Here is a 71,531-nt window from a genome sequence, read left to right as displayed (position 1 = left end):
CCTCAGTCCTAAGGTGCTGAAATCCCACAGGTTGGCTCTGACAATTAAGAAGCAGATGTTATGTGGATGTTCAAATGTGCAGTGATGGTATTGTAATATATCCTCCCATAGTCCTCTTTCCCGTCCCCCTTGCAATAGCCTTGGTAGTCAGGACATTTGGGGAGGGCTGGCTTGTGACCAGCAGGCAGGGTGTAACAACACCTGACCTCCAGTCAGGATGCAAGAAAGTAATCTCCACCAATAGACAGCAGAGAAAGAGTTGACTGACAAAACTTTTGGAGGGGCTAAGGGTATAAAAGGCAGAGCATCCTTTTTGTAGATGAGCATATGGCTGCTAGTCACAGAGACTCCCAATGCTGCAATTTTTCCTTATTCAGTCCTTTGTTAGGGTTTACTATACCTTTAAAATTTTAAAAGTGAGAGTCATTTCTCACATGTGCAATGCTGTGGGCCATTGTCTTGGTCTGGTTTCCTTTGCTTGGGTCCCATCTCAGTGATCAGCTGGGGTACAGGCTGTAGGTGCTTGGGGCACTCTTGGAGTTCCTCTTGGATCCCCTGAACAACAAGGTTGTGCCCATGAAGGGAATTTGTGCTGCTTTGTGACAGAGAAAAACTTCCCAGGCTGTTTTGTGTTTGCTGTAGGGAAGGTTGGTTATTGCTTTGCATAAACTCACAGACCAGCACGGAGCGTTTGCTTAGTGAGGTCAGGGCATGGTTGCCACCTTGTCGAAGTGACATCAGAAGGTTGCCTTGGTGCACGGAAGGCCTGAGTGTCAGAGCAGCCCTAGGCCTTGCTCAGATCAGGAGAACCCTCCTGGTTGGGGAATTTGTCAGTGGGCAGCTGCCCACTGACAAGAGCCTTGTTTTGTCTATTATTTACAAAACTTTCAAAAATGACAATGTTTCACCATCTGGCCACGGCAGCTTTTGCTGCCTATGGAATTTCTTTTTCTGCATATTACGTGACACACTTTGCACGTAAGTAGAGGTTTCCCTTCTGCTTAGGTTAGGGTGCATCCTAACCTGACTTTTGCATGTCTCCCTTCTCTTTCTTGGTGGCTGACTTTCTGATTTTGAAAGAGAAAGAGCATTAGGATGCCACTGGTTTGGTAAAGCTCCTGTCATGACGTTCAGCTAAAAAGGGGGTGTCTGTAGCCACAGGGGCAGCATTTGCAGGGGAACCTGCAGGGCTTCCGTTCCCTCCATGGGAGAGTCTGTGGCAGCAGAGTCTGTCATTTCCTCAGGTTGCTGGGACAAGCAAGACACCTTTGAAAATGTAGACTGGCAGAGCGTCTTGGAAGGCCATGTGAAAACTCTGCAGTTGTTCCCAGAATTCAGAGAAAGCTTATTTCTTTTTTAATATTGTCATGAAAGGATTTGACCGTCTAACATGACCTTTTGCCAAGTGCTAAAATAGTGATTCCCTTTGCAAGGAAATGCAAACTCTAAAGCAGTGAGTGTCTGCCACAGCTCAGGGGAATTTTGGGGAAGCTTTTCCGGGCAACTGTTTCCAGCAAGTAAATGAGAATTAGTGCATGCAAGTGATTTAAAAAAAAAAAAAAAAGTCCTCAAGAAGAGGATTTAAAAAGCAGATTTATGTGTTTGGTAGAACAGGAGCATTGAGTGTTAAAGAAGAATTTGCATTTTCTTGGTCCTGTTTGTAGCAATTTACTGGCAAAACAGGCCGAAGTGTAGGCACAGCCAAGAATATTGTCCTGATCTCTTGCTGACTGTGTGAATGAAATGTGTCTCCTGGAGGGATGTTGTGAAATGGGAAATCATCTCTGTTTGGGTTGACTTGTTCTGTGGGATTCAGCAGCCCAGGCAGTTTCATGAGAGCATCTGGTTCATTTTCCCTTCCCACTACAGGACACCTGAAGCATGTATTTAGCAGTGCTGAAGATCCTGAGGTGAGTGAGAAAGGAACATTTCGTGTTATTGGTGTTTAAGAATTGTAGAGGAAGATGTGAGCTTGGTCAGTAGCAGTAGACTGTACAGGGCCAGCTAGGAAGGCCAAAAGAAAATCCATATTCATGCCTGTAACAAAAATAATAAAGGCAGAGATAGGTATTTTTAAATTTCCTTCTCAGAGTTTGAAGAACTAAAAACCTACTTTTGAAAAGAGAACGATGCTTGCTGACAGCAGATAGGGAAAATTTAAATAAGAGCAATTTCCTGTACAGTTGAATTGGATCATTTTAATTTAAACTGAGGGACTTAGAATCCTATTCCTATCAAAATTGATGATATCTACTTGGAACATGAGGTGGTAGAACAGGAAGGCCATCTTGAAACGGCACATGCAGTATCTGAAGTGCAATGGGCACCTTTGTGGCTGGGGAGCTGCGTGGGCCGAAAGGACGCAGGGCTGGCGGCCGTGAGCAGCTGAAGATGAGGCAGTGTGGGGTCAGGGGGCCAAGAAGGCCAAGGGCACGGTGGCTGTGCCAGCAGCAGTGGGGCAGCAGGAGCAGGGCAGGGAGCGTGGCCTGTGCTGGGCAGCGCTGCGGCCACAGCTGGAGTGCTGTGTGCAGCTGTGGGCCCTGGGAAGCAGAAAGTCATGGAGGGGCTGCAGCGTGTGCACAGAAGGACAGGGGAGCTGGGCAAGGGGGGGCAGCACAAGGCCAGGGAGGAGGTGCTGAGGGAGCTTTAGCCTGGACATTGGGAGTCTCCTGAGAATCTCCTCAGTGCTTTCAAATATTTAGCCACTTTTGGACTTGACTTTCCCTCTCTTTTTTTAATTGTTATTTTTTCCTTTACTTGGAGGAGGAGGCTTATTAATTTTCTTTTTCTCCCAACTAAGGTTCTTTTCGCAATTATTTCCTGCCCTTATAGAGCACTGGCACTGGTTCTGCTCGAAGTTTCTATTCCAAGGTGTCACTTCTGGGCAATACAGTATTTTTGCATGAGAACTCATCATTTGGTGCAGGGACATTGATGCGGAAGGAGCTTTTGTGGTTCTAGGCCAGCCCCTATGGCCTTACAGATCATTTTGAGCTTAACAATGCCTGTGAGTTTCTGCAGCCCAGGGAACCAGTGTGTGTTGTGTTTGGGAATTGAGCAGGAAATCAATGCCCTTGCATTCCAGCTGGTGCTCAGAGATCACAGGAGCTGGGAGGGGCTGGGCTGCATTTCTGATTCCAGCCACTTTAGCACCATCAGTGTGGTCGTGTCCAAGAGAAGAACTTGCCGCACAGATGCACAAAGAGTGCAGTTCCCATTGCAATGCTCTGGGTCTGATCCCTTTCCATAAGGACCTACAATCTCCACATTCCCCAAGAGTGTGCTCTTTTGAGGAACAGGAGAGCAATCTCAGGATTGCTGCTGATCGGGGCACTGGCTACCATGTTTTGATGTGTGCAGCAACAGAGAGGGCAGTAACGGGAGATTATAGTAGTGAGATCTATCCGTCTATCTTCCTACCTATCTATCTATGTAACATTTACATAACTGAATCTTCCTGGCTCTGGTCCAAGGCAGTTGGAGGTACAAAGATCACCAAAACCATCCCTTCTGGAGAGGATTAGAGACATTTTCCCTCGACCAGTTCTGAGCAGGCAGAGATGTTTCCCCCTCCAGATATGATGGTTTTTCCATTCAGAGTTGTTTTCCTCTTCTGGCCTCTTGTGCCCTGATGTCTCCAGTTAATTCTTTCAATTACTGCCTGTCCTAGAGAGGTGGAACAATTCCATGTTTAGGTGGTCTTTGGTGACTCTGGTCATACATGCCATGCATTACATGACACATGGTTTCCTTCACTGGCTTCCTCAGGGCTGTGTAAGTGCATTCGCTAATGGGGCCTTATGAGAGTGTCTGTTTCTGCTGGTCAGAATTCTCAGTTGACAAAAGAGGGAGAAGAAACACTTTGGTCCTCCTCCATATACTGAGATGGCCATAGAGGCTCTGTGACCTCCATCAGAGATCTTTGCATGCATCCTCATCTCCTGAATGACCAGGTTTTCCAACAAGAGAGTGGATGTCAGAAAGGCAGAAATGCTGGTGCAGGCCTGAAGAGAACGTGAACCCCAGAAGTGTCTCTCACAAGGGCTGAGCTCACCCAGGTTGCCATCTGCAGAGCCAGGATGGAGCTGTGGGACAGGGCGGGGTGTCAGTCATTACTGAAAGACAAACAGGACATGGCAGAAGCAGAGGGAGGCCCTCACCAGACCCTTGAGAAATGCCACCCCTTCCCTGTCAGCTGCCTGAGAGGCTGTTGGAGCTTCAGTCCCAGATGGCCCTGACTGTAAGGCCAGGGTCACTTTGGAATCTGTGCCTCCCCTCGGGCAGAGAACGACCCAGGAGAGCAGCAGCACAGTGCTTTGGGAACGTGTGAGCCCAGCAGCCTTTGAGTCTCGGCCCACAAAGGGCGTATGGGAAGTTGAAACCCATCTTCTCTTGCTTTCTGTGCAGGTGCTTCTAGAGAAAGAGCAGGAGCACACTGCCTCATCTGAGATGCCATGCCAGACTCAGGGAGAGCTTTTCCCTGCCCGAGGGCAGGAAGAGCAGCTCAGGTAGCAGGTGGAAGAGCCACAGGAGAATGGCCAGGTGAGCCTGACTGGCCAGGGGACAGAGGGAAGGGCAGGAAGAGGGGCATAAACCAGAGCTCTTGGGACTGAGGAGGCCAGGAAGTCCCACAGGCACTGGAAGCACAGGGCCTTGGAATTTGCAGAGATCAGCCCTGGGACAGGAGGTTTGCAATGGAAGCAGATGTGGGGAGGGAAGCAGAAAGAAGTGGCTGAATAAATGTGATTTTGAGGCTGCAAGAGGGAAAAGCTGAGCTTGATGGCAGCTCCCAGTCACTTGCTCTGCATTTGTGTGCACAGCAGATCAAGGCAGAGCCACAAGCAGAGCTGCCCGAAGCTCAGAATGCCATCATGGATGTGAAGAGAAGGAACAAGGAAGACATGGGAAGAATTCAGAAGGAGAATCTCCATCAGCACAGGAGCGGTCAACAAAACCAGGTGAGTGAAAGAGTGGCAGCCACTCCACTCATGAAATGTCCTCTCCCTTCTCCTTTACAGTCTATCAAGGGGCACGTGCAGGCAGAGCTGCAGGACTCTGAGGCTAGCAACAGGGCAAGGGAGAAGAGGCTGAAAGAAGAAATGAAAATTGTCAGAGAGAAACTTAATCGCCTCCCTCAGGCTCTAGAATGAGTGAAAGTGGGATGCAGCCACTGCAGTCACCAAACTGGTGGTTTCTGCCCTTCTTGCCTTTCCACTCAGAGCAGCAGGGAGTGGGGCCATGCCTCTGTGTGCCATCCTGCTCTAGTGTGTATCACAGTCACTCTGAAGGACATTTCCTGGTGTGCTGAAACTCCACTGCTTCTCTGTTCTTCTGGCCTATTTCTGCTCTCCTTTTTTCTTAAAGTGTTTTTACAGTGGAACGTAGTGACCCAGATGGAGGGCTGAAACAAGCTGTCTGTATCCCCTGTCAATCTGTTCTTTGCCTTTCCTCACAGTCGATGACTCCTGGCTGACAGGGACAAGCTGTAGTGTCTGACTGCTTTGTTCTGTTTGACTTGAGGTGCAAGTGTTGACGTCTCACCGGGCAGCCTGCGAAGACTTGCAGGGAATGTGTGGCAATGAAGGACCCCAAGTTAGGAGTGAGGCACAGGAACAGTGCCCACCAGAAATGCTCCAGGTCCAGCACATCATGGGCTCTGAACCTGCTGCCGCAGCAGCATCAGCTCGAGGAAGCTCTTCTGTTAAACCTGGGAACTCAAGCTCAGGCAGTTCCTGGGAACAGGAGATTGAGGAGGAGTACCTGGAGCTGCTGGGTACATCTGGGGGTGTTTCTTGTCTGAGGGACAGTGTGTTGTGTGCGGGTGTCATCAGAGGTGTACCAAATGCTCCCCCTGAGCTTGGTGTCACAGGGCCATTTAGGACTCCCCAGAGGCAGTGCTGTGCTCCGAGGCAGCGAGAGCGCTCTGGGTGTTCCTGCTGCCTCTGAGGGCACCTGGGACTGGCTTGGGTTTGCCTGAGCTTCCCTCTCTGCCAAAGGCTGAAGCAGGGATTGTTCTTGGATCAGCAGAAGGCTGTGACCTAGCAAATGATCTAGGCAAGTCCTGAGTGCTAGTGGCCAAACTGAACAGAATTTTTTGCTTCCTAAATTCTCCTTAGACTCCTGACTTCCAACTGGTCATCAGAGCAAAAACACTTCACAGAAATGGACTGGCTTTGGAGTTTTGTCTTTTTGGTTGGTTTTTTTTTTTTTTTATTTGGGGGGGGGATTGCTTTTGTATTGTTTATTTTTGGTGGGGGTTTTTTGTTATGTTTTCTCCATCCTGAAGGAGCCCTTTTACCCCATGTCTTACTGATGTCATTTTTATGACTGTTACTGTTACCACTACTACATCTGCAGTTTATTTTCATGAGAATGCTATATTTTTGTCAATAAGAGAATGCTATCTTTCTGCCAATAAGAACTACTTTGAAAGAACATCAGGTTACAGGACAAATAGAGAGCATGAGGTGTTTTCCATGTGCCCCCAAAGAAAAACCAGACACTTTGATAACAACCTTTATTTCATCTTCTAGTTTTATGCTTATCAAGATGTGTCCAACTGGCGTGATCAGATAAAAGTGTACTGCAGGCATTTCTCAGGAGAGAGCCTCCACCCCAGCCATGGTATATTCCTCAGATCCATGGCACTTTTCCATACCTGATTCCCACTCTTTCCCATGACTGTTAGAATCCTATCCATTGGCCCAGGCCCTGCTCAGATCAGTCTCTAGGAGAACACATCAAGCCCTTTGTGATTCTGCAGCACAACCCAATGAATCTGCTTCTTGCCCATAACAGCTGCCAGTGCTGTGCTCCCAGATAAGAGACATGGTGGAGCTGAGACCAGAGCCCAGTGGATTTGGTGTCTGCCATCACCTGTTGGGACAAAAAGGGCACTGATCTGCGCCTCGGTGTGGCTGATCTCAAAGCCCATCCTGGTGTGTCCTGAATGGGGGCAACAGCTTGTCCGGGGCCCAGGCTCACTCTGGCTTCTTCCCATCAGTGCCTGTCAGTGCTTATGCTTGGGCTTTGCCAGCCTTGTTGTGGTCGCTGCCCTGTCCCTGAGGGCTGGAGGGACTGCAGAGGCTGGAGCCTTCCTTAGCTGGGAGAGGGGCATCTTGGAGCTCAGCCTGCTCATAAACAGGTCAGGGTCCTGATGCTGAAAGCCCCGTCAGAATCAGTTACAGCTTGAGGTGCTCTGGTTTACAAATGGGAAGGCTTTCTTTTGGCAAACTGCTGAAAGGTGGGGAAGATGTCCTCCTCTCCTGGGATTGCACATCCCTGTGCTTTGTTTCCTGTCAAGAGAACTCTTCAAAAGACTGTACAAAATCAGTCTCTGTGCTGGCCACCTCTGCTGCAGGGCTGTCTGCCTGGTTGTGGTCGTTGTTACCCAGCCGACCACAAAGGGCTCAGAGCTCCAGGCGCTGGGGCTGCCTTTTGTATCTCCTGGAAGCTGGGATCTCTGCTTTAAAGTCAGCATCTTGCCTTTTGTTTCCCTCAGGGAGAATGGTGAACCCCACTGAAAATCCCCTGATGAAATACACGCATCTGAAATATATTGGCAGAGGGTGAGTCCAACTGCAGTTACTTCTGCACAACCATGGGCCAGGTGTTTTTCTGGTGGAATGTCTATCCAGCGTGAAGTCAGGCCAGCTGCAAAGATGTTCACACACTGGGGATAGATTGTCCCATCTCTCAATGCTGCTCAGAATTTGTGAGTGGGCTCAGAAGGCATTGTCAGAGATGCCTTGCTACCGAGGTCTTGCCTGCATCAAGGAACAGGACCTGGAAGGTCTCCTTGTCTGTCAAGTGTGGGACAGCTCTGTGTTAATTTCTTTAGCATTTTTTGTATGTCTCAAAATCATACTGGCACACTAATGAAAAGAGAAGAAACTTGCTTGCCTGAAAGAGCAACCTACGCCCTATCAAAGCTGTGAGATAACAGTTCCCAGGAACAATTCTTTCCCCTGGTTTGAAGAAGGAAACACTCTGTGGTCAGGATACGAACCACACTGTTTAGAAAGTGAAACCCAAGAGGAAAGACTAACCTCCCTTTAGAAGTTGAACCCCAGTGCTTCAGGAACAGGCCCAGTGCCCATGCACTTGAGAGGAAAATGCATCATCTGCCTTCTGGCAGAGCCCTCCTGCATCCTGCAGGTTTTGACACTTCCAGCAGAGATTTCCTGTGTGGGCTGGCTTTCACTGCAAGATCCAAATGGCTTCTCCTTTCTCTGCTTCTGTTTTGTTTCTAGGAGTATTGGAGATGTTTATAGAGCACTTGACGCTGCTACAGGAGGAGAGGTAAGTGTCAACAGCCCCTGCAGACTCTGCTGCACTCGAGGGCTTTCCCCTCTGGTGTGAGCTGTGGCTGGAGCTTTGGGCAGAGCTGTGCTGAAAAGGCACAAGAAGCACAGACTGGTGCCAGCCCACAGAACACATCTGGGACTTTGTCCTCCTCAGCTGCCGGAAGGAAGGCACGGAGGGCAGCGGTTCCTTTCAGAGAAGGACGTGCTCACTCGCTCTCCATTGCTAAAACAAAGGTGGTGCCTTCGAGCACCTCACTGCTCTTTGGGGCTACAGCTTCAGAGTCCTGAATTCTCATTTCTGGCTGCCAGCAAATCCATCTGAAACTTACTGGTATTTCCTTAGCCACCTGCCATGCTGCACTTGGGAACTGCACGTAGGGAGAGATCTGCAAGGTGTCCCTGAAAGCCCTAAGCCCTGCCCATATCCCAAGATGTATCCACAGAGTATTAAGGCATGGATTACTTCTTCTGAGTCCCAAACAAAGCAGCAGAGAGTGCGGTCAGATGTTTGTGGGTGATAACTGAGACACTGCTGTTACCAAGTGGTCAAGGCAAAATGTCAGTGGCCCCACGTGTCCTGTAACTGGCTCCCAAGGGAGCAGAGAAATGGGCTGTTGGAATGTCAGTTCCTAATTACTGCAGTGCCTAATCACAAGGCAGTTTGGCACAGCTCAGCTGTGTCATTGCAAAATCACTCCCTCCAGGTGCCTTGTGGTCTCGTGCCACCAACCTCTCAAGTTACTGATTTTCAATGTCATTTTAGGTGGCAATAAAAAAAATACATCTTCAAGGACTGAGGAGGAAGGAGCTAACCTTTAATGAAATAATGATCATGAAGAGGTATAGGAGTCCCAATGTTGTGAATTATTTAGACAGGTGAGAGGTCATGGTCTTATCCCATGGATGTGTGTTTACATAAAGCAAACATTAGAGGTTAAAAACCCACTTTGGTCAGTGGAGCAAGTAGAGCTGTTAATTTTTATTTATTCATATTTCTCTACTCATCTCCAATGGATGAGAAGAGAGTGCATCTTGTCTGCATGAGTCTTCCCTGGCACACCTAGTTTGATAATTATTCCAAAATTATTCAAAACCTGGATCAGCTGTATCTTCCTAACTCACTAGCGTCAAAGTTCACTGCCTCCACATTTATTTGGGATTAATTTTTTAAAGTTTCTTAAGTGCAGATGAAGCATCCTAAAGTGGATTTCCCTTGGATTGTTGCCCCTCTTTGCCATTGCTATGCATGCCAGGAAGACTAGGTGCTTATTTCCAGAAACACCATGCCTGACATGTTTTTTATCTGGGCTGTTTCTAAACTGCACTTTTCATTTGCTGCCCATCTAAGACATCTCTTTTTCACAGCTGCGCCTTTCTCCTTGAGACTGCACAGATTGCAAAAAATGCACAGCCAAGAGGGAATATCTATTCCTTTGATTCTGTCCTTGTCACAAAGGCATCTGGAAATAAGAAACCTGGAAGCAAAAAATCAACATAACCATGCATGTTTATCACCACGCCCTTGTTTCCTACTTTCAGCTACCTTCTGGGCGAGGAACTCTTGCTGGTTATAGAGTACATGGATGGAGGTGTCCTGAGCGATATCATCAGCAAGACCTGCCTGTCTGAAGATGAGATGGCAGCCATCAGTCGGGAGGTCAGCAATCCCAGCTGTGTTTCCAAGGGCTTGGGCAGGATTGTCTGGGAAACAGGGGCTCAGAACAGGAGAGGTTTCCTGTGCCAAGCTTTGTTTCTGTGTTGCTGGTATGCTATGGGCAAGTAAAAGCATCTCAAGTGAAAGGCCTGCCAGTGCCCCTGCACTCCCTGTACTCAGTGCCAGTACTCTTATCTCCTGCTGTTGTATTCTCGCTCTGTCTCTTGTTTGTATTTGCTGTTCTCCACCTTGCCTCTCTAAATGTTTGCCTGGAGTCTGTCTTCACTGCATTCCTTGCCTGTAAAAGCAAAGGTGCTGGTGGCAGGATTTGAAACAAACTGTGGAGAGTTAGGGACATGCGTGTGGAAGAAATCGGGCTGTACGGTCAGTCAGGACACACCCCCGCCCCCCTGCAGTCAGACCTTTGCTCCGTACCTGGCCGCACCCAGCCAGACGTGAACAGAAGGAAATGACACTGACTGCCCAAGCTATAAAAAACCCTTGTGACCCCTCAATAAAGGCCATTTGCTGTCCACCACATTGGTGTCAGGAGCATATGGACCGAGTGACCCTGGGCTTTGGGCCACCGTGCCGGACTGAGAACCAGGTTGCCACGCCTTGAAGGCAACACAAAAAGCAAAGAAAAAAGAGAGAGACTCATTTCTCTCAGTCCTCAGCTAAAAAGGATAGGAGTGCAGCCAAAATGCTCTTTGCTTCTGAGCACATGCACTGATGCAGGAGTCATCCTGGCTGGTTTGCAGGGGACAACCTACAACAGCAGGTGCTGTTGCTCTTTCAAAAGCTGACATGCCTTTCCTCAGAAAGGTCCTGCTCTGCAGGTGTTGGAGCAGCAAGCTCTTCCTCTCAGTGGCCATTACTGTTCTGCCATTACTCCCCATTCCCCTGGAGAGGGAATCTTTTAGATTCTTTGTTTCCTTTCTTGTGTGATGAAATCACATCACTCATTTTTGCCCTGCTGTTTCTGTTTTCTCGCTCAGTGCCTGCAAGGACTGGATTTTCTTCATTCAAACAATGTGATCCGAGACGTGAAGAGTGAAAACATCCTTCTCAGAACCAACGGTTCTGTCAAGCTGGGTCGGTATATTCTTGGTCAGGTGCAGCATTCTAGGGATGTGGGTGTGGGGCTGCTTGGCATGACTGCCAGCTCCCCAAAAATGGTGCTGGTGGCAGTGCACGGACCCCTGCTGCGAGCTGGGGGCACAGTTGGAACGTGCAGAGAAGTATAAGGAACCACAAGCAGTCAAGAGTGGCCTTGCTCTGTGTGTGTCCCTTCCAGAGGGAGGGAGTTACAAATGTAAAGTTTCCAAAGAACAAAAGCCACTACTGGAGGCAGTGTAAAAAATGGGGGGATTTTTAAAGTTGCCAATGCCAGGAGATTCAACAGCACAATTTCAAACTTCTACTGGGGAATTCTTTTGCTTGCTTTCCTAATTGCATAGAATTCAAATAAAAGCAGTATTTTTCTTTCTCCTCAGCTGATTTTTGCCTCTCTACTCAGCTCACCCCTGAGCAGAGCAAACGGTGCTCGCGAACTGGGACTCCTTGGTGGATGGCACCTGAAGTGGTGACAGGTCAACCATATGGCCCCAAAGTGAACATATGGTCTTTGGGAATTGTAGGAATTGAAATGATAGAACAAGAACCTCCTTACTTGAGTGAAGGTTCTGGCACGATAAGGAGCAAATACTCACTGATCCCACTGTCTTTCTCACCTGTCCCATGTTCTGTGTGCCATTGGACAAAATCCCATTGCCGTCTGCTGGAACTACTTCCACCAAGGTCCCCTCCTACAAATGTCCCTGCAACACATCAGCATCTGCTGTAGTTTTGATGCATCAGTGGGGGAATTCAAGCCTTACCACATGCAAAAAAACTCCAAACAAACTCCATTCTCAGGCAACACTTTCCTTTGGGTTAGTGGTTCCAGTTCTTTTGTCAGTGTAGATGGCCTTAATAACAGGAAAAAAGCATCTTAAAACTGTTATCTTTCCAGAAATGAAGGAAGGAAACCCAAACCCAAAAAAGTTTCTAGAACTGTGGTCTTAGGAGAGGAACCTAACCCTCTGTGCAGTTTCTTCTCACTGGGAAACATGCCTCAAACCTGGGCATGAGGGCGTAAAGGCTACAGAGTCTCTTCTGCTTCTTGTGCAGTGCTGCTGAAACACTCAGTGACCGTGTTTCTCTCCCAGCCCAAGGCACATTCTGCCCGTCACCAAGCCAGAGCCTGGTGATTCGGAGAGCCTGCCAAAACCTCCCAGTGATTCCTGGCACTTTCTGGAATGGGCCTACCATTCATGCATTGACTTGAGAAGCCAAATGAGCAGAGGGTGGCCATAGGGATGGCATCTCTCCTTCTTCTGACCTAGACAATTTTTCTTTTGCTGTAAAACTGGGAAGCTGCAATTTTCAGACTGCTGAGAGACAGAGCTGCAGGTGCCTCCTGTGTGCCCAAGCAGGCATTTTCATCCCAATACATTTGTGCAGGCATCTTAATGTGTCTGTGTTGAAGAGGAGATTGTAAATGTTTGTTTTCCTACCTGGGTACTAACTGATGGATTTCCTTTCTTTTTTTCCAATTCCCATTGTTTTCAAGAACAAAGCAAAAAGCTTGATGAGTTTTGTTCTAGGGCACATGTGCTTAAAGGACCAACAAGCACTGCAGAGATGCCTTTCATGTACTAACCCTTGAAATTAGTTAGTATAGCACAGTCCCTCTTCCAAAAACCCTCTCAAGCTGGTATGAATCCTCAGAGAAGCAAATGTCCTTTTGCTGATGTAGTTCTCACTAACTAGGTCAGGCAATGAAATCAGCTGCCAAGGCAAGATCTGCAGGATGGTGGAAAAGCTGTGGCTGCATCGGGGCTTGGGTTTTTGGTTGGTAAAGGAAAGTCATCTCTGGGTCTCTGCCAGAGCAGAAACTGCCACTGCAGAACAGAGGTTAAACAAAGGGATCTGGGAGAGCCTTAGAGATGTGAAAGCAGGAGATGGAGCCTGGTGTCTCCTTTTTCTCCAGGCTACACACCTGATAGCCACAGTAGGGACTCCACAGCTGCAGCAGCCCAAGCTCCTCTCGGCTTTGCTGCGTGACTTCCTCAGCTGCTGCCTGCAGAGAGACGAGGAGCAGCACTGGTCTGCCAAGGAGCTCCTGCAGGTAAAATGTGAAGGGGCTGCAGGTGAAAAAGGCTCTGAGGGATGGGCTCCTCTTCCACTCAATTCCAAGGCAGCAGATGAGCCCCCTTCCTCCTCACCTCCACTCTTGCTGCTCTTCAAATGAAAACACTGAGGAATCCTAGACTGGGCTGGGCTAACAGGGCCCTGTAAATGTCCTGTGGTGCAAGTGTCCTGCAATGAGCAGGGACATCTTTAAAGAGATCAGGTTGCTCAGAGCCCTTTGCCACCAGAGCCGGAATGGTTGCAGGGATGGGGCTCCTAGAAGCTCTTGGGGCAAGCTGTGCCAGGGTGGCACCATGCTCTGAGTAAACAAGTTCTTCCTTAGACCTACTCTGATTAGATGCCCTTTGTGTTTAAAAATATTTGTCCATATCCTATTGTAACTGGTCCTGTTAAAAAAGGTGTCCCCCACTTTCTTCAAAGCCACTGTGAAGTCTTGGAAATTGGCAATAAAGTCTCCCCGGGGCCTGTTCTTCACAAAACTGAATAACTCCACCTCTCTTCGCATTTCCTGAGAGGAGAGGTGCTCTGTCCTCTGACTGTTTCTGTTGCCCTCTTTTGTGATTTGGTGGGGTGTTCAGTTTTATCTAAAGGCAAAAGAATTGAAGTAGAGCAATGCAGGGTACAGAGACATGAAATGGTGGTGGAGGAACCCAAGGAAGCCAGTCCCAGCCTAGGGGTCAGAGATTTGGCTGTGGGCAGGAGGGGCTGTGGGGGGCTCACTGTGAGCCTCTGAGGGGCCCTGGTTTGTGCCCCCCAGCCCACCCTTTGAGGTTTCTGCCATGCAAACAGGGACAGCTGGGAGGGACTTGTCCCAGCCCCATCTGCTGCCTGGCATGCTCAAGCAGACAGGAACTGTGCCAGGGTTACTGCCAGGCTGTGTGGCAGAAAGGGAACTGCAGAGCCCAGTGCCGCTGGGCTGGCCCTGCTGGGAAGGAAGGTGCCATCCAGCACACGAGGGGCAGGGCATGGAACGGTAGACACTGCTTTCTGTCCCTGTGGGAATTAGCACAGTGCCTGTCTTTCAAAGGCAGGGGCCTATGTGAGTCATTGGAGTTTCCTGAAAGGATGAAAACCCAGGGACAGAAAGCGCCATTTCTAGAGCACTGGCAGGGCAAAAATCCCAGCATGATGAATACATCACAATAAACAGATGAGTGGGATTCTGGGCCAGGTTTGCCTGTGATGGCAAGGTCTTGCACATTGGGGATGACTGGGGAGCAGATGGTCCCATTGCTCCTCTTTCTGGGTCTTTCCAGGAACTTGATGTATCCTGATTGAGTCCCTGAAGCAATGAGCTTGGAAAGTAATGGTTCACTATTCTTTGTTGTATTTTTTTTTCCGGTGGACAGCACTCCTTTCTAACTTCAGCCAAGCCACCATTCATCCTGGAACAACTCATCAACTCAGTGAAGAAGACGAATAACCCTAACCCTAAACCCTAACCCTAAATCCTAACCCTAACCATAAATGCTAACTCAAACCCAAACCCTAACCCTAACCCTATCCCTAACCCTATCCCTATCCCTATCCCTAACCCTTACCCTAAGCCTAAGCCAAAGCCTAAACCGAAGCCTAAGCCTAAGCCTAAGCCTAACCCTAACCCTAGGAGACGAGAACATAGCAATCATGTCAAGATGTAATCTCTGTTACCAATTAAAAGTAGGACTGTAGAGTAGGGTTGCTGAAGAGATTTGTAGCATAGAATTATAGATTAGAGTTGTAATTAATGAAGTTTCTGAAACATCAATTCATTTGGAAGATTCTCCTCCTTCTGATCCCTTCAGAAAATTCAACATTTCCTTCTGAATTACCAATTGTTTTTTATTGGTGCTAAGTCACACATATGGCTTCTTTTGTATGGTTTCATAAGCGAGGAGGTCTCTTCTTCATTCATCCTCTCCAGACCACACTACCTTTGGAATATGACCCACTGGCTGGTTATGGCACAGCTGTGGTATTTCTAGTTGAGGCAGAAAGGGCAATGGCATTTGAAGGCAAAACCAAAGGAAGAATGAGGCAGCCCAAACATCTTGTGCAGATGCAGGCCTTCAGCTGTGACTGGAGAGCATTGGGGTTCCTGCCACTTCGATTTGTATCCCTAAATGCAATAATCTCTTTGGCTGGAGGAGAGCCTTGCTCAAGTGAGAAAGCAGAAAGATCAGAGAGGGTGCTCGGGAAGGTCTCCTGTGGTGCAGAGCTGTCAGCACCTGTGAGGTGAGAGCGGGCCCGGCCTTGCCCGGGCTGGAGCCCCAGCAGAGCCCCGGCAGAGGCCGGAGCAGCCTGAGCCCAGCAGAGGCAGGCTGGAAGGAGGCCCTTGGAGCTGCAAGAGGCAGCAGCCGGGCCCTGGGTGCCTGTTCCTGGGACCGGGCGAATCCTCTGCTCTCAGAGCCCAGGTGGCAGCTGGCTGCTGCCGAGGGGAAGCGCAGCCGTGCTGGGCACAGCCCAGCCTGGAGGCATTGGCCGTCTGGAGTGTGCCCAGGAGCAGAGAAAGGCCAAGGGCAGCCGCGGGCCGCTGGGCTGGCTGAGGATTCCTCCTCTTCTGCCGGCTGCCCTGCAACTCCTGGCAAAGGCCAGCAGTGTGTGCAGCACTCTGGGCACCGGGGCAGGGAGCCGGGCTGCTCGGCAGGCTGGAGCACAGGGCAGCTCCTTCAGGCCCGGCACTTGTGCCAGGGGAAGCGAGGCCAGCGTGAGGCAGGGACAGCTTGGCAGGGCACATCTGCAGGATCCAGTGCCTCATGTAGCTCTGGGAGGAAGCGCCTGCAATCCTGCAGTTCTGCACTGAGCCAGAGCAAAGGTGTGAGATGCAGAGTGTTTGGCAGAAATATTCAGGCCCACCAGGCCAGCCTGCTTTGTGCTCTCTGGCGCACATCAAGCCCTGTGCAATGCAGCTCTGAGCTGCTGGGAGAGAGGGAATCGGGGATGTGCCTGAGGCTTGTGCTTGAGGAGTGAACTGATTTGGAAGGGGGCAGAAGGGTTTCAGTAGAGAATCTGTGTTTTCTTCATTAATTTCTGAAACAAAGTCATAATGTGTTGCACACAAGTAGGGGGATTAGGAAAGGAAGGCCTTATAAAATCAGGCCTTGCTATGGTAAATTCCCAGCTAGCCTGTTACCTCTTCTACATGCAGCCAGCTAACTTCCCATAGGAATAGTGATGAGTGCAGTTAGCACAACAGGCTATTGTGCTAAGAAAACTGTTTGCATCTCTAATGAACAAGAAATCTGTCCCATGAGCGTCCACGAAAGAAAAATGTAATCACCTGAGTAAGAGTGATTCTTAAAAAGAGTGAATCTTTGCATATTACACACTAATACACCTTCTAAGCAATAAATTGTGTGGCAAGGAAACTACCAGCCAGTGGGAGTTGAACACGAGGTCTGTGAAAACAGTATAAAAATGAGTCATGTGAATAAAGAATTGGTTTTTCCTGCATGAAGAAACTGAGTCCCAGCTGCTTTACTGACACAGCAATGTGGCTTCACTCAGCAAGGGCACCTGCAGGGTGTATTGATGAAACGCTTGTGTTTGATTCCCGGAATAGGAAGGAGAGGCATGTAACAAACAGGGCTAAGTCTTGTGAATTCCTTTAGCTTTAACAGGAGTGCTGAAGCCTGTATTCCCCCACTGCAGTGCTTACTGTGTGCAAGTGGCTATCTTGGCCTTGTGAATAAGGAGAGTGCTCCTGCTAAGAAGGTAGCTGGAATGCATTCAAAGGGAAGAAAGTATTTTTAGGAGGCTCTTGACCACCAAAGGAGAATTTGAGGAATGGGAATATTTCCCAAATGACTGTGTCAGGAACCAGAGTTGTGCCCGAAGCCCTGCCATATTTGATCCATGTTTGAGCAGGTTGACAAGACAGTGAAGGAAAGTGTCTTGTTTAACAGGTGGGACCTTGACCCTTGAAAGAAAAACAATGTATTGGTCAATTGGTGGGCAGTCAAGCTTTGAAAGTGGAACGGTGCATAATGGAGCCCTCGGTGGCAGGGAGTCATGGAGTCATCCTGAGCCATCATCTCACAGCCAGCTATGTGTGAGCTGATGCTGTAACTGGGAAAATTCCACCCCTGAGCAGGAGATACAAGGCCTGGTTCTGAGCTGGAAGGGTGAGAAGGATGAGATGCACAGCGTTTTGATCCAGGGGATGTCCTGAAAGTGCACTGCCTACCTGCCCCTGCTGCCGAGCACCACGCTCCATCTCCTTCTCCTGCTCAGCGGATTTTTAGGAATCCGGGGGTTGGTATGTATTATTTGCTACTGCAACTAATGGCATAAATTTGCAAGCCTAGTTGTGTCTTAGGTTCTTTTGTGCATGGATCGCCTCCTGAACCTGTGGCAACGACCAGCAGGGACCTACAGGACACTCCTATTCTGATGTCAGTAAATTCTGAGAAGTGATTGAAATATGTCAATAAATTTGAGGTAATGTTTAGCCTATGACTTTCATCAAAGTATTGAATATGTCTTAGTTCCCTGGATACAAACTGGTAGGTGAGATTGCTGGGTGTGCAGGGCTTAGGGAAGTGATTCCCTATGCACCCAGCACTGAGATAAAGTAATGCCTCCTTTGTAACCCAGAGCTGGCAGGAGGGATCAGGCCCTGCTTTGTAACTTTCATTTTAGCAGCTTCTGTTAGCAGGTAAGAAAGGTCAAAATGAAACATTTTCCAGCTGGCTTATCCTTTTAGGCACCAAAGCTCTGTGCCACGGGTGGCCTGGGTGTGTGCAGAACAATGCACCCCCCACAAAGCCCTTGGTTTCCCCACAAGTTGCCAGTTTGACTTCTTCCAAAGGGAAAGAAAGGCAGAGATGTACATTCACAGGAGTCCTGGCCATGTCCAATAAATGTGCAAATATGTGGGGAGATTTGTTAGGAAGGATTTCAGCTGTTATGCCAACAGTGCCTTCTCTCTTGGTTCTGTGCATTATAGGTGAGTAATGTAATAGTTGGTTCTCACAATTAAGAGATAGCTATTATGTGGATAGATATTATGTTCAAATGTAAAGTGCTGTTATTGTAATATGTCCTCCCATAGTGCTCTTTCCCATCCCCCTTGTAATAGCCTTGGTAGTCAGGGCATTTGGGGAGGGCTGGCTTGTGACCAGCAGGCAGGGTGTAACAACACCTGACCTCCAGTCAGGATGCAAGAAAGTAATCTCCACCAATGGACAGCGAAGAAAGAGTTGACTGACAAAACATTGGGAGGGGCTAAGGGTATAAAAGGCAGAGAATCCCTTTTGTAGATGGGCATGTGGCTGCTAGTCATGAAGACTCCCAGTGTTGCAATCTTTCCTTATTCAGTCCTTTCTAAGGGTTTACTAAATCTTTAAAATGTTAAAGGGTGGGTCATTTCTCAGGTGGGCAATGCTTTTGGCCATTTTCTTGGTCTGGTTTCCTTTGCTTTTGTCCCATCTGAGTGCTCAGCTGGGGTACAGGCTGTAGGTGCTTGGGGCACTCCTGGAGTTACTCCTGGATCCCTTGAAAAACAGGGTTTGGCCCATGAGGGGATTTTTTGCTGCTTTGTGACAAAGAAGAACTTCCCAGGCTCTTTTGTGTTTGCTGTAGGGAAGGTTGGTTATTGCTGTGCATAAATTCACAGACCAACATGGAGTGTTTGCTTTGTGATGTCAGGGCATGGTTGCCACCCTGTCGTAGTGACATCAGAAGATTGCCTTGGTGCATGGAAGGCCTGAGTGTCAGAGCAGCCCTAGGCCTTGCTCAGTGCAGGAGGATCCTCGAGCTTGAGGCATTTTTCGGTGGGTACTTGCACACTTAAAAAAGCCTTGTTTCTTCTGGTGTTGCAGCACAGCCTGCAAACTTGCAGAGCAGTGCTATAATGATTCACCATCTTGCTCCTGCGCTTTTTGCTGTATATGGTGTTTCCTTCTCAATCTACTATTTGACTCCTTTTGCACATAGGTAGAGATTGGAGTCACATAGAATGCCATTGTTAACAATGTTGATGAACTCTCCTTAGAAGATGTGGCTGTAGATGTGAGGAGAAATGGGGTTATAAGCACTAGGTAACAGCCTGTCCCCCTATGATTCTCTCTTGCCACAGGCGACAAGAGCTAGAGCCGTCTTTCCCCTGGTTCTCTCTGCTATTGCAGAAGAAGCCAGAGAGGAGGAAAACGAGAAAGACGACCACCGCCTTTGTCCAGCCATGGTCACACCACGGCCTGCTCATCATTCCAACAGAGTAAATGCCCGTTGTGGGGGGTGCTGTCTTTAGTGCAAGGCAGAGGTGCAAGTTTCTGAGCAGCCAGCACTTGCTGTGTCTGGCCGAGGATGCTGAGTGCTGGAGTCCTGCAGGACGTAGCCATTTCCTGAAGGCAGTGACAGCTAGAAATTGGCCTTTGAGCTGTCCTGTTGGGGCAGTGTATAGCTGGGGGCTCCGACTGAGCTTCTGGCTGCTTGGTTCCATCTCTGGGCTTCTGCAGTGTGACAGCCAAGGGCACATGTGGTAGTGCTGGAGGGTCAAAAAGCTTTGTTGGTCTCTTTTCCCTTTTTGGAAAGGCGACTTTGGCTTGTGGAAGTGTTCTGCAGTTTTCTTGAGTCGTTCTTCACTTGTAGAGTCACTGTTGATCCACCTGCCTTTTGGCTTTTGAGAAGCTGCAAACAGCAGAAAGGGGCAAGTTTCTGCTGATCCATTTTGCGCTGAAGTCTGCAGCTTTGGCAAATGCATTGGAGAACAGAGTGGGGGTGAAGCTGCAAGTCCTTGACTGCTGTCTTGTGTTCCTCAGAAGAGGAAGGCCATCTTGCAATGGTGCCTGCTGGATCTGAAGTGAAATGGGCACCTTTGTGGCTGGGGAGCTGCGTGGGCCCAAAGGACGCAGGGCTGGCGGCCTTGAGCAGCTGAAGATGAGGCAGCGTGGGGCCAGGGGGCCAAGAAGGCCAAGGGCACGGTGGCTGTGCCAGCAGCAGTGGGGCAGCAGGAGCAGGGCAGTGAGCGTGGCCTGTGCTGGGCAGCGCTGCGGCCACAGCTGGAGTGCTGTGTGCAGCTGTGGGCCCTGGGAAGCAGAAAGTCATGGAGGGGCTGCAGCGCGTGCACAGAAGGACAGGGGAGCTGGGCAAGGGGGTGCAGCACAAGGCCAGGGAGGAGGTGCTGAGGGAGCTTTAGCCTGGACATTGGGAGTCTCCTGAGAATCTCCTCAGTGCTTTCAAATATTTAGCCACTTTTGGAAACGACTTTACCCCCTTTTTTTCCTTGAGTTTTTTTTGGTTTGGTTGGAGGAAGAGGGTTATTCATTTACTTTTTCTCCCAACTAAGGCTCTTTTCATCATTATTTTCTGCCCTTTTATAGCACGGGGACTGGGTCTGCTAGAATTTTAATTTCCAAGGTGTCACTTCTGGAGAATACAGTTTTTGCATGAGAACACATCATACTGTGCAGGGACCTTGATGCAGAAGGAGCTGTTGTGGTTCCAGGCCAGCCAGTATGGCCTTAGAGATCACTTTGAGCTTATTAGAGCTCGTGTCTATTACAGTCCAGGGAATCAGTGTGTGTTGTGTTTGGGAATTGAGCAGGAGGTCAATGCTTTGCATTCCAGCTGCTCCTCAGAGATCACAGGAGCTGGAAGGGGCTGGGCTACATTTCTGATTCCAGCCACTTCAGCACCATCAGTGTGGTCAAGTCCAAGAGAAGAACTTGCCCGAGCACAGATGCACAAAGAGTCCAGTTCCCAGCAATGCTCTGGGTGTCTGATTGCATTCCATAAGGACCTACATGCTCCAGATTCCCCAAGAGTGTGTTTTTTTGAGGCAACAGGAGAGCAATCTCAGGATTGTAGTTGAGCAGGGCACTGGATACCAAGTTCTGATGTGTGTAGCAACAGAGAGGACAGTAAAGAGAGATTTCAGTAATGAGACCTGTCTGTCTGTCTATCTATCTATCTATCTATCTATCTATCTATCTATCTATCTAACATTTACATAATTGCATCTTCCTGGTTCTGGTCCAAGGCCATTGGATGTGCAAAGCTCATCAAAAGTATCTCTTTCAGGAGAGGATTAGAGACATGCTCCCTCGACCAATTCTGAGCAGGTGGAGATGTTTTCCCCTCCAGATATGGTGGGGTTTTTTCCCCTCAGAGTTGTTTTCCTCCTCCGGCCTCTTCTGCCCTCAAGTCCCCAGTTAATTCTTTAAATTTCTGCCTCTCCTAGAGAGGTGCAACAATTCCATGTTTAGGTGGTGTTTGTTGACTCTGGTCACACATGCATTACGTCACACATGGTTTCCTTCACTGGCATCCCCAGGGCTGTGTAAGTGCATTTGTTCATGGGGCCTTAGGAGAGTCTTCTCTTTCCCTCAGCAGCAGCAGCAGCAGCAGCAGCCGCAGCAGCAGCAGCAGCAGCAGCAGCAGCAGGGAGCGGTGGCAGGGTCAGGACGAGGAGCAGGTGGCTGTCCTGGCCCTTTGCTCCTGGGCCCCAGGCCAGGAGGGCTCTGGCTGCAGCAGGGCGCTCTTCGGGCAGCCCCTGGCAGCCTCTGCACGGAGCACAGCACGCTGCTCCGTCCTGCTGGTGCCACTTTTCTTCAGCAATACCCTAGCTCATCTTCACAAGGAAAAAACTCCAGCAATCTAAAAAGAGATCATTCAAGTACAGTTCTACCTGCCTTTGCATTGTAGTTCAGGACATGTATTTTTTGGTCTATAATGTCATGATTTTTATGAAAACATGCATTCATATCTTCACATTTTTGTGGTTTTAATTATTCATATACCTAAACACTGCATTTTAAACTCTTGATTTATTGCAGTTGGTAATTTTCAGGTAGTATATTCTAAAATGTCACAAAACAACACCTTTTGGGTAGTTTTTCTCACTCTTAAAAAAAAACCCCATAAGCCATTTTAGTTTCTGTCTCTCCAAGTTGGTTCATATCGGCCTATTTTAAATCAGGGCTACAATACTTTTATAGGATTGAGAGAAGTCCAATGAAATGCACACCAGTGATTCCTCTTGTGGAATATCATGGCCCCACCGTAAAGCCTCTATTTACTTTTTTTTTTCCTCTCATTAGCTCAACTGCAAACACATGTTTAGTTGCAAACTTACACAAGATGAGCAAAATCAAAACGATGTGATTGGCCTTTGGGAGCTCCTTGCTGATCCTTCTGCTTCTTCAGCTGAGCAAGGCTCTGATCCAGGTAAAGAGATTGCACTCAGTGCTACACAACCATTTAGCTGGAACTCTGCTCATTTCTAGGAACAGCTGGAGGCCTCTATCTCCCCAGGATGTTTTGGCTGAGCCAAGCTTTACTGGGTTTTGGCTGCAAATACCATTGCCCTTGCTTTCTTATATCCACAAGTACCATGGCTGGGCAAAAACTGCCACGTGGGCCATCTTCCAAAGGCACTTTGGTCTGGAGTTTGTGAATGAACGAGAGCCTCATCCACTTCCAAACCACATGAGAAAAATCATGAAAGAGAACTTCCCATCCTTAACAAACAACTGACAATTCACAAGTGGATCTAGAGCTTCTTTACGCAATGAAAAGGAAGGCAATCTTCCAATGGAGTTTTGCTTTCGGGAGTTTTTCTTCTGACTCCCACTCCCAGCTGGCACTGGAAAAAGTCATGTCTCTGCAAGCGTCAGTGTCTTCTGTCTGCCATCAGTTTTTTTGCTGCAACAATCAGAACAGGCATCAGGCTGGAGAGAGGCTCAGCTGATGCTAGGAACAGGAGCTGCCCCAAGGAGAAAAAAGACATGAACTTTTACCTCCCAAATCCATCTCCCCAGAGGCTCTAGCAGGATTCCTCTGGTTCCCAGAAATACAAAGAAATAGGGCTGAGAAGACCCTTTGCAGCTATGCGCTCATGCCCAAGACTTTGCTGATGCCATTTTGGTTTTGCCTTTTTTACTTTTCTATCTTTCCTGTATTCATTGCATATCAATTTAGAGCTCTACAGGCGACTCGATTTGTGATTACTTTTTAAAGTCCTTTTCCATGGCCTTTGCCTAAGCAGAAAGACAAACTTCCAGAGCTCCATGCGCCAGGGGGTAGAAGGCCCCAGTGTTATCTTGATTCTTCCTGGGACAGACCCCTCCAGGGAGCTGGTGGAGTCACCATCCCTGCAAGCCTTTGAAAGAAGACTGGATATGGCACTCAGTGCTGTGCTTTAGTTGAGGTATTAGGCCATAGGTTGGACTCGAACATCTTGAAAGTTTCCTCCAAGCCAGTGATTCTGTGATTCTGTGACTGAGGCAGCTTTTCCTGCAGCCCTGGAAAGGGCTGCGGGGGCCCTTGGCCAAGGACGGGGATCAGGGCTCATGGAAAAGAAGCAAAGGGCTCAAGCCAAAGGCTGAGAGAGCAGAGCCGCCCCAGAGCGCGCCTCATGTCCTCCTACTCCACCTGCGCCCTGAGCACAGGGTGCCTGAGGCTCTGGGCGCTCCGAGCCTGCCCTCCCCCGAATCCCAGCCATGAGGGGCTTGGCGTCCCAATGCATCCCCTGGGGACAGCAGAGTCGGCCGCTGAGCTCAGCCCATGGTGACAACACCAAGTGACCAATGGAAAATTCACCAAATCCTTATCAGAGACAAGAGAAAACTCCCATGGTGCCTGACAGCCGGAAGGAACTGCCTTTCCAGATCATTCCATCCATATAGGAAAAGAGACTTTTGCATTAAAGTAGAAAAGAGTTCTCGAAAAAGAGGGCAGGAACAAACAGCAAAGTTATTTGGACGCATGCTTCTTGTGTCTGTTAAAAAGGCCAAGAAAATGCACTCCTTGCTCTTCTGACACAGCTCTCTCTGTTCATGATGTGGGGCGGGGAGTGCCGATGATGTGCAGGAGCTGATGCAAGGGACAGGGACGAGGATGCAGCAGGCACAGTGCCAAGCTGACAGAGGGATGATCTCTGGCAGTGGCACTGAAGGAGAAGAGTTTGCAGGCAGCACAGAAAATGGCTCTTTGTTTCACCTCTTCTTTCAGTGCTGCTAAGAATGTAGCCTGGAGCAAGCTGGGAACACCAGAGCCTGGAGCCCTTCTCAGGCAGAGCTGCATCAGACACAAACCAGCAGGGGACTGAGGAGCCCCTGGGGTGGCAGTGAGCAACCTCGGGCTCTGCTCACTGCTGCTGGCATTTTCTATTGAACCATCTCCAAGGACTTCTGTTGTGCTCTGTATTTCTAAGGGTTTTGCCCCCTGGTTTTTTTTGGTTGCCTCCTGCACCTTTTCTTCTCCAAATTTTCCTACCCTGGCAGCAGCAGCCCCTGTCCAGAACTGGCTCTAATATATCAGCAAAGCAGCTAGGAACAACAATGGGTGGAATCCTGCGGCTCAGGAATTCGTATGCCAGAGCCCTGCCTCTGCTTTATACTTTGTCAGGACCTCCTTCTCAGTGCAAAAACTAGGGATTAGTGGAGTTTTTTTGCCAAAGAGCTCCAAAGAGAAGCAAATGTTGTGCTAGGTTTCTCAGGAGTGTATCTGTTAAGTTCATTGCTGGCAAAGAGAAAGTAAGGCCAGGGTAGCAGAGCAGCTGGGAGCTGGTCACTCCCTGCAAAGGGCTGGTGTATGATGTGAGAACACGACGTTCCAGGACAGGCAAGCAGGGTCAAGTGCTCAAGGTGCTGCCAATGAGGTTTGGGTTCACTTAGAGAGTAGTCAGGGCTGGTGAGCACTAAAGATCCAGCTGCAGTCCCCATCCATGTCCCTTTCAGTGCTGGCTTTAGGGTGTCTGCAGCCTAGATCCAGAGCGCCCTGGGGTGCTCCTGAGGCTGCCTTTGCACTCAGGGTGAGGATGCCCAGGAGCCGCTGAGGCCGGCTGTGGGGATCAGGGCTAAGGGTTGTGGCCTGGCAGGTGTGGCTCTGGGGGCTGTGACATGCTAGGGCATGGGTCACTGTCACTGCCCTCTGCAGCCCTGGCTAGCTCTGTGCTGCTCCAGGGACAATGGCAAGAGTGGGGAACTGGCTAGGTTGGGGTTTTGCCTGAGCCAGAACCTCTAGCCCAAATGCCGAGCAATAGAGACCCCTGGAGGACCGAGTGAAGGAAGCAGAGGAGGCTCTTCTGTGGTGTAAAGTGCAGCAATTTCATCAGGACAGGCAGGGGGAAGGTTCACAGCAGAGAATTCCCAAAAAGAACAGATGTTCAGAGAACCCCCAGCCGCCCTGTGCAGGGGTTTTTAAAATCTTTCAAGCCAGGGGGTGGACACCATATAGTAACCAATAAGCGACTCTTGGGGTTTGGTTTTGAGGGCTACAACAAATCAGAACAAGGGGAAGTGAGAGCGTTGGGATAGGGATTGGATCTTAGGGTGAGGGACAGGGAACTTTCTGGAACAAAGGGTAGGGTTTGAGCTGATGGATGGGGCAAAGGGGCGCGGTTGTCTTGACAGACAGGGAAAAATCTGGTGAGGAGGGAGGGCATTCCTTGAGGGACCCTCGGGTAGGAGGGCATAACACAGGGGAGAAATTAACTGTAATAACTCGGGGAGCACTTGAGCATACCACTATATAACAGAACATTTGACTCAATAAACTAACACACTGCAACACAGAAATTCAGGCTTTCAGCAGCTGAGAGGTGGCACTATTAGAACCCGCAGCAGCTGGTGAAAGCCATCTCTGTCCTTCAGGTTCTTGCTGTGTGGGAAGGTGCTGCAAGTTGTGGTGGCTGCACTCCCCCTTTGCTGGGAGGATGATCTGTACCAGGGCAGAGCAGAAAGCTGCCATGGTGAGCAGAACATGCTCAGAGCATTACAGTTCAGAGAATGGCACTGCCCCTGAAGGGCAAACAGCTTGAAAGCATAGAATTCTGTGCAGAACCGTTGCACAAATTTTCTCTTCTAGAACATGCCCATTTTTGTATACAGTAGATGAATACTCTGGGTTTTATAGAATACATGGGGGTTTTTTTCTTAAGGTTTTTGGGAGAACTCTCAAGTTTATTTCTTTTTGTATTTTACATCCAGCATGCATACAGGGGTTTTTTTTATTACTTATTTTTCCTTAGTAAATACTTAGGGAAAAAATACCTCAGCATTTTTTAATCCTTTGGGATATTGTGATTAATATTCTTAGAAAGAAAACCTTGTTGAACAAGTGTGAAAACACAGAGAGAGGGAAAATAGTATAAAAGTCTTTTAGAACAGGGCGTGTAATAAGGACTGCAGAACTGAGTAATTCCTCCAAGGGCAGAATTAGCAAGATATATCACCAAGAACACCTGCCAAGATACTTCCTTAAATCAAGGGAAATGTAACCTGCAGCCTTACAAAGTACAGCCAAAGCAAATGAAAACCTTTGGAAAACAGGGAATTTTGCCAGTGGCATCAGTCTGTCTGCATAACTGAGGGATGCCCATCAATATTGCACTACATTCCTCAATATTTGCAATGTCTTTTCTCCCAATTTCTGTGAAATGAATAAGCTGCAGTTGTTTACCATTAGCTTAAGCTCTTAGGGGAATTACCAAGCACCATGTATGTTTTTCTGTAGCTGAGCAGGTCTTGAGTTTCCCAAATCTTCTGCAAAGCAGAAGGGAACCACAAAGTTACTTGTGCTAATGTTAATGAAGGATTTCATGAAAGCAGGTGAATGAGAGCACTGCATTGTAAAACTTCCACGTGCAAGAAAACAGGAGTCCACTTAGAATAAAACATATAAGGCTAGCATGACATCAGAACAGGATAAAATGAAATTGCTAGACAGGAACTGATGCATCAGAAATTAGATGTATCATTTCGGATACATCTGCATGCATTTGCAAGCTAAAAAAGAAAAGGAAGGGCAGAGATAATAAGGAACGAAGATTTTAAAATTGCACTGTGCAGAAGAGACACACGAACCACCAGTGTGAACACAGCTGGGAGATTCAGCCTGGAGATGGATTAGAGTGGAATCTATTCACTGAAGGTCTCTGGTGCACATGAGTGACAAGGACTGAGGAAAAAAGGAAAATGTTGAATTCCTGAAAGCTATTTAGATTCCTGGAAACATTGTCTAGAGATCTAAAAATCTAAAGCCTCACAGAATCTGAACCTAAACCATCCCCAAATGGATTGATCAGGTATGATGTGCACATCTCTGCTGTTTTCAGAGTCAATGAAATTGACAATGAGTGTCTGGAAATTAGGAATGCCCACCCAGATTTTATCTCCATTACTTTAAGAACACCTTAATAAGGCACTTCAGGAGCTGAACACTGACATTCTCACCCTGCTCTATTTACTTTACATTTAAATACAGGCTGGTAGAAGGAGAAATTGGGCTTTAATTTCTCCCCAAATTACCTGTTGCACTTTCAGGTTAGGAGTAGATGTAAAATTCAGCCAATCACTCTCTCTATCCATGGATATTCCACTAGTGAACTGACATACAGAACGTCCTTTTTCTCTTTTGTACCTTCCTAAATGGTGCCCAGTGAACAGGACACTTGTATAAATCTCACAGAAAATCACCAATATGGCTGAAATTAACACTCAATTCCATGGTAAAAGCTTCTGAGAAAAGGCTTGAGAGGATCACTGAACAAACTGAAACTTGGAAGAGAAACACGCATTTCTGCACTGATCAAGGGGAAAGAAAAAGAAATGCTGTAAAAATTCCAGGTGGAAGTTAAGGAGAAACACAGGAAGTGCAGAAAGAACAAGGCCCTGTCAGATGACCTGTGCAAGGTAACTTTGTGCCCCAGCACTGTTAGAGGACATTCCCTGTCATTGGTGCAAGCAGCTGGAGACATAAATGCTGATTGATTTGGGGGCCACAGTCTTGATAAGTGCAGAGGTGATTCAATAACCTGACATGAGGGAGTTCCCCCAGAGCAACTGGGATGCCAGAAAGAAGTGAACAGCTCACCACAGCCCGGCCCGCTCAGCTGCTTTTCCTTCTGACCCTCCTGGGGAGGCTCTGACATTTCCTCTTCCCTGATGGAAGCGCAGCTGCTGCCAAGGGAAACGTCCCCACACTCACTCAGTGTTCCCTTTGCTTGCCAGATGTCCCATCTGCTGTCCCTGTCCAGGAGAGCTGCTCTGCTCGGGAGGAGGAGCCCGAGTGAGAGCCTGGGAACATCGGCGGCTGCACTCCCTCCTGATCTAGCGCTGTTTATGGATGTGTAGTTAGATTTGGATAGCTACAAGTATAGGGATATTTACATACACTGACTGATATTTGTATAGGGATATTATGTATGTATATTGTTATATTGATGCGTGTATATTCATCTGTTTACATACTTGTACAGCTCTGTAGCTGTGCATTTCTATTGCTGGGGATGTATAGAATATTCTATTGGTCCATTGATATTTGTGTACTTATAGACAGGTTTGTTATGTTTGTATTATATTGTCATGTTATATGTCATGAAATATGCAATGCATGTTTACATCTCTATATTGTTATGCCTATATATGTATTTACTTCTATTTATTATATATGGAGTTGTATAGTTCTAAAATTCTATTTATTTAGTTCTGGATCTGAGATTCTTTAGAGAGGGATATTGATGTTTCTGTATTTGTATATGGGCTGTACAGTTGTAGTAATATGTAATAAATTTAATTGTTGAACTTCAATTCAGTGACTTCAATATTTGTGTACAGTGAGTTGTTGCAGAGGGTTGCAATAAAGTAATTTTTTTTTCATTGAAGTTGATATCTCTATATATTTACATAGCACAATTCTCAGAATAAATTAGATTTTAATCATAAATTGATGTTTCTGTGTTTCTATATTGGTAACACAGGTGTTGCAATTTAAAATAAATTTCATTTTTAAACATAATTAATGTTTGTATATTTGTACATTAGTAGTGCGGGTGTAACTATCTGCAATAAATGCAATGTTTCAACTGAAGTAAGCGTAGATTTGTGCTACCCAAAGCCATGGGCAGATGTAAATGCTGGAGGATTCTGGCCATGCAAATCTCCGGCCATGCCCAGCACATGCCCCACCTGCACTCAGGCTGGGCAGGGGAAGCGCAGATTTGGGCTGGCAGCAGAGCCCCACATTGGCTCAGAACTCGCTGCAGAGGCTGCTGAGAAAACTCCAGGGCTCCATGAGCACAGAATCCAAGCAGGAGCCACCCGGGGAGGACAAACCCCTCATCCCACGGGCAGCTCTTTAGGAAAGTGCTCCAAGTGTGCCCCTGAAGCTCATCCCAGAGAGCAGAAGCCAGCAGGGATCCTGAGCCAGCTCTGCTGCCTTTGGCAGCACTTTGGCAAATGAGCTGCAGCAAGGGGGAGGCAGCAGCAACTGTGACTGCTGCAGGCTGGGGATGAAGGAAGGGCCGTGGACACAAGTGCTGAGATGCCCCAAAATCCAGAGGGAGGCTGGAGAGCTGGGAATCAACTTGGCATTTCAGTGCCAAGCTCTCACAGGCACTGAAATGATGGAATCCCTTTGTGTGAAGTGACCTGGAAGAACTGACAGGGAGTTGCTGCTAGGATCAGCAGTAGCAGAAAGCAAAAATGTACAAACACTAGGAGATCATCTAATATCCCCCACAAGCAATGGCTTCAAAAATGATCTCATATATTTATTACATTATATTATATTATATTATATTATATTATATTATATTATATGCATAAAAATTTAATGCACATGTATTTTTGGACAATTTTATTTTTTGATATATATTTTCATTGAAGATATCTATTTGAAATAGCCTTTCAGCTTGGGAGAGTGAAGATTTACAACAGTGCAAAACCATCTGCACACACAGCAGTCAGCCGCCGGGTGCGTGCATGCACACCCACCCACTGTGCTTGCTCTTCTCAGCATCTCGGGGCTGCTGTTTGCACAGAATTGGGATGAATTTAACTCAACAGAGCCACGAGTGGGGTGTCCAGCTTGTCATGAACACTCATGTGGCAACGAACAACACAGAGCTCTCAAATCCCATTATCACAGGTCATTTCATTCCTGCTGGGCACTGAGGAACTCTTAAAAGACACAGAAAAGGAATGGAAAACATTGGCATCATGCTACTGCTGGTATCCTCCTGGAGGAAAATCTGTTGGGTTTCTTAAGGTGGTAGCTTTCCAAAACCTAGGAAAACTGCTGAGCACTGGTAGCCCAATTGTGAATGGTTTTTTTGACTTGGCAAAGGCTGGGGTGTTAATGGACTCTGTCTTTGGTTCAAATCACCTCCCCTTACCTGCAGACAAAAGCATCACCACCAGCAGCAGCTACATCTGTCAGTTTTCTCAAAAAGCTGTGTTAAATTTGGGAGAGGAAAGGAAAACACATCAGACACTGTGGATTAATGACAAGACTCTGAGGGACAGTTCCAAAGCAAAGGGCAGCAGCTTCTCTCTGGGGCACTCCTTGTGCCCCAAGGCAGCCGGGCTGCCCTGGCTGCCCAGGACCCTGCGCCCCGCGGGCTCTGCAGAGCTGCACAGCGGGGAGGCAGCTTCGGGCACCTCAGCCCCTGGGCAGGAGGGGCTGCTTGCTCTGCAGGGCTGCCTGTGGGCAAAAGCAGGGTGCTGGCCTTCTGCTCCTGGCCCCAGCCTGGCCTTGCAGGGCTAATGATGTTCCTGTCTCAAATGTGCTAAAGACAGACTTGTTTGTTTGCAGCTCTGCACAGGTGTGATTTGCACCACAAAATACTGAAGGGCTAAGGCCTGAACAACAGACCCTGACTGAAGCCTCAACTACAGGACCTGAGCCAAAGCTGCCCTCTAGATGACCTTCCCAAACCAATGTTCTATGTATCTGCTCCTTAACCAAGTGTTATTATCTAAAGGATTGTTGCATCCATTCACTGGTGAAACACGTCTTCACCTTTCTGCATGAGGAAAATTGACAAGGCCACACCTGGCCTTGGTTCCTCCTTGAGCCCTGGCCAGGCCTGGGGAGAAAACCAAGAGGAGAATGACACCAGCTGTGCCCCCAGCAGAAGCTCTGGCACATTACTCGCCCAGCACTGTCAGAGCCGGGCTACTCTCACAGCGCACTCGGGAGCCTCGTGGCCGCCAAAGGTGGAGGCACCGCAGGATTTCCCGGTTCCCGGCCGTGGCTCTGCAGGGCTGGGCTGGGACAGCTTCCCCCAGCTGATGTGCAGCTCTGGATGAAGGGGAAACCATTGGGCTACCTGGTGATGGATCTTCCTGAATCACCAGAGGCACCCTTTTGTAATAATGCTGAAGTGCATTGCTTAGCTTATCCTTTCCTGACTCTTTTTTGCACTTTTGCATTAGAGTAAATTACACTGTTCCTTCAGCTGGTGTCTGTGTCTGCATCTCTGACCCTCTCCACCATCAAAACAAACACACAGCCAGTTTAGCACGAGACCTGCCTCTCTGCCAGCCCATCTCTTGGCAAACACCTCTGGTGGCCATCTCCACAAATGAAATTCCTACTTTGCAACTTCCTTTTCTGCAGGCAGGTGAGAAAAGGAGCCACTCCCAGCTCTGGACACCTCCGGAAACCAGCTACTTTCAGGAGTCACAACCCTGAAATATCAACCTCCTTCCTTAACTTGCCACAGAGAGCTCCCACCAAGAGGCCTTTTGTCCAAGGATACCCACAGAAGAGCTGGAGAAGGGAGCAGTTTGAAACACAACTGCTTCAGAGTTTAAACCTGCCTTTACCAAATGAGCACACACCAACCTGTCCCAAAGGGAAAGCAGGCAGGAAAGAGAAGCTCCTCTCCCACAACCGCAAACCCTGTGCTTCCTTCTGTTCCAGCTGGAGAGTGGAGGTCATGGGCTGCGCCTCACTTTGGGAAGGAGCCCTGGGAATTGGCCTGATCTGGGAGGGCAGCAAAAGGAATTGCCCAAAAAGTAGGAAAAGATTCTCTGGAAGGAATAGATGATGACAACATTTCCGCAGAAAAGGAAAAAAAGAATAATTGAAGCATTTCAAGAAGTGCCCAGACTGAAATTTGTTTGCCAATATGACAACCCCAAAGTCTCTGTGGTGTGTCAGGAAGCTCAGGAATGAACCTACAAGCCTTGGATAAACAACATTGGTGTCCATCCCCCAAAGCACAAGCAGCTCCCCAACAAGACTTCAAGACTAAGGGACAAAGCTTCCCCATTCAGCTCTCCACAGCAGCTCTAGGGAGTCTTTCTCCATTGCAAAACCTCCTTTGTCAGTCTACAGTGACAGGAGCTGGCTGCAGGAGGCATTTGCCTGGGGGGGGAAGAAAAAGAAGAGATGATTCCTGTGGAAATAAAACGGCAACGCCATTTGGGAAGATGCCAGTGTGAGTTTGCTACCACTCAGGGTCAGAAATCTCTTGAAGAAAGCAACATCCATCATGGTGCAGCACTTTGCCTTTGATATCAATGCTGACAAAATTGCTGCCCCTTCCTGCTGCCGTAGCTGACTCCGAATCACGAGAAATGTGCCAATTCTGCCAAAGACAGGCAGACATGGTGAGATAAAACCAGCTAGTCTGCTGAAAAGGAGTCCAAATTAATGTTTTCTAACTCCCCCTTTTCATCCTTTCCGCAGCCAAGACAGAGCAATGTCCTTCCTCTCTGTCCCTGATGGTTACCCAGGCATGAGGTGCAGCGTGGGGACAGAGCCTGTCACTGCTCCCAGTGCCCTGCCCTTCCCTGCCTGCCTTGCCCTTCCCTGTCCTGCTGGATCCTGCTGTGCTGTGCCGAGCCGAGCCCGGTCAGCAGTCACGCATTTGGGGAATGACCCTCCCCTGTGCCGCCCGCCGGCGTAATGAACATACCACTTTGTAACCTTGACTAGTTAGAGAGTCTTTGTTCCTGATTTTCAGTTTTAACAATTCAGGGAGCTTTTGTTTCCCCTGACAGTACAGCTGCTACCAAGGGAAACACACCCAAAGACCAATAGTGACCCAGCCTTCCCTTTGCTTCCCTTTTCCTTCCCTCACTGCTACACAGCGCTCTCATACCAGGACCTCAGTGCTGCCTCACCTGAGCATTTAGAGCTGCCTCCAGGCCCTTCCAGGCTAAGTGCAGGTGCTCAGGATTCTGAGGTTTTCCTGGCTTCTTGGGAGAAGGTGTTTGCTTCATCTGGACTTCTTGGGGTTTCATCGGAGGAGCCAGGCACAGGCAAATTTCATTTCCACTGTGAGCTCTTCATTCTGCTTGTTCCCATGAAGCTTAAATGCCAACCTGAGCTCATCGTTCCTCTGGTTCCTGTAGACCATCACAACCCTTCCATGGCCTCTCCAGAGAGGAGCAGCTGCACATCTTCAGAGCAGCAGTTGCCAGCCCACAGTCCATCAGGGAGGGAAAGAGCTTCTACCCTTGCTTTCCAAGCAGGTCCTGGTTAATGACCCTTTAAAATGTTTTCCTGCTGTGCTCTATCATGGGTAAATCTTAAGTGAGAATCAGGTAGAAGGGGTCAAGTCGCCTAGGAAGGGGGACCTTGAAAACAGAAAGATTCTCTGCCTGCTTTTCCTGTCCTTGCTGCAGATTTGGATGGTGTTCTGGGCATTTTGCAGACAGCCTCTCTGTAGGGGTACAAGGGCAAGGTAAAAGACATTGCCTAACAAGTGGTCAGTGTTAGGTGCACTCTCCTCTTTCTTTGAATGAAGTCATACTAGGACTCTGATAGGATATTGCAGATGTTTAAGACTGTCTGCCCTGCAAATCAAGCCGTGCCATTTGATGCAGGCAGGGGCTATGTAGAAATCACGAATGGGCCGGGGCTGCTTAGGAACGTGCCTCGAGCTGTTTGTTTTCCAGCATCAGTCTCATTACATGGTTATGACCATGGGAAGATGCCAGCAGCTCACATCCCAGGCAGCAGACAAAGAACTTAATGTTACAACTCACTTGAAAAGGGTTTTGACCAATCACACAAAGCAAAAGCTTGTTGACAGTAGTTCTATCCAATTACTATAAGCACAGGTGCCTTTGGTTAAAACAATGCTTGCTTATTTCAAATACAATACCTACTTGTAAGCCTTAAAACACAATGCACTGAGCTCCATTATTAAGCTTCAACCTTCCCAATATCTTGCTAGATAAACTTTTCTGTAGCTTAGAGAGTTATTCTAGACCAGCGTTAATACACAGACCATTGTTCTCTTTGTACTTGCTTTTCTACAGTTTAATTTTTCTTCTGGCCTATCTCATGACTGCTGCTTAGCTGTAATCACAGTTCTACTGTATCTGAGACCTGCCTTTTGCAGCTTTCCCAAAACCCTCTAATTTTGTGAATTCCCTCAGAGGACTCAGTGTCAGAGCCTCTCAAGGAGCATGGAGGGCAGGACTCAGGCAGGTTGTGGTTGCGCAGGATTTAAACTAAAGGCACCAGGAAGCACCAAGCCTGCAGAGAGGAACTCAACCCTTCTCATCTCCCTCACTGCCAGAGGCAGGCTCAGAGCAGCCATCCCACCCCTCTCTAAACCAGTGGGGGCTCTGTCCTTACCAAGCTCCTCGGGCTCCTGGGAATTGTTCCCACAGCTCTCGGTGCCAGGCAAAGCTCCCTCTGCTGCAGCTCAGTCCACAGGCTCCCCTCCTGAGGACTCAGGGGCAACATTAATATTCCCCTTGAAAGAGAAACAGAAAGGACGAAACCCTTCTCACCACTTACACAAAACACCTGGTCCAACAACTCCATGGCTCACACTTAATCCCTTGTTCCTAACAAGAACTCTGGGCCCCAAAGCCCTTCAACAGTCAGAAAAATTTGACTTCTCAAACACAGTCCAAAAGCTGTCAAAGCTGACAGTGACAGTGTGGAACATGGGGGTGACACTGAACACATGGAATGGCTGCTAAGGAAATCAATTGCTGCTCTGTTCTGTAAGGCTGCATGTCTGACAGCACTAACATCAGTCATCATGTCACTAATTGCAATGGAAGTCGCACTGTCTTCTTTCTTCAGCCAACACCCCAATCAGTATAATGGTTTCAATGCCTTGCCCGAGGCAAGTTGATGTAGAAATAAATTCAATGTACCTCATTTTGCAGGGCCCTAGGGTCTGAAATTGCTATTACAGTTTTCTTTATAATGATGGACACATCTTTTTTCTCTGTGTTTTCTCTTGATGGCTTTTTTAACGATAGGCTATCACAGTGAGTTGTCTGATGCTACATGGGCCACCTTTAATTTTTGAGGGAATGTCCTGCCAGGCTCTATCTCCACAAATGAGCCAATATTCTGTTGCTCATTGTCATGGGGACTCATCTAGGTCATCTACTCGTCAGCAGTTTCACCCTTAGGGGGCACTGGGGTAGTACAATTGCACCACAAACTTGAGTATCTGTCCTCAGGATGATGGGGAGTAACATTTAACTGTGGATCTCCCTGATACTGAAACTCAGCACAAATTCCATCACCAATGAACCAGGAATTTGAATTCTTGAGGTTCAGAAGGTGCTTTAAGAAGATCAGGGGCCCAATGTTGACAGCTGGTTATGGGATTGGTCTCGTTGGCAGCCTCACACCAATATTTGTCACCATTGGGTATTGGCTACTCCTTGGCTGGCACAGGCACACCGACCAAACAGGTTGCAAAGGGTTTGTCTGGGCTCAAATTGGTCAAACACATGGTGTCTGAGCCTGCTGACTTGGCTGAAGCAAGGCAAACATTCATTTTTGGTTGATCTACAGGCATGTATGCACAGCAAAAGCAAGCAAGAAAAACCAGCAAGCGCCTGTATATCATTTGATCAAGCTCCATGTTCCTGTTCAGCTGTTTTTTGGCAGAAGCTTCCCCATCTATTTCAGTTCTCAAGCAAATCTTTTAGCACTTGGTCAGGGACTGGCCAACTATAGGGCACTACACTGTCCCTCTAACCTTCAATTTTTACCAATTTGGATATCTTGGAATTCTTTTGAACACAATGGACACCACGCTTTTGCTGAAAGAGATCTATGATACAAACCATTTTCACAGTCCAAAAATCAACATCAAACTCAAGATTTGTAGCTTTCACAGGTTGAACAGGGAACGTCTGGCACGAACTGTAGCTTCTCCATGCGGCTCACGTCTGCGTGCTCATTTCCCTGTGGGTGGAATTGTCAGTGTGCTCCTGTGTATGAGACGGTTTCACGTCCTTCGCGGGGACCCACTTAGGTCCGGCACCTTTGCAAATACAAGCCTACCCTTTGCCCCAAGCGATTAGTGCAAATGGTCCTTCAATTTATCCTTACTCAAGGTTTCTGATCAAAACTGAAGGATTTTCTTTCAATTTTGCCTGTGTGCTGTTTGAAAAGTGCCTAAAAATTGGAGGATTAGGTCCTGCAAATGAGCTATTCAAAGCATAAAGACATCTAAAGCTTTGCTCAAACTTATCAGAGGTGTTGCTTGGGCCACTTCCCCTTTTGTTGATCTAGAATGGGTTTTAGAGTGTGGCGCATCCTTTCAACAATTGCCTGACCTGTGTGGGAATAGGGAATTCCAAAAGTGTGGCGAACACACCAGTCCATCAGAAATGTCGCCAATTTTTGAGCTGTGCATATGGGACCATTTGTCAGTTTTCACCTCGTGGGGGATCAGTTTGGTGAGCTCTGGGCCCAGTGACACTGACAAGGACAAAAGCAAAAAACGAGAGGCGCTCTCTCTTCCTGGGACCAAAGTCCCACAGCTTTAATGGAGAACAACTCAAGAGAGAAAGTGAGTGTCCAGGAGAGGAAAGAGGATGTCCAGGGGAGGAAAGAGAGCGTCCACCTCGTGGCAGGAGACTTTAAACCCTCGGGGAAGGGGATGGTAGAAAGGAACTACCATAGTTCAACATAATAAATCACCACACTGTAGTTTTCTGCATAAATTGCTGCACTTGTTGCAAACAAAATCCTAAAATCTCCCCAAACACAACCGTGCAGTCCCAAATGACCACAGTGTGGGAGAAAAACCACTCAACCCCCTTGTATACCCAAGCACCAGGTGTCACAGGGAGTACCAACCCCTGCAATTAGAAAGTCCACACACACAGGTGTTGCGGTGTGTCTTAAGCTTCTGGGTCCCTTTCCCAGGTGTGCCTATATGCCTCTCCCTTCCCCCTCGCCCCCTTGCTTAGTGTGTTATGTCAATCAGGCTTAACATTCCAGCAAGGCGTCTGTGATTGGTCAAGTTCAAAAGATGCCCCTATGCCCAGGGGTCATTGGCCTATGTCTAGGTGTCCCTCCTCCCTTGAGACCCCGCCCCTTTCACCTGGTTGGTGCTCAGCTGCCCCCCCCCCCCCCCCCCCCCCCTGCCCCGGGAGCTTAAAAAGGTGATCAGGCCATGTGCTCGCATTCTGCTGGAGCAGCTGCTCCCGTCCAGACCTCTGTAACCATGGAATAAACTTCTGGACATTAAACCTTCCAGCGGAATCCTCTCCTTTTTCTCTTCACCATCGCCAGAAGCTCTCTCTCCTGAGGTAAACGGAGTTCCTGACAAGCCTGGACTTGCTCAGTGCCCAGCTGCAATCTCCAGCAGCCAAGGTATCTCTGGGGTGATTTACACCACAGTTGCTGCCTTTGGCCCAGCAGCGAGGGTCAGACTCGCCCAGGCACCATCTAACTGATAATATTGGGATTCTTATTCCTATAACTGGCGTCCCTGGGTGGGCCAGCGACTCTGCAGCCCGAGAACGGACTCCCAACACCTCGGAGAAGCTTCTGGCAGCCGTGCATCCAGCTGGAAGGGCTTTGGTTGCATAGCCCTCAGCTAGAGACTTTGGGAATATTCCCAGAAGAAGTTTCGTGGACTGTTCGGTGCCTCTGGAAAGCCCAGCTCTTTTGTGGTGAGCAGATGTTCCAGAGGGACGACAGGGGAGCCTCTCTCGTGCCCAGAGAGAAGTCCTGTCCGGTGAGGAGACCTTCCTGTACCCAGCCAGCTTCAGCTTCCATTTCAGGTGAGTATTTCTGCTTTCAGTGGAGCAGAAGCTCAAAAACAGACTCTGCCGTGAGTTCTGTTCCTTTTTTTGCCTCTGCATTTTTGGCTGCGCAGCCCCACAGAGGAATTCGTTGCGTTCTAGCTTTTGCTTTCTGCTGTGTGTTTCACTGTCTTTTGGAATTCGCGCCGGAGCGGCGGGAGTGCTCTGCCCTTCCCCCCCGTTCGGCAGCGCAGCGTGCTCGGCTCTTTCCACGTGGCCGGGGGATCCCTTTCTCGGTGCGGGGGAGGGGGGAGCTCTCTCTCTCTTTCTCTCTCGGTGCGGGGGAGGGGGGGGCTCTCTTTCCACGTGGCCGGGGGATTCGTTTCTCGGTGCGGGGGGGGGCGTTCTCGGTACACGCGGCGCGGGGGACCGGGGTTTCGGCTTGCCACGTGGCGTGGGGGAAGCTGTTCTCTCAGCTCCATGGGGGGGCTGCATTCCACGGAGGGGGAGGCTTTGTTTCCACCTCGGTTCGGCAGGGCGTGCCCTGCTGCTGCTGCCCGGGAATTTTAAAAGCAGTACATACAGCTGCATTGTGAAGCTTTTTTCTGTTCGTTATCGCTTCCTATCTGTGGTTTTTTTTCGAAATCGGTAGCTGATTTTAGCTTTGTTTTTGGTCAGGCAAGATTAAGTACTTTGCTTTTTACATCTAACATGGGTTCCAAACTCAGCATTGTACAAAAAGGAGTGTATTATAATATTGTTAGCATTTTAGACAGTGGTAATGTGAAGTTCTCTAAAGGAAAATTAAAACAGTTTATAAGATGGCTTTTCCTCCACTTCCCAAAAATTTCCCCTGAAGAAATCCACAATATTCAATTCTGGGATAAAGTTGGGAATGCATTGATAACCTTAGGACAATCTGGCAATGTACCCTCAGCTAAATTTGTGTTCTGGAGTTTACAAATTCGAACCGCATTGCTTAAACAAAGGGAAATGGAGAAAAAGCCAAATGCCAAGCCATGTACCTCTGCTCTCCCTGTTTCTCCCTCTCCTAGCTCTAAAACCCCTAAACCTCTTACCCCAAAACTTGGTATTTTAAAGAGAGCAAACTCATTGGGAGGTCGTCTCCCAGAGTCTGCTGAATTGCCTGAGTTGCCCTGTCCACAAGGCCCTGGCCAGGCTGCGTGGAACCTTTCCCAATCCCCTGTGTCCCCTCCTCTGAAACCCAAAGTTAGCTTTCCGGAGAGCAGTGATGCCCAAAATGGCCCCCAGTCCCTAGGGGGTCCGCAAAATGGTGGATGCCACGTGGCATCTTCCCAAACCTGGTCTTCTTCTTCCCAAAATCCTCTTAAATATCCCAAAATTCCAGCCCCATCCCCCTCTCCTCCTGTTCCTCGTGACCCCTTCCCCCCTTCCCCCCCCTTTCCTGCAGTACCCTCAGCTCCGCCCCTCTACTCCTCCCAGGGGGCGTCTGCTGACGTGATGTCACCAGGTGTCCCCGCCCCCTGCCTGCCCCTTGTCCCCACCTCCTGTTCCCACGGTTTCCCCGCCCCTTGCCTGCCCCCTGTCCCCGCCCCCTCCCCGAGTTCCCACAGTGGGGACACACCCACTGCCGGTCCCCAAACCTGTAGCTGTGATCCCAATGCTTCTGTTTCAAGGGATACAGAGCAGGGAACAGCAGATTCAATGCATAGTCCCATGTTGTCACTGGCTCCTGTTACCTTTCAGCCTGCAGCACAAGGGGGGGCAGCCTCGACTGCTATTTGGAATTCTTTTGGACGACAATTGATTAAAGAGATCTGTAAATCTCATAAAGAATATGGTCCACACAGTCCATATTTCCGTGGCCTTTTAAATTCTGAATTGAGTAGGACTGTAGTGATTCCACATGATTTAAAACAGCTTTTTTCTTGTCTCATGACTTCCACGGAATTCAAATTATGGGAAACTGCATGGAAACAGCTGCTAAAAGATGCTCTCCCAGGCTTGCATGCTGATCCAAACACAGCCAAAGACAACAGTGGTAACCCTATCACCATTGAGCACCTCTGTGGTGAGGGCCAATGGTCTTCCCCCTCAATCCAAGCTACTGCAATTCCTGCAGAAACACTCGAGAAAGTAAAAGAAGCAGCTGAAAAAGCATTCTTTTCCCTCCAACTTGAGGGGCCTTTTGAGCCCTATAGTAAAATTAAACGGCTACCATCAGAGCCTTTTGTGAAATTTGTAGAAAGGTTAACTAGAGCTATTGAAATACAAGTTAAAAAAGAAAATGCTAGAGAAGCAATTTTAGAGGAAATGGCATTTACAAATGCAAATGCACAGTGTCAAGCGGCAATCCTGAGCCTTCCTACGGAACTTACTCCTACATTAAAAGATATGCTTCTAGTCTGTAACAGGAAAGTGCCTCTGATGAGTGTGGCTGAAGACTCCAGACCAAGGCTGCTGCCAAGACCACCTCAGCGTGTCGCCGTTGCCGGCCCTGCACCTTTCCCCTCAGCACAGCAGTACCCTGGGCAGCAGCGGGGACCAGCAATGGTTGAGCCCACAAAACCATGCCTGCTTTGTAATAACCTAGGGCACTGGAGTAACCAGTGCCCCCTGAAAAGGGAATTTGATGAATTTAGAAATGGCAGGGGAGGAGAACTACAAGCCCTCCCTCCGGGTCAACAACAAAAAAACTGAAAAGGGAGCGCCCGCCTGCCAGGCGCGCAGACATAAAAAAAGCAGGCCAAGGGAATAAGGGTAGCAAATCAAATCAAGCGCGCGATAATATTAATGTTTGTGTAAGTGAAGCAGGTGCTTCAAAGACCAAGTCTGCTAGTACCTTGTTGAAAGTGAAACAAAATAACCTTTGTTATGATTTAGGTAATCCTGTGTTAACCACGTCTTCTGTCAATGAGCCTTACAGGTTGCAGCTGACAGAGTCACTTCTCCTGAAGGACAGCAACTGGCATTTTGTCTCTGTAAATCCTGAACAGAAGGGTACTTGGAACCGAATTCGTTGTAAGTACATTGTCATTGGGGACACCAAACACACACCACAAGAGATCAGAATTGCTCCAGGAATGACAACATCAGATCCTGAGCAATTTGTTCTCGGCCTGCACTGTTTCCACCCACCTCTGTTTCTTCCCAAGGGACAAATTGTTGCACAAGCTGTCTCTGTGCCATCTTTACCTGAAAATATCGAAAAACAAGGGCCCACAGTTGCCCGGGTCCAAGTTATTGGGAAAGATAAACCCAAATTATGGTGCAATGTCAGTGGGGGTGGGGAGTCTAAATGCATTGGGATGCTTGTAGACACAGGTGCAGACTGCACAGTGATTCCAGTACAAGACTGGCCAGCACATTGGCCTTTGCAAAATGTTGCTGGTCACCTTCGAGGTGTAGGAGGTCTGCAATTGGCAAGACAATCCAAAAGTATTATTCAATTCGAGGGACCAAACGGGCAATTGGCAAATATCCGTCCATTTGTGTTAGATTATTCGGAACCTTTGTTAGGGAGAGATTTAATGGCCCAGTGGGGTGTCACAATTGATATTCCAGACTCTCCACAGCATTTTTGTGCAGCAGTCATTGAACAACAGCGCCCCACCCAAAAACTGAAGTGGAAAACAGACGAACCGGTTCAGGTGAAACAGTGGCCACTCAGTAAACAAAAAATAAAGGCGCTTGAGGAACTAGTGCAAGAGCAACTAAAAAAGGGCCACATTGTGGAGACCATGTCCCCATGGAACTCTCCAGTGTTTGTCATCCAAAAAGCTGACAAAAAGAGATGGCGGCTCCTCTGTGACCTCCGACAAATTAATAATGTAATTGAAGATATGGGTTCTCCCCAACCTGGTATGCCATCCCCAACAATGCTTCCCCAAGATTGGAAATTAGCTGTTATTGATATTAAAGATTGTTTTTTCCAAATCCCCTTGCACCCTGACGATGCACCGCGTTTTGCATTCTCGGTCCCTTCCATCAACATGGAAGCCCCTATGAAAAGGTACCATTGGACCGTTCTTCCTCAGGGATTAAAGGTATCTCCAGCTATCTGCCAGTGGTATGTCTCTTCCCTGCTTTCCCCAGTACGTGCAGCCGCAGAGAAGGCCATTATTTATCATTACATGGATGATATCCTTGTGTGTGCCCCCAATGATGATTTACTCACACATACGCTTGACCTAACGATCGATGCATTGATTGTTGCAGGGTTCGAGCTCCAGGAAAAGAAAATTCAAAAGATGCCACCTTGGAAGTATTTGGGCTTAGAAATTGGAAATAGGACCATTGTTCCTCAAAAACTAGAAATCAATCCAAGGATCAAGACCCTTGCGGATGTCCACAAGTTGTGTGGGTCTTTGAATTGGGTAAGACCATGGCTCGGTCTGACTAATGAAGACCTTGCCCCTCTTTTCAATTTACTGAAAGGGGGAGAGGACCCAGGTGCTCCTAGGTCTGTTACCCCAGAGGCACGGAAAGCTCTAGAAAAGGTGCAGATTGCAATGTCCACAAGACAGGCCAACCGATGCCGGCCTGACCTGCCATTCAAATTTATCATTCTAGGTAAGTTGCCACACCTCCATGGAATTATTTTCCAGTGGGAGGAAAAACAAACACCTAAGGCAAAGAACACACAAAAAAAGGACCGGGACCAGAGGGACCCTCTCTTGATCATAGAGTGGGTTTTCCTCAGTCACAAAAGGTCCAAGAGACTGACAAAGCCTCAGGAGCTGGTAGCAGAACTGATCCGGAAAGCAAGGACCCGGATCATGGAGTTAGCAGGATGTGATTTTAAGTGCATTCACATTCCAGTTGAGTTAAAATCAGGTCAAAATACTATGAAAATACTGGAACAATTGTTTCAAGAAAATGAAGTGTTGCAGTTTGCTCTGGATTCCTACTCAGGACAAATTTCGGTAGCGCGGCCCGCTCACAAATTGTTTGAACAAGACGTTCAATTTACTCTAAAATTGAGAAGTGCTCTAAGTAGGAGACCTTTAAAAAGGGCTCTGACTGTCTTTACAGATGCGTCTGGGAGGTCCCACAAGTCTGTTGTGACTTGGAAGGATCCTCAAACCCAGCAGTGGGAGACGGACATTGCTGAGGTGGAAGGTTCACCTCAGGTTGCTGAATTGGCTGCTGTTGTTAGGGCTTTTGAAAGGTTCTCAGAACCATTTAATCTGATTACAGACTCTGCATATGTGGCAGGAGTAGTATCCAGGGCAGATCAAGCAATACTGCAAGATGTATCTAACATCGCACTTTTCGAATTGCTCTCAAAACCGGTAAAGTTAGTCACTCACCGAGAGCAACCATTTTATGTGATGCATGTCAGGTCACACACTGACTTGCCAGGGTTTATCGCTGAAGGCAACAGAAGGGCAGATGCTCTTGCTGCACCTGCAGTGATGGCCACTCTCCCAAATGTTTTTGAACAGGCAAAATTCAGCCACCAGCTTTTCCACCAAAATGCACCTGGCCTGGTTCGTCAGTTTAACATCACTCGAGAACAGGCCAAAGCGATTGTGGCCACATGCCCAAATTGCCAACAACATGCACTCCCTACAGTGAGTACGGGAGCAAACCCAAGGGGACTGAACAGTTGTGAACTGTGGCAAACAGATGTAACACACATACAGTCTTTTGGATGGCAAGAATATGTTCATGTTAGTGTAGATACCTTTTCTGGAGCGGTCTATGCTTCTGCCCACACAGGAGAATCATCTATTGATGCTATTAAGCACCTCTTACAGGCTTTTTCTTTCATGGGCATCCCCAAGGAGCTGAAAACTGATAATGGGCCTGCTTATAAATCCAAGGAATTTGGGAGCTTCCTGCAGCAATGGGGAGTAGAGCACAAAACTGGCATCCCCTACTCCCCTACAGGTCAAGCCATTGTAGAAAGAACTCACTGTGATATTAAAAGGGTCCTGGACCAGCAACAACAGGTTCTGAAGGTGGAACCTCCCCATATCCGGTTATCCAGGGCGCTATTCACAATCAATTTTCTGAATTGTTCTTTTGACAGCCTGAACCCACCCATCCTACACCACTTTGGGGGGAGCAGTCACAGGTTGATGAAAGAAAAACCTCCGGTTTTAGTAAAGGACCCTGAGACTTGGAAAATGGTGGGACCTTACAAATTGGTTACTTGGGGACGTGGGTACGCCTGTGTGTCCACCCCCTCTGGTTTAAGGTGGGTTCCTTCCAAATGGGTAAAGCCCTATGTTCCCAAGGTCTCAGAGAAATCTGCAGAAGCACCCCAGGTTGCTCATGCTGCCTGGAGAAGAAAACGCCGCACGCGTTCTCTGGAGGAAATTCCATTTAAGCCTCCTATCTGGAATAGTTTGTAATATATGTTTGTTTCAAGTTTTTGTACCAGTTTAGATCCCACTGTTCGTGTGTAGCCTCGAGATGCCATGAGACCGAGCCTGCTTCTCGTTCTGCTCGTGATCATCCCACCTGCGATCTCCTGCATAGTGCCGCAGCCCAAACCACATATGGACTACCTTGACAAAGGCTCTCGGACATCAAGAGAGAAACTGACAACGGACTGAATGGACTGTTCAAAGGCTGGGGACTCTCGGGCTGGTTGAGATCTATTCTGAAAACTGTGTTTTTAGTGCTGTTTATTTTAGTTATAGTTATTGTAGTTTTTAGCATTGTTTTTAGACTAATCAAACGCATGGTCCTCAAGTTAATTTCAAGCTCATCTCCCCCTCCTGAGGTCTACCATTTGGAAGTCCTCAGTGCTCCAATGGATGACCTGGAAGCCTCAGTGGAAAACACTGACCCTCCTGTAGAGGAAGAACTGATTTACCAACCATGGTTTGGCAATCACTCTGCACCACAAACACAGCCCTCTTCTTTTTAAACAAAACTAGGGGGAGATGTTGCGGTGTGTCTTAAGCTTCTGGGTCCCTTTCCCAGGTGTGCCTATATGCCTCTCCCTTCCCCCTCGCCCCCTTGCTTAGTGTGTTATGTCAATCAGGCTTAACATTCCAGCAAGGCGTCTGTGATTGGTCAAGTTCAAAAGATGCCCCTATGCCCAGGGGTCATTGGCCTATGTCTAGGTGTCCCTCGTCCCTCGAGACCCCGCCCCTTTCACCTGGTTGGTGCTCAGCTGTCCCCCCCCCCTCCCCCTGCCCCAGGAGCTTAAAAAGGTGATCAGGCCATGTGCTCGCATTCTGCTGGAGCAGCTGCTCCTGTCCAGACCTCTGTAACCATGGAATAAACTTCTGGACATTAAACCTTCCAGCGGAATCCTCTCCTTTTTCTCTTCACCATCGCCAGAAGCTCTCTCTCCTGAGGTAAACGGAGTTCCTGACAAGCCTGGACTTGCTCAGTGCCCAGCTGCAATCTCCAGCAGCCAAGGTATCTCTGGGGTGATTTACACCACAGTTGCTGCCTTTGGCCCAGCAGCGAGGGTCAGACTGGCCCAGGCACCATCTAACTGATAATATTGGGATTCATATTCCAATACACAGGCTCACGGGAAAAGGAGTATCTCTTTATGAGGGGACAGAGTGCTCACTTTTCTCAACACAACACACACCATAAATCACAACAGCATCCACTCACATCATCTTCCTCAAACATTCACATACTGAAAACACAACCACAATTACGACACACAGGAAAAAATGCAGCAATAAAACAGGATTTGCTCAATTCACCCCCAGAATTGCTAGCAGGTCCTTATTGACACAGCAAATCCTTTCTGCTAGCAGCCAGACCCAAACCCAGACTGTACAGGCGTACGTTGTGCGCAGGACATCTCTGTGTGACTTGTGAACAGCCCTTTTCCGCTGTGTACGCCTTACGGGTTACTTTATACAGAGTTAAACATTCCCTTTCTCCACAGTCCCAGCAGTCTTGTCTGTCCCCCATGAGGAACAGCCGAGAGCGGAGGTGCCTCCAGGAAAGGAATGTCCTGGCAGCGCCCAGAGACATCCAGAGCCCGGTTGTTCTCGCTGGAGCAGAGAAGCCTTCCTGTCGCGGTCACCAAATGAGGTGTGGAATAGAACTCACCACAGTTAAAGGTAGAAGGTGGTATGTTTATTACAGCGCCAGGCACACGAGGAGTTGTCTCCCAAAGACATGTGTGTAGAATCACTGGCTCTCTCTCTCATCTCTACTCATCTAAAATATCTTACACATTCATATAATTCCCAAAAAACCTAACACATATTCATTAGATAACACTGCCTACCCTCCTTTGAATTAAAATGTATTATAGTTGAGTCCAAAGTTCCTTCACATTACTGCAGTCTTTCACTTCAAATGGGTTGGTGGGTTTTAAAGTGGGGAATGGCCTCCTTCTGATGAAGGCCAAGACATCTTCCTCAATTTGACCTCTTCCCTTATGACCTGTTGGCAGGCTTTCGCACCCCTTGGCTATAGCTGAAGTTTCGGGGCCCAGGTGCAGGCTACGGTCCTCTTCTTTGTCACAAAGAAATCCGCATCCCATCCTGCTTCTTTAAACATAGTAAAGACAGGCAAGTGATATATTACCCTAGCCTTAACTACCTTACCTGCAAAAAATTAACTATCCCTTATTATTTCAACTCTTCTTGCTACACTCTTTCCCCCTAACTAAATCTTGCTAAAATTTTAACTCTTCCAGTTCTTTTAAATCCTGGATTCATGGCCCCATCTCACACGCCAGCCATGTGTGAGCCAATGCTATAACTGGGAAATTCCACTCCTGAACAGGAGATACAAGGCCTGGTTCTGAGCTGGAAGGGTGAGAAGGATGAGATGCACAGCGTTTTGATCCAGGGGATGTCCTGAAAGTGCACTGCCCCTGCTGCCGAGCATCACGCTCCACCTCCTTCTCCTACTCAGCGGATTTTTAGGAATCCAGGGGTTGCTGTGTATTATTTGCTATTGCAACTAATAGCATGAATTTGCTTTGCAATCCCCGTTTTGTCCTTGGTTATTTTGTGCATGGGTCTCCTCTTGAACCTGTGACAAAGGCCAGCAGGAACCTACAGGACACTCCTATACTCATGTCAGTAAATGCTGAGAAGTGCTTTAAGGATCAATAAGTCAAAAGTATCAATGAGTAAATCAAATAATTTGGCGGACTATTTAGTCTGTGAGTTTCAGCAAAGTATTGAATATGTCTTAGATCCAAGGATACAAACTAGTAACTGAGATTGCTGGGTGTGTACGTATTAGGGAAGTGATTCCCCACACACCCAGTGCTGAGATCAAGTATTGCCTCTCTTCTAACCCTGAGCTGGCAGCAGGGATCAGGTCCTCCTTGGTAACACTCATTTTGAAGACTTGTGTTTAGCAGGTAAGAATGGTCAAAATTAAATCTTTTCTAGCTGTTTCCCTTTGGTTTACCTGTTTGTGGCAGGAGAAGGAGCCCGCAGCGCAGTGGGCACCGTGCCCTGCCCAGCCGGGGCTCTCTGGCACAGAGCAGCAGCAGCGCCAGTACCGTTCAGCCTGCTCCTGCCTTGGCTTCCCCTGGCACACAGAAGCCTCTGGAAATCAGCACGGCCAGTGGCGTTCCCAGCTTGGAGCAGCTGCTGCTGGCAGGCAGATGCTGCCAGTTCGACTGCTGCCAAAGGGAAAGAAAGGCAGAGATGTACCCACACCGGAACCCTGGGCATGTCAAATAAAGGTGCAAATATGTGGGGAGATTTGTTAGGAAGCATTTCAGCTGTGATGCCAACAGTGGCTTCTCTCCTGGTTCTGTGTGTTCTGGATGAGTAATGCAATGGTTGGCTCTGACAATTAAGAAGCAGATGTTATGTGGATGTTCAAATGTGTAGTGATGATACTGTAATATATCCTTCCATAGTCCTCTTTCCCGTCCCCCTTGTAATAGCCTTGGTAGTCAGGGCATTTGGGGAGGGCTGGCTTGTGACCAGCAGGCAGCACACCAACACCTGACCTCCAGTCAAGATGCAAGAAAGTAATCTCCACCAATGGAACAGCAGAGAAAGAGTTGACTGACAAAACTTTTGGAGGAGCTAGGGGTATAAAAGGCAGAGCATCGTTTTTGTAGATGAGCATATGGCTGCTAGTCACAGAGACTCCAAATGCTGCAATTTTTCCTTATTCAGTCATTTGTTGAGGTTTACTAAACCTTTAAAATTTTAAAAGTGAGAGTCATTTCTCACATGTGCAATGCTGTGGGCCATTTTCTTGGCCTGGTTTCCTTTGCTTGGGTCCCATCTCAGTGATCAGCTGGGGTACAGGCTGTAGGTGCTTGCGGCACTCTTGGAGTTCCTCTTGGATCCCCTGAACAACAAGGTTTGGCCCATGAGGGGATTTTGGGCTGCTTTGTGACAGAGAAGAACTTCCCAGACTCTTTTGTGTTTGCTGTAGGGAAGGTTGGTTATTGCTTGGCATAAATTCACAGATCAACATGGAGCGTTTGCTTTGTGATGTCGGTGCATGGTTGCCACCTTGTCGTAGTGGCATCAGAAGGTTGCCTTGGTGCACGGAAGGCCTGAGTGTCAGAGCAGCTCTAGTGCTGGCTCACATCAGGAGAATCCTCCTGGTTGGGTAATTTGTCAGTGGGTAGCTGCCCACTGACAAGAGTCTTGTGTCTTCCAGTGTTATGGTGAACTCCCAAAACACTGCTACCATGTTTCACCATCTAGCCACGGCAGCTTTTGCTGCTTATGGTGTTTGTTTTTCCGCGTATTACGTGACACACTTTGTTTTTAAGTAGAGTTTTCCATTCTTCTTAGGTCTGGTTGCATCCTAACCTGGCTTTTGTATGTCTTCCTGCTCTTTCTTAGTGGCTCAGTTTCTGATTTTGAAAGAGAAAGAGCATTAGGATGCCACTGGTTTAGTAAAGCTCCTGTCAAGAGGTTCAGCTATAAAGGGGGTGTCTGTAGCCACAGGGGCAGCATTTGCAGGGGAACCTGCAGGGCTTCCGTTCCCTCCACGGGAGAGTCTGTGGCAGCAGAGTCTGTCATTTCCTCAGGTTGCTGGGACAAACAAGACACCTTTGAAAATGTAGACTGGCAGACCTTCTTTAAGGCCTTCCAAAAACTCTGCAGTTGTTCCCAGAATTCAGAGAAAGCTTCTTTCTTCTTAAATTTTGTCATGAAAGGATTTGACTGTCTAACTTAATAACCTTTTACTGAGTGCTAAAATAGTTATTCCCTTTGAAAGGAAGTGCAAACTCTAAAGCAGTGAGTGTCTACTTCTGAACCCTAGAGGTGCTGCTGTGCTCTTCCAAAATCAAACTGCCGCTGCTCAGGGGAATTTTGGGAAGCTTTTCTGGGCAACCGTTTCCTGCAAGTTAATGAGAATTAGTGCATGTAACTGATTGGAAAAAATTAAAAAAAGTACCTGAAGGAGAGGATTTCAGAAGCTGTTTTATGTCTTTGGTAGAACAGGAGCATTGAGTGTTAAAGAACAATTTGCATTTTCTTGATCATATTTGTATTCATTTACTGGCTAAACTGGCTGCAGTGTAGGCACAGCCAAGAATATTGTCCATATCCCTTGCTGGCTGTGTGAATGAAATGTGTCTCCTGGAGGGATGTTGTGAAACGGGAAATCATCTCTGTTTGGGTTGACTTGTTCTGTGGGATTCAGCAGCCCAGGCAGTTTCATGAGAGCATCTCGTTCATTTTCCCTTCCCACTACAGGACACCTGAAGCGTGTATTCAGCAGTGCTGAAGATCCTGAGGTGAGTGAGAAAGGAACATTTCATGTTCCTGGTGTTTAAGAATTGTAGAGGAAGATGTGAGCTTGGTCAGTAGCAGTAGACTGTAGAGGGCCAGCTAGGGAGGCTGAAAGAAAATCCATTTCCACGCCTGAGACAAAAGTAACAAAGGCAGCAATAGATATTTGTAAATTTCCTTCTCAGAGTTTGAAGAACTAAAAACCTACTTTTGAAAAGAGAACGACGCTTGCTGCAGGCAGATAGGGAAAATTTAAATAAGAGCAATTTCCTGTACAGTTGAATTAGATCATTTTAATTTAAACAGAGTGACTTAGACTCCTATTCCTATCAAACTTCACGATATCTACTTGGAACATGAGGTGGTGGAAAAGGAAGGCCATCTTGAAACGGCACATGCAGTACCTGAAGAGCATTGGGCACCTTTGTGGCTGGGGAGCTGCGTGGGCCAAAAGGACGCAGGGCTGGCGGCCTTGAGCAGCTGAAGATGAGGCAGCGTGGGGCCAGGGGGCCAAGAAGGCCAAGGGCACGGTGGCTGTGCCAGCAGCAGTGGGGCAGCAGGAGCAGGGCAGTGAGCGCGGCCTGTGCTGGGCAGCGCTGCGGCCACAGCTGGAGTGCTGTGTGCAGCTGTGGGCCCTGGGAAGCAGAAAGTCATGGAGGGGCTGCAGCGTGTGCACAGAAGGACAGGGGAACTGGGCAAGGGGGTGCAGCACAAGGCCAGGGAGGAGGTGCTGAGGGAGCTTTAGCCTGGACAATAGGGGCTCCTGAGGGACCTTCAGGCAGACTTCCATAGATCCCTGCCTTAGATCCATAGAGCCAATGCTCAGCACAAGGGCTGCTTCCCTGCCAAACATCCCTTCACTGCATCCAAGTGCTTAAGACACTGGAGTAGGTAACACTTTCATGTTTTGTTTATTTGTTTATTTGTTTGTTTGTTTGCTAGAAGGGGAAGCCTTGTGTAATTTCTCCTTCTCCAGGGAGCAAGGGAGCTTTTTCTCAATCTTTCCTACCCTTTTCCAGCACTGGCAGAAACACATCACTTTCAGGTTAATGACTCCCGTGTCTTTTGGCTGCCCAGGGAATCAGTGTGTATTGTGTTTGGGAATTGAGCAGGAAATCAATGCCCTTGCATTCCAGCTGGTGCTCAGAGATCACAGGAGCTGGGAGGGGCTGGGCTGCATTTCTGATTCCAGCCACTTCAGCACCATCAGTGTGGTCGAGTCCAAGAGAGGAACTTGCCCGAGCACAGATGCACAAAGAGTGCAGTTCCCAGTGCAATGCTCTGGGTGTCTGGTTGCATTCCATAGGGACCCACATGCTCCAGATTCCCCAAGAGTGCGCGTTACTGAAGCAACAGGAGAGCAAGTTCAGGATTGTAGCTGAGTGGGGCACTGGCTATCAAGTTCTGATGTGTGTAGCAACAGAGAGGACAGTAAAGAGAGATTTCAGTAATGAGATCTGTCTGTCTATCTATCTATCTATCTATCTATCTATCTATTTATCTATCTATTTATCTATCTATGTAACATTTACATAATTGAATCTTCCTAGCTCTGGTCCAAGGAAGTTGGAGGTGCAAAGCTCACCTAAAGCATCCCTTTCAGGAGAGGATTAGAGACATGCTCCCTCGACCAATTCTGAGCAGGTGGAGATGTTTTCCCCTCCAGATATTTTTTTCCCCTCAGAGTTGTTTTCCTCCTCCGGCCTCTTCTGCCCTCAAGTCCCCAGTTAATTCTATAAATTTCTGCCTCTCCTAGAGAGGTGCAACAATTCCATGTTTAGGTGGTGTTTGTTGACTCTGGTCACACATGCATTATGTGACACATGGTTTCCTTGACTGGCATCCCCAGGGCTGCGTAAGTGCATTCATTCATGGAGCCTTAGGAGAGTCTTCTCTTTCCCTCAGCAGCAGCAGCAGCAGCAGCAGCAGCAGCAGCAGCAGCAGCAGGGAGCGGTGGCAGGGTCAGGACAAGGAGCAGGTGGCTGCCCTGGCCCTTTGCTCCCGGGCCCCAGGCCAGGAGGGCTCTGGCTGCAGCAGGGCGCTCTTCGGGCAGCCCCTGGCAGCCTCTGCACGGAGCACGGCACGCTGCTCCGTCCTGCTGGTGCCACTTTTCTTCAGCAATACCCTAGCTCATCTTCACAAGGAAAAAACTCCAGCAATCTAAAAAGAGATCATTCAAGTACAGTTCTACCTGCCTTTGCATTGTAGTTCAGGACATGTATTTTTTGGTCTATAATGTCATGATTTTTATGAAAACATGCATTCATATCTTCACATTTTTGTGGTTTTAATTATTCATATACCTAAACACTGCATTTTAAACTCTTGATTTATTGCAGTTGGTAATTTTCAGGTAGTATATTCTAAAATGTCACAAAACAACACCTTTTGGGTAGTTTTTCTCACTCTTAAAAAAAAAAACCCATAAGCCATTTTAGTCTCTGTCTCTCCAAATTGGTTCATATCGGCCTATTTTAAATCAGGGCTACAATACTTTTATAGGATTGAGAGAGCTCCAATGAAATGCACACCGGTGATTCCTCTTGTGGAATATCATGGCCCCACCGTAAAGCCTCTATTTACTTTTTTTTTCTCTCATTAGCTCAACTGCAAACACATGTTTAGTTGAAAATTTACACAAGATGAGCAAAATCAAAACGATGTGATTGGCCTTTGGGATCTCCTTGCTGATCCTCCTGCTTCTTCAGCTGAGCAAGGCTCTGATCCAGGCAAAGAGATTGCACTTAGTGCTACACAACCATTTGGCTGGAACTCTGCTCATTTCTAGGAACAGCTGGAGGCCTCTCTCTCCCGAGGATGTTTTGGCTGAGCCAAGCTTTGCTGGGTTTTGGCTGCAAATACCATTGCCCTTGCTCTTCTATATCCACAAGTACCATGGCTGGGCAAAAACTGCCACGTGGGCCATCTTCCAAAGGCACTTTGGTCTGGAGTTTGTGAATGAATGAGAGCCTCATCCACTTCCAAACCACATGAAAAAAATCATGAAAGAAAACTTCCCATCCCTAACAAACAACTGACAATTCACAAGTGAATCTAGACCTTCTTTACGCAATGAAAAGGAAGGCAATCTTCCAATGGAGTTGTGCTTTTGGGAGTTTTTCTTCTGACTCCCACTCCCAGCTGGCACTGGAAAAAGTCACGTCTCTGCAAGTGTCAGTGTCTTCTGTCTGCCATCAGTTGTTTTGCTGCAACAATCAGAACAGGCATCAGCCTGGAGAGAGGCTCAGCTGATGCTAGCAACAGGAGCTGCCCCAAGGAGAAAAAAGACATGAACTTTTACCTCCCAAACCCATCTCCCCAGAGGCTCAAGCAGGATTCCTCTGGTTCCCAGAAATACAAAGAAATAGGGCTGAGAAGACCCTTTGCAGCTATGTGTTCATGCCCAAGACTTGACTGATGCCATTTGGGTTTTGCCTTTTTTCTTTTCTGTCTTTTCTGTATTCCTTGCACATCAATTTAGAGCTCTGTAGGCTACTCGATTAGTGACTACTTTTCCCAGTCCTTTTCCATGGCCTTTGCCTAAGCAGAAAGACAAACTTCCAGAGCTCCAAGCGCCAGGGGGTAGAAGGCCCCAGTGTTATCTTGGTTCTTCTGGGACAGACCCCTGCAGGGAGCTGGTGGACTCACCATCCCTGCAAGCCTTTGAAAGAAGACTGGATGTGGCACTCGGTGCTGTGCTTTAGTTGAGGTATTAGGCCATAGGTTGGACTCGATTATCTTGAAAGTGTCTTCCAAGCCAGGGATTCTGTGATTCTCTGACTGAGGCAGCTTTTCCTGCAGCCCTGGAAAGGCCTACGGGGGCCCTTGGCCGAAGACGGGGATCAGGGCTCATGGAAAAGAAGCAAAGGGCTCAAGGCGAAGGCTGACAGGGCAGAGTTGCCCCAGCGCGGCGCAGAGCGAGCCTCATGTCCTCCTCCTCACCCTGCGCCCTCTGCGCTGCCCTTTGCGGCGCCGGCGGCTCCTGTCGCTGCGGGGCTCCAGGGCGTTCTGGGGGCCGGGCCCCTCGTCTTCGGGAAGCGCCGGAGCCTCGGAGGCGAGCGGCTGCTGCTGTGGCCGGCAGGGGAGAGCTGCGGCTGCGGCCCCGGGCACAACAAGTTGCCGCTATGGCCGGCTCCTGCCGCGGCTCCTGCCTCGTCTGCGGCCTCTGCTCCTGCCCTGTGCGCACAGACACGGCCGAGGGCTGCCCGGCAGCTCCGTGCCGCTCCGCAGCGGGCCGGGCTGCTGCTCTCTGCGGCCTCTGCCCGCCGCTGCCGGCCCCGCCGCGCTCCTGCCGCTGCCGGCCCCGCTGCGCTCCCGCCTGCCTCTGCCGCAGCCGGGCCCACACGGGAGGCAGCACATTGCGGCCGGCTCAGAAAAGCCCTGCCCGCAAACTGCCCGCCACAGCCTCGGCCTCAGGGCACAGGCTGCCGGCGCCCTCGCAGCTGCGAGCCGGCCCGGGCCGCCTGCCGGCCTCGGCCACAGCTCCCGCCTGTGTCTCCATGGCCGCGGCTGCTCAGGACAGCGGGCTGAGCACAGCCAGCGCCAGCAGCAGCTCCTCACGGGCCCAGGCCCTGGGCGCCCCGAGCCCGCCCTCCCCCGAATCCCAGCCATGAGGGGCTTGGCGTCCCAATGCATCCCCTGGGGACAGCAGAGTCGGCCGCTGAGCTCAGCCCATGGTGACACCACCAAGTGACCAATGGAAAATTCACCAAATCCTCATCAGAGACAAGAGAAAACTCCCATGGTGCCTGACAGCCTGAGGCAACTGCCAATTCCAGATCATTCCATCCATGTAGGAAAAGAGGCTTTTGCATTAAAGCAGAAAAGACTTATCTAAAAGAAAGGCAGGAACAAACAACAAAGTTATTTGGACTCGTGCTTCTTGTGTCTGTTAAAAAGGCCAAGAAAATGCACTCCTTGCTCTTCTGACACAGCTCTCTCTGTTCATGATGTGGGGCAGAGAATGCCGGTGATGTGCAGGAGCTGATGCAAGGGACAGGGACGAGGATGCAGCAGGCACAGTGCCAAGCTGACAGAGGGATGATCTCTGGCAGTGGCACTGAAGGAGAAGAGTTTGCAGGCAGCACAGAAAATGGCTCTTTGTTTCACCTCTTCTTTCAGTGCTGCTAAGAATGTAGCCTGGAGCAAGCTGGGAACACCAGAGCCTGGAGCCCTTTCCAGGCAGGGCTGCATCAGACACAAACCAGCAGGGGACTGAGGAGCCCCTGGGGTGGCAGTGAGCAACCTCAGGCTCTGCTCACTGCTGCTGGCATTTTCTATTGAACCATCTCCAAGGACTTCTGTTGTGCTCTGTATTTCTAAGGGTTTCCGCCCTGGTTTTTTTTTGTCGCCTCCTGCACCTTTTTTTCTCCATATTTTCCTTTCCTGTCAGCAGCAGCCCTTGTCCAGAACTGGCTCTAAAATATCAGCAAAGTAGCTAGGAACAACAATGGGAGGAACCTGGCGGCTCAGGAATTCCTATGCCAGAGCCCTGCCTCTGCCTTATGCTTTGTCAGGACCTCCTTCTCTGTGCAAAAACTAGGGATTAGTGGAGTTTTTTTGCCAAAGAGCTCCTGAGAAGCAAATGTTGTGCTAGGTTTCTCAGGAGTGTATCCATTAAGTTCATTGCTGGCAAACAGAAAGTAAGGCCAGGGTAGCAGAGCAGCTGGGAGCTGGTCACTCCCTGCAAAGCGCTGGTGTATGATGTGAGAACACCACGTTCCAGGAGGGGCGAGCAGAGTCAATGTGCTCAAGGTGCTGCCAATGAGGTTTGGGTTCACTTAGAGAGTAGTCAGGGCTGGTGAGCACTGGAAGATCCAGCTGCAGTACCCATCCATGTCCCCTTCAGTGATGGCTTTAGGGTGTCTGCAGCCTGGATCCAGAGTGCCCTGGGGGGCTCCTGAGGCTGCCTTTGCACTCAGGGTGAGGATGCCCAGGAGCTGCTGAGGCCGGCAGTAGGGACCAGGGCTGGGGCTTGTGGCCTGGCAGGTGTGGCTCTGGGGCCTTTGACATGCTAGGGCATGGGTCACTGTCACTGCCCTCCACAGCCCTGGCTACCTCTGTGATGCTCCAGAGACAATGGCAAGAGTGGGGAACGGGCTAGGTTGGGGTTTTGCCTGAGCCAAAACCTCTAGCCCAAATGACCAGTAATAGAGACCCCTGGAGGACCGAGTGAAGGAAGCAGAGGAGGCTCTTCTGCGGCATAAAGTGCAGCAAATTCATCAGGAGAGGCGGGGGGAAGGTTCTACAGCTGAGAATTCCCAAAGGGAACAGATGTTGAAAAAACCCCCAACATCCCTGTGACCGGATTTTTAAAATCTTTCAAAACAGAGAGTGGACACCATATAGTAACCAATAAGTGACTCTTGGGTTGTGGTTTTGAGGGCTACAACAAATCAGAACAAGGGGAAGAGAGAGCGTTGGGATAGGGATTGGATCTTAGGGTGAGGGACAGGGAACTTTCTGGAACAAAGGGTAGGGTTTGGGCTGATGGATGGGGCAAAGGGGCTGGGTTGTCTTGACAGACAGGGAAAAATGTGCTGAGGAGGGAGGGGATTCCTCGAGGGACACTTGGGTAGGAGGGCATAACATAGGGGAGAAGCTGACTGTAATAACTCGGGCAACACTTGAACATGCCACTATATAGCAGGACATTTGACTCAATAAACTAACACACTGCAACACAGAAATTCAGGCTTTCCGCAGCTGAGAGGTGGCACTATTAGAACCTGCAGCAGCTGGTGAAAGCCATCTCCGTCCTTCAGGTTCTTGCTGTGTGGGAAGGTGCTGCGAGTTGTGGTGGCTGCACTCCCCCTTTGCTGGGAGGATGATCTGTACCAGGGCAGAGCAGAAAGCTGCCATGGTGAGCAGAACATGCTTAGAGCATTACAGTTCAGAGAATGGCGCTGCCCCTGAAGGGCAAAAAGCTTGAAAGCATATAATTCTGTGCAGAACCATTGCACAAATTTTCTCTTCTAGAACATGCCCATTTTTGTATGCTGTAGATGAATGCTCTGGGTTTTATAGAATACATGGGGTCTTTTCTTAAGGTTTTTGGGAGAACTCTCAAGTTTATTTCTGTTTGTATTTTATATCTAGCATGCATACAGTTTTTTTTTATTATTAGTTTTCTTTAGTAAATACTTAGGGAAAAAATACCTCAGCATTTTTTAATCCTTTGGGATATTGTGATTAATATTCTTAGAAAGAAAACCTTGTTGAACAAGTGTGAAAACACAGAGAGAGGGAAAACAGTATAAAAGTCTTTTAGAACAGGGCGTGTAATAAAGACTGCAGGCCTGCATAATTCCTCCAAGTGCAGAATTAGCAAGATATATTACTGTGATAAATTGATATGATTTGTGCTGATAAAGATTGAAACAGTAATCAATAATGATACAGTAATTAATATTTGAGAATAATAAAATAGTTAAAAGTTGTGATGCCAAGGAGGAGAGGGAGAGGAGGGGCTCCACCTCCCCCAAAATGAGCCTTGCTTGGTCTTATCCTAGGCAAGCTATTACAGCTCCAGAGCTCAGTCTCCAAGGGGACTAGGTGCCAGAAGCCAGCTCGCTCTCAGACCAAGGCCGCGGGACAGCCCTAGCAAGCAGGGAATATTCAGCTCTTAGTGATGAGGCAGCTCTTGTGATTTCAGCATTGCTTGCTAGGTAGCTTTTCCCTTGGCCTAAGGCTCCAGCAGACGGTAGAGAGAGAAGAAGACGCCGGCTGTTCCACAAGTATGGATTTATTGGAGGGGTCCGTGAAGGGTCTCAGCTCTTCTTCTTCCGATTTAGTAGGGGTACAGTATGCTACTTTTATACCCTTGGCCCGGATCCAATCCTGACCAATGGCAAAGGTGTTAGAGTGACCATAAGTGACCAATAGTAGGGTTAACAACATATTGCCTTACATGGCTATAGGGATAAGGTACAAGGCGGATGTCGCTGGATTCAGGAAACTTCTTTTCCGCTGTGTCAGCATTCTATTCTCCAAGGGGCCCTGGCTAAACCTGAGGGGTTTACTACACCCCCCCTTCCCAGCAGATGTTCTCAAGGACCACAGGAAAGAAGCTGAAGATGCAGTTGCTAAAAATTACCAAGAACCTGGTTGGGTACCAGAAAATGCTAATTATAAGGGATTTATTGCCTTGATATGTAGATGCAGTGATACATTAGTCTTGGCTTACATTGTACTGGCTTGATGCGCATGTGTAACCCAAAGGTGAATTAAAAGACAAAGAGGAAGAAGAGAGGTCTTCATCCAAAACAACCCCCAAAGACTTGTGTGAACACCAAACCAAGTGGTGGTGCATGCGTGATAAGGGTGGTAATGAGGGTGGAGATAGAGATATGATGAACCAAAAATGAGAAGAGATGGTATTGACACATGGCATATAAGGGGTGAATTTCATTTGGCAAGCTTGTAGGTGAGGTGGCAAGGATCCCAGAACTCTGCCCTCCGTACCCCGTGGTTATCGTTTGCTTATGCGCTATTATTGGAACCAAATTATCTCTTATTTTAATCAAATTATATTGTATCCAATTTTATATTTTTTTATTTTAACTATTCAATTAAAATTGTTACTACTTTTAATATTGTTTGGCTTTTTTATGATGGGATAATTGAGCAAACGTAACAATTTTGGTGCCGATACCCGGGACTCTTTTAAATCCAGGGAGGTGGATAGCTTCTGGGAAGGAGCTCCCCACCAGACTTTTAAGCGGTCCCAAGGTTAGACCACTCTCCCTTGGGAAAAGAGAGTCTTTTTTACAATAATGCATAAGCAAATTAGTTTTTAAGAGCGCGCAAGAGAGGCTCCCATCAGAGTGCCGGCTTGTAGGAGAGAGAGTACCCATAGAAAACTGCTTTGTGCACGAAGACCCTTGTGAGAAAAGAAGGCTGTGAGTATCATGAGGTTTTGGGTCGGGGGGCGGCTGTATGCATGTGTGAGTGTGTGTGGAGTGTCTGAGATGGGGGCTGGGCAGTCCCGGACCCCCGAAGCAAGTGGGACCTCCCAGTACCGCGTTTTCGTGCCGTCCGAGAGGAGGCCGGCCGGGAAAGGAGGGAAATGAAAGAAAAGTGAATGAGTGGGGACCCCGGGAGGGTTTGATCCAGGGGGAAGGAGGGGATCCCTGGTCCAGGCACCTGTGGGAAGGTCCTTGGGCAGGAGGGATTGACTCAGTGGGGAGACTGAGAGAGTGAATGAAGAGGTTCAATTTCTTTGGATGGGTTGGTAGCAGGCAATTTAGTATGTGATTAGATGGTGAGAGGACGGGGCTAATAGACTGAGAAAGAGGAAGAGATAGGAGTGGAACAAGTAGATTGCAGAGGGAGAGATAGGAGTGGAACAGGTAGATTAAAAAGGCAGTGTGGCAGAGTAGTAAGTGAGGAAGTTGAGCCACGAGGTGAGTGTGGGAAACTAAGACTCTCCTGGTACCGGGAATTTCTTAGTTTGTTGCCGCCAGAAATGGGTTAGGGAACAAGTTCCTTGACCCAGGGGCTGCGAATTGTAGGAAAAATTTGCAGTGGTTTGAGGTATCTGGGAACCGTGAGGGGGGTTCTCGGGGGGGAGCATTCCTCAGGACAGCCCACTGGGGATGATGATACGGTTTTGGGATGAATGAGAATCCCAAAGGAGAAAAAGTAAACAGAAAATAGTTAAGTATTACATGTTTAAATGGACAAAAGAAATGATCCGGAAAGATAATTTATATTGGCCCAAGTTCAGATCATTTGAGGATTGGATTTGCCAAGCTCTAAATATGTATGTGAGTTCAAAAGACCCTGTTAATCAGGAAGAGAGTAAGTATGCTGCCTTTTAGAGTCCTGAGGGGCGGCATCAGGAAGAAGCTGGAAAAATTAGAAGACTGGCAGGACAGGGGACTTCAGGAGTTACTGAGAGAAGCACAAAGGGTGTGTGTGAACAGAGATGAGAAAAAGCAGAAAGCAGATGCCAGAATTTTGGTGGTGGCAGTTAGAGAAATGCAGGCAGCTTTGAATACAGAAAAAAAGAAAAAAAAGAAAAAAAAATCCGCAGGGAAAAACAAACTGCAGATGTCAGGATCTATTTTTAAGAACACAGGACCTGTGTGTTTTTGCCCGCCACAAGAAAGGGCACTTACGAAATTCTTGCCCTGCCTTGAGGGGTGCAGGACCCACCTGTTTTTACTATTATAAAAAGGAGCACCTACAAAAAAAGTTGCAGGAAGAAACAGCATGATGAGGAAACTTTTCAGGGAGGTCAGGGGCTCTGTTTAATGAAGGGGACAGAAACACCACCAGAAGAGCCATTGATAAGTTATATTTTTAGCAAATATAGGAGTTTCTCAGTCGACAGTGACAAAATTACCCCAGGGATGTGAGATAAGTTGTGAGCGAGTTTCAGTAATCGGAATTACGAGAGAAGCTTTCCCTGTTCCTGTAATAAAAGGAGTGCAAATTAAAACAGATGATAAATTTGGAGTAAATGATTTATTGTTGATATCAGAGGCCGAGAATAATTTGTTAGGCAGAGATCTAATAATAGCCTTAAATTTACAGATAAAACCCTGTGAAGGAAAACTTAAAATTTATTCTTTAACTGAAGAAGATAATCTAGAAATTAATGACACGGGTTGGCATTCAGGTGTAGTGGAAAAAAGTTGAGGGTAAAGGAGTCTGGTCCCCTTAGTCCCTCCTGGTCAGCACAAGCCTGTGAATTGTATGCATTACTCTATGCATTATTAATACTAAAAGGGCAAGAAGGGACTATTTATACAGACTCCAAATATGCTTTTAGTGTAGTACATACTTTTAGAAAAATTTGGAAAGAAAGGGGACTTATAAACACTCAAGGGAAAGGGTTAGTACACGGGGAATTGATAATTCAGATACTTGAAGCTTCAAAAGGCTCAAAGAAAATAGCAGTAGTTCATGTAAAGGAATGCCAGAGAGGGAGGGATATTAGGGTCAGAGAAATAATTTGGCCGATGAAGAAGCAAAAAGAGTGACCTTAAGAAAAAGAGATACTGAAATAATGATCTTACAAAAAATAGAAATTCAGCAGGAGACACTTTCCCTTCCGCTAGCAGAACTGGCAACTATAAAGAAATTAGGAGCAACATTTAAGGAGGGAAAGTGAGTTTTTCCTGATGGCAGGATTATGATGCCAAAACCAGTGGCACATTAGATCTTAGATAACTTGCATCGACGGACACACTGGGGAACAAGAGCCTTTTGTGATCACTTTTTAAAATTTTATGGGTGTATAAGGATATTTGAAATTGGAAAGCAAATTACCCAGGGGTGTCTCACCTGTCAAAAAGTAAAAAAGAAAGTGTTAAAAACCCCTCCCTCTGGAGGATGCAAAAGAGCCTACAAGCTATTTGAAAGGCTCTAGGTTGATTTTATAGAATTGCCTAAAGTGGGTCGGTGGAAATATTTGTTAGTTATAATAGATGAATTACCTCAGTGGGTTAAAGCATTTCCAGCAGCTCGGGCTACAGTTCAAACTGTAGCTAAAATATTGTTGGAACATGAAATTCCAAGAATGTGATAATATGGTGGGATTTAAGTTGATTTATATTAACCCTGATTTATTAAGAATGAACTAGGCATCCTGGATGGCTGCTAACCGCAATTCCCTTGAGCTCGGAGGCAGAAGAACGCCGGTGGAAAAAGAATAAAAGACTTTCTGAATCAGTGGGAACGGCCTAAAAAGATTGAAGATCTCCTCCAGGGTCATGCACCAGCAACATTATTAGAATTGATTACAAAACTGCAATTCCAGAAACTGCGATTGATAACAGCTGTTGTTGAAAGAGAGCAGAGACAAGTAAAACATTGGGAGTGCAGTAAACATGGTTTAAAGTGTCATCCCTGAATATGTATTGTTTGCACACTTTGCTTTAACTCATGGTGGAAAGTAAGAGAGAAGAAAAGAAGAGACAATTTATTTGCTTGCTTTGCTATGGTTATGTATTTAGCCAGCTAACTATAGAACGTATTGTTAATAATTTTTTTTGGGATACCTTTGAGACTGGGAGATGAGACCCTTCCAGCAGCAATTAGATTAATACAAAACTTAGATCAATTGGTTCTTGCTATATTTGCTATAGCACAAATAAGAGAACGAGCAACTCATAATATTATAGACCAGTGTCTCAAAATTGATAGTTGTGGTGGAGAAGAAGTCTATACACCACATCATAGGTGCATTCCAGGGGCACATTGGCGCCACGAGTGTGCCTATTGGAGATGGTGACTTAATGCACTCCCCGCCCCTGAAGCACAAAATAATTAGAAAAATCTTCTTGTAGTTGGCACATCCCTGAAATTTTGGAAAATACAGGTTTATGGTATTCCGGCCTAATCTTTTCCCTGTTCTTTTTGTTTTAATTATTGCTTCTTAACCAGCTAGAACTGGGAAACGGCATTTAAAAAGAGACAAGCAAACTCTGTGGGGCTATGGGTACCAAAAATACTAAAAGCACCGGTGACTAGATGCCGGGATATTACCTTTGCTACCAAGAAGACTGGCATCTCGGCCCTTGGCTGCAACCCAAGGGGCCTTGAGAAAGGAAAAATGGTAGATTTCCTGAGGATTATTTTCACTGTGATCATTCTGGTACCCTGGGCAGTTGGCCAAAGCCAGAAAGCCACACTGGACAGAGTTTCAGCAATGAAAAAGCAAACAAGGCAAAAACCAAGTCCCAGCAATTTCAACATTTGTGACTATTGTAATCAACCTGTGTGGATTAAGGACAAGGTGGAATCTGTGTTTGTAACACACCCATATGCTAGTTCTGCCTGCTAAAATCGCAGCAGTGTTATAGATGTTTGTATTAAGGAAGGAAAGATGTATTGGGTAGGGAAAAATTTGGGATATAACGGACAAGCTCCTTATCCCCATAGTAATCAGATTGGCCCTCAATATGAAAGGTTTTTTTTGTTTTGAAAGAAATCATAATAAAGATGATCCCAGTATAAGAATAGGGGGCCGGGCACTAAAAGAAAAATTGAAAAAGAAAAAAAAAGAAAAAAAAGAAACAAAGGGGAATAGAAGAAAGAACAAGAGAAAAGAGTCAAGAGAATTAGCTGAATTGTATAAACAGGTAAAACAGTGCTACAAAGATTGGAATTTGCCAGCCTTGAATAAGAACCAGTTTGTAGGATTGATGCAAAGGATTGCTACAGAATTGGAATTATCCAAATGTGAGATTTGTAGAGGTCTAAAAAATGGCTAAAAGATGGCCATGGAAAGGTGAGAGCTTAGCTCCAGAGCAATTTTTAAAGTAGAACCACACCCAAATTTCTGGAACATTGAAGAGACCTGAAGGATGGATTTTAAGCCATCAAGTAATTGGAATCATTTGTATAACTCGAGAAGGAAGGAAATTTAATAAAATAGTAGGGCATACTCCTTGTAAATCCACGTTGGTGGTTAATATGGATAATCATTCAAAAATTTGGCGACCTGAAAACCCCATTGGATATTGGGGACCAATAAAAGAAATAAATTGTGAATAAGATGAACAGATTAATGTATGCTGGTACAGAAGTCCTGGAACTAACCCCTACCAATCCATCGACAGCCTGAGGTCTGATTGGGAACAACCGGAGAAAACTGATAAGAAATGGAAAGCCCCAGATGGGATATATTAAATTTGTGGGCAACGAGCATACAGTGAGTTATCTCAAAAATGGGGAGGAACTTGTACTTTGGGAGTAATACAACCCTCCTTCTTTGTTTTACTGAGATCTAGGAGCAATGTGCTAGGAACTCCACTGTATGAAACCCTGCAGTGGAATAAAGGAGATTTGAATTTAAATTTTCCAACAGCAGGAGGGAATCAAAACTGGGGGGAGGACAAATAGCCTGCAGAACGAATTATAGCATATTATGACCCAGCAACATGAGCTCAGGATGGGTCATGGAGATATAGGACCCCAGTTTATCTGTTGAATCGATTAATAAGGCTCCAAGCAGTAGTAGAGGTGGTGTCAAATCGCACCTCCAATGCTTTAAAAATGTTGGCCAGGCAATATACACGAATGTGGGTGTTTGTGTACCAAAACAGGATCACCCCGGACTATCTGTTAGCAAAAGAAGGAGGAGTTTGTAGGAGATTTAATGAATCTGAGTGCTATGTAGAAATTGATAATTATGGAGAAGCTATCACAGAACTTGCAAAAAACATTAAAAGAGTAGCTCATGTGCCGGTACAAAAGTGGAATTCAATCTTGAAAACAGATTGGTGGGGTAACCTCTTTAAAAGTGTTTGGAGGAAAATGTTAGAGTTCATGTTGTTATGCTCAATTCTAGGACTTATGTTTCTGCCTTGTATGATTTTGTATTTTATTAGGCTAATTCACTCAGTGATTCAAAAGATGCAAATTTCAACAATGTCTCTAGATTCAGAATCAGCAGAAAAAGTAAAACCAAGATCTATAATGGTATTAAAAGCTAAATCAACCCCTGTTAAAGACAAAAAGGACTTTAAAGGATTGAAATAGACCAGGACATGCTAACTAAACTTGAAAGTGTGAAAGACTAGAAGCAGTAATAGAAATGCTAGAAAAGTTTGAAGCTGAAAAGAGACAACAAGAAAACCAAAATTCTGAAAAATATAAAAGACATCAGGGCACAGCTTTTTAAATGCAGCACGAATCATAATGATCAAAAAGAGAAATGAGAGATTTGTGATAAATAGGTATGATTCGTGCTGATAAAGATTGAAACAGTAATCAATAATGATACAGTAATTAATATTTGAGAATAATAAAATAGTTAAATGCCAAAGAAGAGAGGGAGAGGAGGGGCTCCACCCCCCCCCCCCCAGCAGATGTTCTCAAGGACCACAGGAAACAAGCTGAAGATACAGTTGCTAAAAATGACCAAGAACCTGGTTGGGTACCAGAAAATGCTAATTATAAGGGATTTATTGCCTTGATATGTAGATGCAGTGATACGTTAGTCTTGGCTTACATTGTACTGGCTTGATGCGCATGTGTAACCCAAAGGTGAATTAAAAGACAAAGAGGAACAGGAGCGGTCTTCATCCAAAACGACCCCCAAAGACTTGTGTGAACACCAAACCAAGTGATGGTGCATGCGTGATAAGGGTGGTAATGAGGGCGGAGATAGAGACATGATGAACCGAAAATGAGAAGAGATGGTATTGACACAGGACATATAAGGGATGATTTTCACTTGGCAAGCTTGTAGGTGAGGTGGCAAGGATCCCAGAACTCTGCCCTCCGTACCCCGTGGTTATCGTTTGCTTATGCGCTATTATTGGAACCAAATTATCTCTTATTTTAATCAAATTATATTGTATCCAATTTTAATTTTTTTTTTATTTTAACTATTCAATTAAAATTGCTACTACTTTTGATATTATTGGGTTTTTTTATGATGAGATAATTGGACAAACATAACACTTTCCATTTTCATTTCACCTGTGGAAAGCTGTTTCACTTCCCCAGGAATCTTCTCCACACTCCTGTCTGCCCTTTTCAAGAACCTTTCCTGGAGAACAAGGTGCAGCTTCTGTCACAAGATGTGCCCCCAACTGCAGCTTCTCTTGGCTTTCCACACCGTGAGCAGCACGACTTCTGCAGCAAAGCAAGACAAATGTTTGGATTCCTTGACAACTTGTCCTTTCTTTTCCTTGTGGGCTGGGCAGTTGTGCCATTGCTGAGTTTTTCATTGTGCCTGTTCTAACCCAAGAAAACAGGAGGTTTTGTTGGGGACTTGCTGGGGAATGCAAGCCTGATCGAATGCAGAAAGAATCTCCAGGACACTCTGGGAGCTCCCTGGGCTGGGCTCAGGTTCCCGCTGGGACTCTGCAGAGGGCAGGGCTCCAACTGGGATCAGCAGCAGTGCAAAATACCTCTGGGCATCTCCATTTTCTGCTGCTCCGAGGAAGCAATGAAGCCAGCCAACTTCAGTATTTTCGTTCTCCTGGTGGATTTTTTCATTTGATTTGCCACTCCAGAGGCAATTTCTGTGATGGTCTCTGTAGGTTGATTCTATTTCAACAGCACCAGCAGCAGGGCTGTGTTTGAGTGCTGCAAAAGTGGTCTGTGATGCTTTCATTCCCCTCGACTTGGTGCTCAAGGACTTGTGAGCATTTCAGTCTCTGCTAATCATGATGCCTGTGACAAAAACACTGAGTTCACCATCACAAAAGCACAGTGGGCAGCAGTGATTGAAAGAGGCAAGTGCAGTTGTACTGATAAAATTCAGGTGGCAAGCAGAAGAGGGCCAAGAGCAGCCATGATCTCCAATTGCCAAGGCAAAGGGCACCAGCAGCCTCCTGCTGTCAGCTCAGGGTGAGTAAAAGAGCGTTGAAAACAGCGCTGGAGCCCGATCCTTTCTTCCTCTGAGGGCTGGCTCAGGGCAGCACAGGCGGGCCCTGAGCAGTCAGGGCTGTGTGTGGGTGCTGGCTGCTCTGCTCCAGAATTGAGCTGTTAAAAGCCCTTGGGAGCCGAGGCAGGAGCAGGCGGGAAGGGGCCGGCGCTGCTGCTGCTCCTGGCCGGGAGCCCCGGCTGGGCCGGGCCGGCGCCCCCTGCGCTGCGGCTGCTGCTGCTGCCAGAGCCAGGCGGGACTCGGGGACAGGGAACGGACACGGGGGGACAGCAAAGGCCTGGCGGCTGCAGGGATGGTGGCGCTGGGGCCAGCGCCAGCACAGAGCTTCAGCCCGCAGTTAACCCCGAGGGAAATGCTGGGGAAACGCTCCATTTCAGCTTTCTTTGCTTGTTGCTGTAATGAAGGGACTGAAATGAAAGGGGAACAAGCAGGGCCCGACCCCTCCTCTGGGAGGAGCCCCAGGACTGGGCCTGTGAGGGGCCGTGAGGGGCCGTGAGGGGCTGTGAGAGTGTTATGAATCAGAAGCTTGACTAGTCCAATATTCAAGCAGCAATCAATTTATTATTTAATGTGATAAAGTATGAGCAATACAGCGCCAGGTACAGTGGGGGAAGTTTTCCCTCCAACTGCATACCGATAATTGATGGTTACAGGTATTTACAGGGGTACCCATCAGGTTTTTTCAGCAGTTTCTATTTCCAATCTTTTACTCATCAGCAATTTTTATTCCAAATTATTACATCACAATTCTATAAACTATTGTGATTTTAATTTCTCAGGATCTATCTCAAAGGAGAATTCCCAGATGGTGACGGTCCAGTTTCCAAAAGAAGAAAGATTAATTCCATCTGGTGGAGTCCAGCTCCCCAGATATGGGTCCACCTTTTAATTGCAGAGACTCTAAATCTCATAACAGTGATGTCCAGCTTCCCTTTGGTCGAAACCATAAACCCTTGAGGTGATGTTCATCTTCCTTTTTCAAGCTGTTTTTCTCTGCTTCAATAAGGCGTGAGATAAGCATATTTCCTTTATATATATTCCAAAGCTACAGTTTCAATAATACAAGTAATATTCTAAAATTATACTTCAAAAGGTTATTATTGCAGAACTCTTTATGGATTAAATGCAAACAAAAAGCAACATCTATAACACTTTAATTCAAATGCTCCTAAATCAACTAGGGTTAATTTGCAAACAAAAGATAGGTTCAAAAGTCTTTTTCCATGCTTTATTTTCCTCAGTTATTACTAGAATTCACAACTATCCCATTGTCGGTATCCACACATTTCTCATTCACAAGTACACACGTTGCCTGTTTGTACCTGACACGAAACACAGCTTTGCATCTCACAAGGGGTTGTGAGGGGCCGTGAGGGGCTGTGAGGGGCCATGTGGGGCTGTGAGGGACCATGAGCAGCTGTGAGGGGCCCTTGCCCCTCTATGGAGAACTGTCATTCCTGTCCAGGAGCCCATGGCTGAAATAGAATTCCACCCCAAAACTCCCCATATATCCAAGGTTTGCTTTCAGACAAAAGCTGCAAGGACAGACAGGTCTGGCTTGCCTTGGCCTCTGGGGACTGCTTCTCATGTGCCTTCAAAACCCTGGAGTTCTGTGATTTCCTTCCTATAGGAAAGAACTGTCCCCATTGTCCAGGTGCTCCTGGCCTCAAGCACTTGACCACTATACAGGGATGCAGTTTGACAAGAAAGTCTAACAGATATGTATGCTTGGCTGAAAGATTTTTGAATGTAATGTCTGAAGACGAATATAAATGAAAGCAAGTTTTGATATAAAAGAAAAGAATTGATGAGCCAGTCTTTTTGGATAGCTAAGAAGGCAAAGTGTATGTTAGTTAGAAGGGGTTTTTATGACTTAGAGCAAAGGATAAGCCCACCTCAAACAAGAAGATTTTACCAAGCAGAAAGATAGCACAGGCAAACAAGTCAGCAAATTTTGCAAGTAGAAAAAAGGTCTCAGAATTTTCCACTGCAAGAAAACTGGAAAACAACTTTTAGCTTAAACTGTAATGTACTAACTTTTAGTGATTGGAGAATAGTAACATGAATATGGTAATGATAGTAGTTATGATTGGCTATAGGTAAAAGTTAAGGTATAGATTGGTTCTATTGTGTGAAGATGCTCAGCAAAGAAAAGTATATAATGCATTTGTAACCTAAACTAAGGGTCTCCAGGCCTGCAGCTGGAGCTGACAGCTGTAGCACAGCTCTGTCACCCATGACTCTGGACTGCTGTATCACCTTGGATACAATAAACTGCACTTTGAAGAGCCGCCTGGCGTCCCACATCCCTCATTTCGGCTCTCACAAACTGGTGTTGCCCGGAACTGCCAGTGCCCAGATCCAGAAATTTCCTGGTGCTGGTGCAGCCCAAGTGCAGCAATTTGCAGGCAAAAACCCCCAAAATCTGGCAATTTTCCACTGCTGGCTCTGTTGCTGCCCAGACCTGGAGTTTCCCAGCACTGCCATTGCCCAGATGCAGAAATTTCCCAGTGCTGGCAAAGCCCAAGTGCAGCAATTTGCTGGCACAGAAATACAAAACCTGGCAAATACCTGGGGCCGGCACCACCCAGATCTGGTGTTTTCCAGCACTGCTAGTGTCCAAACATGGCATGGCAATTTCCTGGTGCTGGCACAGCCCAATTCCAGCAATTTGCTGGCAATGAAAGCCTAAATCAAGCAAATACCTGGATTTAAAAGGTATTTAAAGCAACCCAATCTCATGTTTGCTGACACCGCCAGTGCCCAGATCCGGAATTTTTCAGATGCCTGCACAGCATAATTCCAGCAATTTGCTGGCAGAGAAGGTTCGCATTTGGCAATTTCCCGGTGCCAGCACATTCCCCACCCAGATCTGGTGTGCACTGGCACTGCCAGTGCCCACATCTGGCAATTTCCCGATGCCAGCAAAACCCAAAGGCAGCAATTTTCTGGCAAAGAAAGCCCAAACTTGGCAGCGCCCAGATCTGCTGTGTTTGGGTTGGTTTAAAAGAAGGAGACCTCGGCTTAAGGCTGTGGGAAAACCCTCTTTAGGGTGAGCAGGAGCTCCCACCCATAATCCTCTTGTTCAGTTATGCAGATTGTTACTAGAAAGTTCTGAGTTCTCTTTGCTACCATTGGTTACTTTTTGCCGCAAAATTGTGATATTCCTAATCATTCCTTCCTCTTGGATCCTTCCCTCAGATCCCACCTTAACCCTTCCCCATAAATAAATGTATAAATATCCCTGCTAGATCCTGGACCCAGGCTTTTTTCTGCTTCGCTCTCTGTACTGTGCACGCCATCCTGTTTGTTGTGTTTGCCTTCAGTAAAGTTCTGTTTCCACACAACCAGATGAAAGCAGTCTCTGTCTGTAAAGTGGCCAGAGCTGGTTCTCAGGAAAACCACTGGTCAACGGACCGGACGAGGACCAGAAGGTTTCACTGGTGTTTGCTGGCAGTGCCAGTGCCCCGATCTGGAAATTTCCCTGTTCCAGCACCACCCATGTCCAGCAATTTGCTGGCACAGAAAGCTAAAACCTGTGGCAGCTTCCTGCTGCTGGGTCTGGCACCACCCACATCTTGCGTTTGCTGCACCAGTGCCCAGACTTGGAAATTTCCCGGTGCCAGCAGAGCCCAAATCTGGCAGATTTCTGTCACTGGCAATGACACCACCCAGATCTGGTGTTTGCTGGCAGCGCCAGCACCCAGATCTGAAAACTTCCTGGTGCTGGCACAGAAAGCCAAAGTTTGGATATTTCCAGGTTCTGGCACCAGCATCATCCAGATCTGGTGTTTGCTGGGACCGCCAGTGCCCAGACTTGGAAATTTCCTGATGCCTTCACAGCCCAGGTCTAGCAATTTGGTTTTAGCTAGCTGGGGCAGAGAAGTTCCTCGGACTGTGACTTTCCTTTTTCTTGGAATTGTTTAAACCCGCTCTGGAGGGAAGTCTTTTCCTCAGCTAGTAGGGGGAGGGGCCGCTGGAACTTGCTTTCTAGACTGACCCCTTTTGGAGGTTTCCTCCCAAAATTTGCCTGAAACCAGCACAAACAGTCACAATGAAAACTTCACCAGTGGCACAACTCCCCAGCCCAGCAGGAAAAGAACGGACATGTAAAGTTCTCCTAACATTTGTCCTGCTTTGCTGCAAAAGTCCTGCTGCACACACTGTGCACTGTGGAAAGCTAAGAGAAGCTGCAGCTGGTGGCAAATCTTGTGACAGAGGCTCAACCTTGTTCTCCATGAGAGATTCTTGAGAAGAGCAGACAGCAGATGATTCCTGGAAAACTGAAACAGCTTTCCAGAAGGGAAATGAAAATGAAAGAAACAATCCAAGATGTTTTCCTCTATTTATCTCTATGCTCCTCTTTTCCATGTTGCACTGCTTCTCCATCCCATTCATTCCAAATGCACCTCACCTCTAAAATCTGTGACTTGGCAAGTTTTAGACACTCTAAAATACCATGAGCTACACACAGTTTTCCTTTCCACACAGGAAAGCAACACTGGAGGTGTAAGTGCAGTGCTTGGGTCAGGTAGGAATCCTACACCAAGGGAAGGTGCCCCGACAGTGTTTGACCCTCAGCAAGGACAGTGCTCAGCAGCAAGCGAGGGGGTCGCTGTGCCAGTGCGCAGGAGTCAGGGCTCTGCATCTGGGCTCAGCGCTGCAAAGTTCCCGTGTTTGGGCAGACGGAGGGGCTGTCCCCGGGGCGCGCGGGGCTCGAACGTGGGGCTCGTGGGGCGAGCGGGGAACGGACACGGGGACGAACGGCCCCGGTGCTTCAGTTGCAGCAGCGGCAGCGGCGGCGGCAGCAGCAGCGGCGGCAGCAGTAGCGGCGGCAGCAGCAAAACAGATAGTTTTGAATAGTCTTTCTCTCTCTCTCTCTCTTTCTCTTTCTCTCCCTTTCCCGCTGTCGGGCACCCTTCTCTCGGGGTCCCTTGCCCAGCGTCCCTCTCCTCTCCCCGCCTCCCTCTCCCCTGCCGGGCCGGGCCATGCCCCCGGCCCGCCCCCGGCCCCGGGCGGGGCTGCCCCGTGCCCAGCCCCGGCCGTCCCGCCGCGGTCTCGCCTCCGCCCGGCTCTGGCCGTACTGGCGGTGGCGCTGCTGGGCGGGCATCAGTGCCTGGGGCGGGGGCGGCATCGCCGCCCTTTGCCTCCGCCTGGCCCGAGCCCGGCCCCGGACCCGACGCAGGGTCCAGTCCCGAGCCCGGCCCCGGCCCCAGCCCCAGCCCCGCCCCCGGCCCCGGCCCCGGCCCCCACCCCGGCCCCGGCCCCGGCCCCGGCTCCTCCCGCGGCCTGCGGAGGACACAGGCGGCGCGGCCGCTCCCGCCGCCTCCGCTGCGGCTTCCCCGGCCCGAGCTCCGCCGCTCGGCAGCGCGGCCGCCAGCCCCGAGCCTCCCGTGCCGCGTTCCGAAGATGGAACGCCTGGGCATGGCCGGCCCGGGGCGGGTGAGGGGCGCTCGGGGGCCATTGCTGGCCCCGGGCCGAGCGCTGACAGCCGCGTCCCGCCCGCAGGGACGGCGCAGGAGGCCCTGCAGGAGCGGTACCGGCTGGGATCGCTGCTGGGGCGCGGCGGCTTCGGCAGAGTCTTCGCGGCCACGCGGCTCTCGGACGGCGCCCCGGTGAGCGGCGGGGCCGGCGGCGGGCGCAGGAGGAGGGGATGGAGGAGGAGGAGGGCGGAGGGCGGTGGATGGGGCTCGC

Source organism: Melozone crissalis, unplaced genomic scaffold (genome assembly GCF_028551555.1).
Source record: "Melozone crissalis strain CALT ecotype California unplaced genomic scaffold, PUWL_Pcris_2 ptg000073l_1, whole genome shotgun sequence".
NCBI classification, from domain to species: Eukaryota; Metazoa; Chordata; class Aves; order Passeriformes; family Passerellidae; genus Melozone; species Melozone crissalis.
This window is presented reverse-complemented; position numbering follows the sequence as displayed.